The sequence below is a fragment of the Malus domestica genome, chromosome 04, assembly GCF_042453785.1.
Source record: "Malus domestica chromosome 04, GDT2T_hap1".
Lineage (NCBI taxonomy): Eukaryota > Viridiplantae > Streptophyta > Magnoliopsida > Rosales > Rosaceae > Malus > Malus domestica.
In genome coordinates this window covers 26617977-26689335 of record NC_091664.1, presented here as the reverse complement: position 1 = coordinate 26689335, position 71359 = coordinate 26617977, and the positions used below count along the sequence as shown (strand labels likewise).

Here is a 71359-nt window from a genome sequence, read left to right as displayed (position 1 = left end):
CTGGACCTCTCCCAGTTTCGAGCGGCACTACCCCCGGCTTAGACCAACTGTTTAACGCTAAACATTTGTGAGTATTTTCCGTTTTGAAACTCTCTCCATTCGGGAAAGAAAATGAAATTCTAGTAAGGATTATGCCACTGCTTATTGCGTAAACTTAAAACAGATTATATGAATTTGCAGCCATTTGAACCAGAACCAGCTTTCAGGTACCATTCCACCCAGACTTTTCAGCTCCAAGATGACACTGATCCATATGTAAGTTGATCCAAACGATCAGTTTCTAATTTGTCCGGATCCTATCTATCAGTTTATGTTCTATACTTAAACTGCTTGTCATTCTTTATTTGCAGATTGTTTGATGGAAATAGATTCACTGGGACTATTCCATCAACAATATTTTCCGTTCAGACTCTCGAGGTTCTGTGAGTAAAAAGCCATCTTGAATTTTCTTTTTCCTCCACATTTAAGCGTATCTGCTTCTTGACACTTATTAGACTAAAACCGTTCTTTTCTGCAACAGTCGGCTTGATAGGAATGCTCTGACGGGACCAGTCTCCTCAAATATCTCCAACCTAAAAAATCTCAGTAAATTGTGAGTACAAACTCTCCAAGAAAATACTTTGGTGTGCTTTTACCATAATCTTAGTGATGGTTAATCAGCTTTTACACGGTTTTTATATTCTCTTCCAGAAATATCGCGCACAACAAGTTGGACGGCTCTTTACCCGACCTAACTAGATTGAATGCCCTCAATTACGTGTGAGTACATGTCATGGAGCTGTCATTTGCAGTTTCAGTTTTCCGGGCTGTTCTTGTGTTGTACTGATAAATCCTAATGATTTTACTTCAGAGACCTTAGTTACAACTCGTTTGATCCATCAAAAGCTCCGGGTTGGATCTCAACCTTGCTCTCGCTCACCACTATGTAAGTCTGGTGGAGGTTACATGAAAATGTCTTGGAAAAGGACAGTGAAAAATTTATTGTGATATCATTTTGAAATTATTTACTGTTATGGTGCCAGCGTTTTAGAAAATGTAGCACTTCAAGGGACTGTGCCAGAGCAGATGTTCAGCATACAGTCATTGCAGCAAGTGTAAGTATAAGGAGAATAACGGAATAATTCATCTACGTGCTGCAATTTCAGTAAACTGGCCATTCATCTTTTCTGTTACTCGACAGGAAACTGAAAAACAACGCGTTTAACGACACATTTAACATGGGTGATTACATCAGTCCGCAACTGACGCTTGTTGATCTGCAGAACAATCAGATTCAGAGAATAACTCTGGGTTATGATGAGTACAAAAATACATTAATGTAAGACGGTTCACGGGCCTCGGTCTTAATTTTCTATGATGTTCTGTATTTTACTGGGACATTCATTCTTAGTTGTGACTTTTTCATATTGCAGACTTGTTGGGAACCCATTCTGCAATGAATCTAGCTCGAGTCCGTACTGTCAGCCTCCACAATCAAATACAAAACCGTATGCTACTAGCACGGATTGTCCATCCATTACATGCCCCGGGGGTCAGCAGCCAAGCCCTCAGAGTTGTCAATGTGGATATCCTTTTGAAGGAACACTGGATTTCCGAGCGCCCACTTTCAGGGAATTGACAAATGTGACTCTGTTTCAATCCCTAGAACAATGGGTGAAACTTCACCTCACTCCCGGTTCAGTGTCACTTGATAACCCTTTCTTCGACAACGATGACCATCTTAAAGTACATGTGGCTCTCTTTCCACCTACAGGAACATATTTTAATAGGTCTGAGATTATCAGGATTGGTTTTGATATGAGCAGTCAGCCTTACATGCCGCCAGACGGGTTTGGACCCTTCGTTTTTATTCCAGCTCAATATAATTTCCCAGGTAATTTTAAATCACAGTGTTCATATACACCTTCCCTGCATTAGAAGATCAATTAAAATGACAGTTAAAAACCCGAATTGTTTCAGACACACATAAAAGCTTTATGAGCACTGGTGTTATTGTTGGGATATCAGTTAGTTGTCTCGTTCTTGTTGTGGGCCTCGTGGTAGTAGGAATTTACGCCATTAGGCAAAGGAAACGTGCGGAAAGAGCCATTGGTTTAAGCAGACCTTTCGGTAAGAAATCATTCCTGTTGTGGATAATTTCTAGACTGAAATTCTGTCACTAATACTAGATACTGTTCAGCTTATATTCACTACTCTCCTCTATCTTCCAGCTTCTTGGGTGCCAAGCGGAAATGATAGTGGCGGTGCACCACAGTTAAAGGGAGCAAGATGGTTTTCGTATGATGAGCTTAAGAAGTGCACCAATAATTTCTCTGACAGTAATGAGATAGGATCTGGCGGCTACGGGAAGGTATATATACAACTCATTCAGTAACATCTATGAAATTGTGCTTGAAGCTAAAATATTTTTTTTTCTGTACTTTTCGGTTGGCTATCCATAGGTTTACAGGGGCATGCTTTCTGATGGACAAGTGATAGCAATCAAAAGAGCTCGGCAAGGATCAATGCAGGGAGGCGTCGAGTTCACGACTGAAATTGAGTTGCTCTCTCGCGTTCATCACAAAAATGTTGTTGGTCTTTTGGGATTCTGTTTCGAACAAGGAGAGCAGATGCTGGTTTACGAGTATATGCCTAATGGAACACTTAGGGAAAGCTTGTCAGGTCAGTTTTAGATTTTACTTTTCGCTATTTCATATTTTTAGTTTTATGTGCTTCATTTAGTACCATTGATTTAACATGTAATGATAAGATTTGTTCTAATACGAGTTGCAGGGAGATCTGGTATTCATCTCAATTGGAAGAGGAGACTCCAAATCACTCTTGGCTCGGCAAGAGGACTGGCTTACCTACATGAGCTTGCAAATCCTCCTATAATTCACAGAGATGTGAAGTCCACCAATATTCTATTAGATGAACATTTAACGGCGAAGGTTACAGATTTTGGCCTGTCGAAGCTGGTCAATGACAGCGGAAAGGGACATGTCTCGACTCAGGTCAAAGGAACACTTGTAAGTTTACAATTAAGCATTTCGAATGTTATCATTTATAACTACCTAAAATGTGATCTTCTATGGTAAGCACTAAGCAGGAAAATCGTGTTTTCCAGTTTCAACATTTCTTGTATTGTAAGTTACTGTCTACACTTTCAGGGCTATATGGATCCTGAGTACTACATGACTCAACAATTGACCGAGAAGAGCGATGTATACAGCTTTGGAGTCGTTATGCTTGAACTGATAACTGCTAGGCAGCCAATCGAGAAGGGAAAATACATTGTCCGTGAGGTACAATTGGTGATGGACAAGAATGACGAGGAGCATTACGGTTTGAGGGAGTTAACAGATCGAAACATTCGAAACTCAGGAACTCTTATTGGGTTTGGGAGGTTCTTGGAGCTAGCCATGCAATGCGTCGAAGAATCAGCTGCAGATCGTCCCACGATGAGTGAACTTGTGAAGGCTATCGAAACCATTCTGCAGAACGATGGGATGAACACAAACTCAACATCAGCATCTTCATCAGCCACGGAGTTTGCAGCATCAAAAGGTGCTCCGAAACATCCCTACAACGTTGGCTTGCCGAAAAAGGAATTCAATGACAGCACCGGCTCCTTTGATTACAGCGGTGGATGCGCTGTTTCAGCGAAAATTGAACCCAAGTAGTAATTATGGAGTGCAACGGACTTTTGTGTTAATTACTTCTTTCGTAATTGTAATTTTCTGTATCCATATATACATAAAGTTGAGAGTACAACCTCTCACAGCAACAATGTATCAGATTAGATGTTTGCTTAGCTATTAAGCTTAGCATGGTTAGTGATTAGTTGTACATTATGCTTAGATGGCACATATGGCTGAGATATGATATTTATGTATAAATACCTTGTGTAATGATCTGTTGATGTTAATGAAATCACAATCTTATTTTACTCTCTCTCTATCTCTCTCTCTCTCTCTCTCTATAACTGAAATCTCTCTAGATTCTCAGTTTCTACATGGTATCATCACCATTGTCTAACCGACTTTGATCCTCTGCTTTGATAAGCTCATATTTATATATATTTTACATCAAATTTACTTCTCTTTTCTTAGTTAGTTCCTTATATTTTTGAGCTATTTACTTTGTTTTTGTGTTTTGTGGGATTTGTCAAGCAAATAAAAGAAAAATAGCACAAGTAGGATTTTTAGTAACAAATTCGTCAAAACTGCCTGTGCAGATCAGCTGACTTTGGAAGCAAGTTGCAAACAGTTCAAAATGAATTAGAGAATGAACCTTATATGCTTGGAAAGCTACGGATGTCTATTTTCTGGAGCATTTCACGGATTGCTAATATCATTTTTCTAGAAGAAGTTATGGCCGTTTTAACACTGAAAGGTTACCAAGAGGCTGAGCAGTTTGTAACTGCAATGGAAGCAATAAACCCAATAAATTTAGCAGCCAAAACTGATGCAGCCAAGAACAAGTCAGCTGACACCTATTCAAATATCAGAGGAAATTGAATTAAAAATGAGGATTAAGAGGGAGTAATTGGCATAAAGGCTACCTAAAGTGTTACAATTGTTTTACCACATTTCCTCTCACTTATTGTCATCACTAAATGGCTATTAGTGGGTGAGTTAAGGAGAAGAAAATGATGCAGCAAGAATTGGTTTAAAAGCAACATTGGGGAAGGAAGGAAGAGAAGAGGATGCCTCGGTCGATTTCTTTTGGTTTTATCTTCTCAAACTCATGTCTTTCTTTTGGTTTAATTTGAGAACTTTGTGTAACTAAATTTTTAGAAGTTAGGGGCTGTTTTGAAGCCCCGAATATGATTGCAAGTTTGTTATGACATTTCGTTTGAATTACTTTTATGAATGGATGAAAATTGGTTCATTACTTGTCTCATTGATGAATTCTTTATTTGTTTTCTATGGATGCATACGTAGTAAGCATATCTAGAATTCTAACACTATGAATATGTGTGTGCCTGCCCTTGTTGAATGAGGACCTACATATGTTCTAGAGTGGTACTTGTTAATTGCGATTAACATGTGAACCAATTTCTAAGATAAGTAAAACAATGTCAATACTTACGATGCCTTGTGATGACTCAAACTCTTTTCGTTCTTAATGATTTCTACTTGTTAAATCTATGAACACGCCATTCTAGATTGCATGCTAGAGACTAAGTTAAGTTGAAAACGCCATTCTCTTAACATACTACGTAAGAAAGAGTAATAGGTTGAGTTCTAACATTGAGCCAACTTGAGCATCTTCATCCGGAAATAAAAGGAATTTGAATGAAACATAACATGTTTGCATGATTATTTGGTGGTGGATAGCAATTCCCCTAACTCGTTGTTCTTAATTTGTGAACTACTTAAAATCTATTTATTTCCTGTTTTTGTTCAATTTAATTTAAATAGAAAATCAACTCCAAAACTCCTAAAGATTTGTGTGAGTGTAGCTTTGTGTGTCTTGTGTGAGTGTAGCTTTAGATAAGTCTTACATTGCTGGTCCCAAGCCCGGATAAAGGAGGAGGGGGAGGGCGTCAGGTAGTCGACAGCCGGCACTCCAAGATTATGTCGAATCCTTATGAAAATGAATCCATAACGAAATCGCGCTAAAGCTAGGGCGTCACCCGTAAGTGGCGCGCTGTGTGGCCCGAGCACAGTGATAAGTGAGCAAGGGTCGTTGTATCTCCATCGGCACCCGGATGCAGTGTTAAATGAGCAAGGGGGCTATAGAAACTTCTTTTCGAACGACTCCACTCAAAGTTGTTTGGGAGCATATGCTCCTATCAACTTTACACGGGACACACAAAAGAAGTACTTTGATCCTATTAGATGGGGAAGGGTGAAGAAGCTAGGACAGAAGGGGAGAGTTCAAGAGAGCAAAATGCATTTAGGAACGTGGAATATAGGAACCTTGACAGGAAAATCTATGGAAGTAGTAGAAGTTATGGTGAGGAGAAGGATAAATATTATGTGCCTACAAGAAACTAAGTGGGTTGGTCGTAAGGCAAAGGATCTAGAAAACTCAGGGTTTAAACTATGGTATTCGGGCACAAATAGAACGAGAAACGGTGTTGGCATCATCGTGGACAAGACCTTGACACAAGATGTTGTAGATGTCAAGAGGGTAGGAGATAGAATCATGGCAATCAAGATTGTAATAGGACAAGAACTTATCAATGTGATTAGTGCGTACGCACCTCAAGTAGGGTTGGATACGAGTTCGAAGGAGAAATTTTGGGAAGACCTTGGAGACTTGGTGCAAGGAATTGCTCAGACGGAGAAGTTATTTATAGGAGGAGATTTAAATGGACATGTGGGCAGGGAGACAGGCAACTATGGAGGTTTTCATGGTGACCATGGTTTTGGGGAGAGAAACGAGAATGGGGAAGCTATCTTGGATTTTGCAATGGCATATGACATCTTCTTAGCCAACACCTTCTTTAAGAAGAGAGAAGAACATGTGATCACCTACAAGAGTGGGTCGTCAAAAACACAAATAGATTTTCTTCTAATGAGGAAAGGGGATCGTATAACTTGTAAGGATTGCAAAGTTATACCAGGAGAGAGCGTGGCTAATCAACATCGCTTGTTGGTGATGGATGTACATATCAAAAGAGTGAGAAAAAAGAACAAGACTTGGAAGTGCCTAAGGACTAGATGGTGGAATCTAAAAGAAGAAAAACAAGTCATTTTCAAAGAGAAAGTAATCACCCAGTGTGTGTGGGATAGAGAGGGGGAAGCTAACCAAATGTGGGATTCCATGGCTAGTTGTATCCGAAAAGTAGCAAAAGAGGTATTAGGAGAGTCCAAGGGCTTTGCCCCACACCAAAAGGAATCTTGGTGGTGGAATGAGGAGGTACAAACAAAGGTGAAGGCTAAGAAGGAATGTTGTAAAGCCTTATACAAGGATAGGACCGATGAAAATGGTGAAAGGTATAGAAAAGCGAAGCAAGAGGCGAAGAAAGCTGTGAGAGAAGCTAAGTTAACGGCTTATGATGATATGTATAAGCGACTAGATACCAAAGAAGGAGAGTTGGATATCTATAAACTAGCTAGAGCAAGGGAAAAGAAGACAAGGGACCTAAACCAAGTGAGGTGCATCAAGGATGAGGATGGAAAGGTTCTTGCTACAGAGAACGCGGTTAAAGACAGATGGAAAGGTTATTTTCATAATCTTTTCAATGAAGGACATGAAATGAGTGCTTCTTTAGGGGAGTTGAGTAACTCAGAAGAGTGTAGAAACTACTCTTTTTATCGTAGAATCCGGAAGGAAGAAGTGGTTGTAGCTTTGAAGAAGATGAAGCATAGAAAAGCAGTAGGCCCAGACGATATACCAATCGAAGTGTGGAAAGTTTTGGGAGAGACAGGTATAACATGGCTCACTGACCTTTTCAATAGGATTTTGAAAACGAAGAAGATGCCAAATGAGTGGCGAACGAGCACTTTGGTGCCTATCTACAAGAATAAGGGCGATGTACAAAATTGCATGAACTATAGGGGTATTAAGCTAATGAGTCATACAATGAAGCTCTGGGAGAGAGTAATTGAGCATAGATTGAGGCAAGAGACACGGGTTTCGGACAACCAATTCGGGTTCATGCCAGAGCACTCAACCATGGAGGCAATCTATCTCTTACGAAGATTGATGGAAAGATATAGAGATGGGAAAAAGGATTTACACATGGTCTTTATAGATTTGGAAAAAGCGTATGATAGGGTCCCAAGAGACATTCTTTGGAGGATTTTAGAGAAGAAAGGAGTACGAGTAGCATATATCCAAGCTATACAGGATATGTATGAAGGAGCAAAGACTGCCGTAAGAACTCATGAAGGACAAACCGAAAGCTTTCCCATAACTGTAGGATTACATCAAGGCTCATCCTTAAGTCCTTACCTTTTTGCGTTGGTAATGGATGAGTTAACAGGACATATTCAAGATGATATTCATTGGTGTATGCTTTTCGCAAACGATATAGTGTTGATAGATGAAACTCAGGAAGGGGTAAATGCAAAGCTTAACCTTTGGAGAGAAGTGTTGGAATCTAAAGGTCTTCGCCTAAGCCGATCAAAGACAGAATATATGGAGTGCAAGTTCAGTGCAAATGGAGGCCAAAACGAGTTAGGGGTGAGGATCGGAGATCAAGAAATACCAAAGAGCGACCATTTTCGTTACCTAGGATCTATCTTGCAAAAGAACGGAGAATTAGATGGAGATCTCAACCATAGAATACAAGCTGGATGGATGAAGTGGAAGAGTGCATCCGGCGTGTTGTGTGACCGCCGTATGCCACTGAAGCCCAAGGGAAAATTTTATAGGACGGCAATAAGGCCGGCGATGTTGTATGGCACAGAATGTTGGGCGGTGAAGCATCAACACGTACACAAAATGGGTGTAGCGGAGATGAGGATGCTTCGTTGGATGTGTGGGCACACGAGAAAGGATAAGATTAGGAATGAGGATATCCGGGGTAAAGTAGGAGTAGCCGAAATTGAAGGAAAGATGAGAGAAAATCGGTTACGGTGGTTTGGACATGTGCAAAGAAGGCCTATTGACGCTCCAATTAGAAGATGCGACTATGGGACAGAGGTTCAGGGCCGAAGGGGTAAAGGAAGACCTAGGAAAACTTTGGAAGAGACCCTAAGAAAAGACTTAGAGTACTTGGATCTAACGGAGGACATGACACATGACAGAACACAATGGCGTTCTAAGATTCATATAGCCGATCCCACTCAGTGACTTGGATTTTCCAAGTCTCCAACCGAGAAGTTTTCCTCACTCGGGAAATTAAGGGAACACTACCTCAACCTACATGCTCCACTCACAAAGCTTCAACATACAAGCTTCAACAAAAGAAAATTCAAAGAACTTAGCGAAGAAGGCTTTGGTGTATTTAACACAATACGTTGAAATGAAGGAAAGCTTATTTATCGATATCCCCGATAAGTTACAAATATGTACATATACTTGAGTCAAAATAAACAAACAAGAGGGAGCCTTCACAAAGGTTGCTTAGGAGAAGTCTCAGTAGTCGGTAGAGCCCCAGAAAGAAAAGGCACCGGAGGGGGATCATTCGGAGCCTCAGTACTGGACAGAACCCTAGAAGAAGGAGGCATCAGAGGTTGATCATTTGGAGATTCATTACGCAGTACAGCCCCAGAAGACGAAGGCAATAAATGCCTTTGGAACAAACCCACAAATCTCTGATGATCAAGTAAAACCTGACCATCAGATTCCTTCATCTGGTCAAGCTTCCTCTTCATGTTTGTAGCATAGTCATGTGCGAGCCGGTGCAACTGTTTATTCTCATGCTTAAGCCCTCTAATCTCCTGTTTGAGACTCATCACTTCAGCCGCCAATGATTCAACTTGGCGGGTTCGAGCAAATAGGCGTTGGGCCATATTAGACACGAAACCTGCACACTGAACACTGAGAGCCAGAGAATCCTTAACAGCCAACTCATCAGACCGTTTGGAAAGTAGTCTGTTATCTTTGGGAGTGAGAAGGTTCCTAGCCACTACCGCAGCGGTCATATCATTCTTCATCACGGAATCCCCAACGGTAAGAGGACCAGTAGGGGAGACGAAGGATGGGCGCCATATGTTGTCTGGAGAAGGCGGGGCTGCCTCTTCAACAAGGTTCAAGTCATAACGACGGTCGGAGAGGCCAGACATTTTCAAAGGTGTTGAAGAGAGAAGAGGTCGGACAAATCAAGATCTTAGAAGTGCAAGAATGGAGCTTCTACTGGTGGATATTCAAGTGTGCTTTGGAACTTAATGTCAGCCCCTATAAAAATTTGCACTCGACGAAGCTTCATAAATCGAAGAGGCGCCTGCTCAGAAATCGAAGAGGCGTTTGCTTTCTCAAAAGCTGGGCTGCTCAGAGACCACGAGGGTCGATCTCAGAAATCGAAGAGGCGTTTGCTTTCTCAAAAGCTGGGCTGCTCAAATACCACGAAGGCCGATCCCAGAAATCGAAAAAGCACCTATTTTTCCAGCCTTGTCAGCACCTGTCACACGCACACTCAGCTTTGCGGAAATTATGGGCATTCTGTCGAAGATTTCTGGCGAAGTAGAAAACACATGAATCGTAATGTTCAATCACCCACTTCCCACACGCAACAGTAACTCATGGGTACCACAAATAACTTTGCCAAAGTTCTCTAACAAAGTTGAGACACGTGAAGCTTGCAGCTCCCACTACATCGCTCTGACCAAGAAGAGTAAAAGAATAGCAAAGAAACAACACTAACAAAGTTTAGACACATAAATTTTGAAGGTCTAGCTACCATATTATTACCCACAAGGGTAAAGGAACAGTAGCACTGCTGGATAATTGGAAAGTCCCGGTGTGTCAACCTCTGTGCTTCGTGGCAAGGTAAACTAGCAAACATGCCCAACCTCTACTCACATTCGAGAAAACACTCCCAACAAGATTGCTTGCTCCAAAATCGAAGAGGCACCGCCCTCCGAATCTCGAGAGCCAGACTCCCAACATGATTACTTTCTCAAAAATCGAAGAGATGGTAAAGGAACAGTACCACTGCTGGATAATTGGAAAGTCCCTATGTGTCAACCTCTGTGCTTCATGGCATGGTAGACTAGCAAACATGCCCAACCTTTACTCACATTCGAGAAAACACACCCAACAAGATTGCTTGCTCCAAAATCGAAGAGGCACCGCCCTCCGAATCTCGAGAGCCAAACTCCCAACATGATTACTTTCTCAAAAATTGAAGAGATGGTAAAGGAACAGTACCACTGCTGGATAATTGGAAAGTCCCTGTGTGTCAACCTCTGTGCTTCGTGGCAAGGTAAACTAGCAAACATGCCTAACCTTTACTCACATTCGAGAAAACATTCCCAACAAGATTGCTTACTCCAAAATCGAAGAGGCATCGCCCTCCGAATCTCAAGAGCCAGACTCCCAACATGATTACTTTCTCAAAAATCGAAGAGACACCGCTCTCCGAATCTCGAGAGCCATACCCCCAGCAGGATTGCTTTCTCAAAAATCGAAGAGGCATCGTTCTCCGAATCTCGAGAGCCAGATCCCCGACAGGATTGCTTGTTCGAAAACTGAAGAGGCACCACTTTCCCAACTTCAAGAGCTGGATCTCCTTGGATAAAGCTTGTCTGTAATCTTCACACGCAACATCAGCTTTCCAGATACCACAGACCACTTTTTCAAGGTGCTCTGACAGAGTTTAAACATGTGAAGCTGGCAGCTCCCACTACCGTACTATGACCAAGCAGGGTAAAGGAATAGCATTATTACTTGATGTTAGGGAGACTCCTATATATGTCGACCTCCATCCCCAACGGACAGGCAGACCTGCAAAAATGCTCAACCCTTCCTCTTATCTGAGAGGGCATTCCCAACGAAGCCTTTCGAAATATTCAGCTTTCTTTCCCCCCGATAATATCTCTGTAAAGAAGCTATACTAGAGCAAGAATATCTCATATCATCAGGGTTAAAAGCAAGAGTATCCCATATCATGCTTTTTCCCTGTCTTTTCCTTTGGCCTTGTTCTTACCTGCAAGACAAGGAGAAAGAGAGCAATCAGTCAGCACTTGGAATCAAGCTTCCAGCCAGGAACTGACTGCCTGGAACCCCTTACCTGATTACTTACCTGGCATTGCTCTCGAGTACTCATCTTCAACATCTTATGCTTCCAGGGAAGATACCGCATCTGCCTGAGGAACAGATAGGGCAAGTGAGAAGGATACAAGGAAGCATGTGGAGACAAGCGTAATAGCACACGTGCCGATACATCCACTACTCTGTCAAAAGTAAAAGTATCCCATATCAGCAGGGTCGAACGTACTCTAGATTTGATGGACTTGTTTTGACCCTCAAATTCTTCAGTCGGCCTTATACTTTGGAGGAAACCAGAAAACCCTCCAGCCCAGTTCAAGAATAAGCCTGTGGAAAGTTACTTCTTCAAAAGCCAAAGTATCTCATATCATCTCTTCTCATTTTTCTTCTCTTTATCCTTCATGCTGCCTGCAAGATAGGGAGAATGTGAACAATCAGCCGGAGCTCTGATTGCTTACCTTGTCTGTCACCTCTTTCAGCAGATCCCCTAGCTCGGCGACTTGGGGGACTCCTACTACATGGTTTGTATCGCGCTTGACCAAGCCTGAAACTACAAGTAAGCTTCAAGTGAAATTGATACATTACCTTGTGCATCTCCACCAGTTACAGATACCACCCCTGGATGGAAGAATAGTACTTCTAGAAAAGATGCCACATCTACTTATGAGACAGATAAGGCAAGTCAAGACGATACCACACTCCGGTACTTAGAAGTTTCGTGGTTACGAGATCATTCTCCCACAATATTTCCTAATGTCATTTGTACTAAATCATTCACTTGTACTCACTAAAGGAGAGCTTGAACCTATGTACTTGTGTAAACCCTTCATAATTAATGAGAACTCCTCTATTCCGTGGACGTAGCTAATCTGGGTGAACCACGTACGTCTTGTGTTTGCTTTCCTATCTCTATCCATTTATATACTTATCCACACTAATGACCGGAGCAATCTAGCGAAGATCACAAAAAGTGACCGTTTTCGCTACCTAGGATCTATCTTGCAAGAGAACGGAGAATTAGATGGAGATCTCAACCATAGAATACAAGCTGGATGGATGAAGTGTAAGAGTGCATCCGGCGTGTTGTGTGACCGTCGTAGGCCACTAAAGCTCAAGGGAAAATTTTATAGGACGGCAATAAGGCCAGCGATGTTGTATGGCACAGAATGTTGGGCGGTGAAGCATCAACACGTACACAAAATGGGTGTAGCGGAGATGAGGATGCTTCGTGGGATGTATGGGCACACGATAAAGGATAAGATTGGGAATGAGGATATCCGAGGTAAAGTAGGAGTAGCCAAAATTGAAGGAAAGATGAGAGAAAATCGGTTCCGGTGGTTTGGACATGTGCAAAGAAGGCCTACTGACGCTCCGGTTCGAAAATGTGACTACGGGACAGAGGTTCAGGGCCGAAGGGGTAGAGGAAGACCTAGGAAAACTTTGGAAGAGACCCTAAGAAAAGACTTGAGTACTTGGATCTAACGGAGGACATGACACAAAACCGAGCGCAATGGCGTTCTAGGATTCATATAGCCGACCCCACTTAGTGGGAAAAGGCTTTGTTGTTGTTGTTGTTGTTGTAGACTTTAGATAAGTGTAAGTCGGTCTAATAATTATTTTTCGGTGGCTGGTCAGTAGGACAGCAACCAGTTTTTGTGACATTTTAAGTAATTAGATAAAACAATCTTCTGCAGGAAATACCCTTATTTTCATATGCTACAATTGACAAATCTTAGTGTTAATAAGGAAAATCAATAGGACATTTGTGTGCTACTTTGTAGTGTGCTACTTTGTAGTGTTCTTTTAATTCTAACACGCTTCCCTCTCTTTCTTGAAACTTTCTTGCGTTTCTTGAATTTTCCTATCTCCCACACAGGTCGCTGCATCTTGGATTTCTTTCTTTTCGTCCTCAATTCACCAAATTAGGTTATGGCAACTGCTACGAACTCCTCCAATTCTCTTTCTTCACTTAATTCCCCAGTGAATCTCCTTCCCAGCGAGATCTCTAATCCTTCGATCATGTCAATTGGATCGATTTCCATTGCAAATGTTGCTGGAATGATTCCAACGAAGCTCAAGTGTCAGAACTACATCACTTGGCACTGTCTCTTCATTCATGTATTGAAGCATTTCAAGCTTCTTGGCCTCATCAATGGTGAGGATCTCTGCCCTCTTGAATTTGTTCTCAATTCCTCTGGATCTTGTGTTCTCAATCCTCTCTATGAGACCTGGTGTGAGCGTGATCAAATTCTGATGATTTGGATTAACTCAACACTTTCCAAAGATCTTCTTCCTTTGACTATTTGAATGGAAGACTCTCGCTCCTTTTGGCAGTCTCTTGAGCGGCGGTTCTCTGGTGCTTCACGCACATATGTTCATAGCCTTCGATCAAAGATCCAAACGATTTAGAAATGTGACTCTTCCATGACTGATTATCTTAATTCAATTAAAGATATCTCTGATAAACTTGCTATTGTTGGTGAACCAATTTCTGAATCTGACCTCGTTTCATACATTTTATCTGGTCTTTCTGATGACTATGAGTCATTTGTTGACTCTATTGAGACTCACAATGAGTCTGTGACGGTCGATGAACTTCATGGCCTTCTATTGAGCAAAGAGATCTTACTCCAAAAACGTAAAACCACAGCTTCATCCTCCTCCGCTACACCATTTCATGCTTATGTGGCACAATTTAACACCTTTGGTGCTCAGTTGAACAGAGGTAATTCTCATGGTCGTTTTCCAAATCGACATTGGTACAATCAGAATCGTAATTTTAGGGGAAACGTACCTAACAACTGGAATCACAACAACTCTAGTGGTATTCTTGGTGCTGGCCCTTCTTATTAAACATTCGGTCAATCCAACTCCTTTGGGCGCTTTGTTCAATGTCAGTTATGTCTTCAATATGGTCACTGGGCTCCTACATGCAATCGTTTCTCTCAATTTTCCTCGAACTCGAATGCACAAATTCCTACTGCAATGTCTGCTATGAATGCCTCTGCCCCTCCTAGCTATTAGCTTACTGATAGTGGTGCATCTCAACATGTCACACCTGACCCTTCTGCACTCAATTCTGCAATTCCATACTCTGGCAATGATCAGCTGTTTGTTGATGATGCAAAAGGTCTGTGCATTTCTCATATTGGATATGTTCTCATTCGCACAAATAATGCTACTTTTAGATTGAATGATGTGCTTTTACTTCCTCAAGAATCTCATAATTTGCTCTCTGTTTACAAGTTTGTATATGACAATTAGTGTTCTTTGACATTTGATCCTTTTGGATTCTATGTCAAGGACCTAAGAACTAAGAAGATACTTTTCCAAGGCCCTAGTGAAAGAGGGTTATACCCCTTCTACTGGAATGCTTCAAATGGTGTTTCTAGGTTGCAATCTCACCAACTGCTCTGATGATTGCTAAGGCTGATTTCCAGATTTGGCATCAATGCCTTGGACATCCTTCTAGTGGCACTTTAAGTTCTGTGGTGAATAAAAATCATCTGCCTGTAATTGGTTTTGTTAATAAATTGTCTATGTGCACAGCTTGTCATTTAGGCAAAGCTTCTAGACTACCATTTACCGATGTACCTTGTACATCCACTAGGCCAATTCAATTACTTCACACTGATGTATGGGGTCCCTCTCCCACATCCTCATGTACTGGATACAAGTTTCACATAATAATAATGGATGACTTTACTAAATATAGATGGCTCTATCCTCTATACTTCAAGTCTGATGTCTTATCCACTCTCAAGACTTTTATCTTAAGGGTTCAAACTTTACTTGAGCTCAAAGTTCAATGTATAAGATCTGATTCAGGGGGTGAATTTCTAAATAAATCATTACAAAGCTTCCTATGTCTCTTCCACTGCTTGTGTTGTATCCTACAAAGCCCCCTACATCTGCAACTCCCTTAGAGACATCGAGTTCCTCATCAACAACTTATCCTAACACAGAGTCCTCTCATCCTATCTTATCTACCTTATCTGTTTCTCAACCATCTTCTTCACAGCCTCTAGCTCTTGTCAATACTCATCCAATGGTTACAAGAGCAAAGGTAGGCATTCATAAACCCAAGGTGTTTACTGCAACTAAACATCACTTTCCATCCACTGTTGATCATCTCACAAAGTTACCCTCTACTCCATCTACATTTCTCCAAGCATGCTCACTGGATTAAAGCTATGCAATTTGAATTTCAAGCCTTGCAATCGACTGGAACTTGGGATTTGGTTCCACACAACTCCAATTACAACCTTGTAGGTTGCAAATAGGTTTTCAAAGTTAAACACAAACCAAATGGTACCATTGAAAGGTACAAGGCAAGACTTGTTGCCAAAGGGTTTCATCAACATGAAGGTTTGGATTTCTCAAAAACTTTTAGTCTTGTTGCAAAACCTACTACTATCAGGATTCTACTATCTATTGCAGTCAACTATAATTGGTTTGTACATCAATTGGATGTAAGTAATGCTTTTCTGCATGGTCATTTGAAGGAAGATGTGTACATGATCTAGCCTCTTGATTTTGTGGATCCTTCCAAACCTCATCATGTTTGCAAGCTTAAGAAATCACTCTATGGTCTTAAAAAAGCTCCTCAAGCTTGGTATGAAGCCTTCTACAATGTTATTGTCTTTTTGGGTTTCAGTTTCTCCTACGCTGATACAAGTCTCTTTATCAAAAGAGATACTTTCATTACTTTCATCTTGGTCTATGTTCATGATATAATCATCACTGGAAGTTCAACCACTAAGTGTCAATCCATCATCTCCAAGCTTTAAACAATGTTTCATGTTAAGGATCTGGGAGATATTCATTATTTCTTAGGCATTGAAGTTCAAAGGTCATCCAAAGGTATGTTTATGCACTAATCTAAGTATGCTTTAGATTACTCAAGAAAAAGACATGCTTGGAGTTAAACCTTGTGCAACACATGTGTCTACCTCAAAACTTGATCACTCAGGCACTCTCTTATCTGATCCTACTTCTTATCGGTCCACAGTTAGTGCTTTACATTATCTCACATGGACAAGGCCTGATTTAGCCTTTGCTGTCAATCAAGTTTGTCAACATATGCATTCTCTAAGAACTATTCATCTTCAGGCAGTCAAGCGTATTTTGAGATATCTCAAGGGTACTATTAATTCTAGTATTTGGTTCACTACAGGCACTCAATGCCTCACGGCTTGGTCTAATGCAGATTGGGCTGGTTTTCCTGTGGAAAGAAGATTCACCAATGGTTATTGTGTTTTTAGGCCATAATCTCATCTCTTGGAGTGCTAAGAAACAAGCAACAGTAGCTAGATTGTCAATCGAAGCAGAAGATAGGTCTCTTGCTCAAACTACTGCTGAAATAACCTGGGTGTGCAAAATTCTGCAGGATATCTCCTTACCTTTGTTAAAGACTCCTGCCATATGCTGTGACAACAAAAGTGCAATTACGCTTGCATTCAATCCTGTTTTCTATGCTAGGACAAAACATGTTGAAATTGATTATCATTACATCCAGGAGAAAGTTTTACTTGGTCATATTGGTGTGTCTTATGTTGTTTCAACTTTCAAATTGCTGATATCTTTACCAAGTCTTTAGTTGCAGATAGATTTGCAAATCTTACTCACAAGCTCTCAGTTCGGTCTCCTACCTTCAGCTTGAGGGGGTGTGTTGAGAGTACAACTTCTCACAACAACAATGTATCAGATTAGATATTTGCTTAGCTATTAAGCTTAGCATGGTTAGTGGTTAGTTGTACATTATACTTAGCTGGCACATATGGCTGGGATAGGATATTTATGTATAAATACCTTGTGTAATGATCTTTTGATGTTAATGAAATCACAGTCTTATTTTACTCTTTCTCTCTCTCTACAATTCTCTCTCTCTCTCTCTTTCTCTCTCTCTCTAGATTCTTAGTTTCTACACATAAATGTAGCGAAAGAATATGTAGCGTTATTGATTTCAACTGACAAATAGGCATGTAATATTTTTACATTGTGTCTTAGATCTTTTGGATTTGATGCAAGACTTCTTTAAACGTGATTTCTAACATTTCTTCTAGGAAAAATATTGTTTGAAAACTCAACAGTTGAATTTTTACTGAAAGTTTGAGCTAACACTCACGATTTGTAATCGGGTTTACGATTATCCAAAATTTATTGTAAAATTTACTTTTAGCTGTCATTTTCGCTGCAAACGTAGCTTTTAAAAATTTATGTAAGCCATCTAAGAGATGTTCCGACTGTCAAAACGGATCTGATCGTGGTCACAAATATTTATTGGTTGATTTTTATGTTTTTTTTATCAAACGATAAATTTTGTTACCGACGAAGTTTGAACTTACGTCGTCATGCAAGGGCTCAACATCTTTTCACGTTATAGTAAAGAGCCACTTGCTTCACATGATTAAATATTCAATAAAATGACTTACGTAAATTAATAAATGGTGAAACTGCTTATAAATGGTGTAAAACTCAATGGTCGCAAAAGTGGGTGAGTGTTACTCAATAATCACATTTTCACAAAACAAAAAACAAAAATGAAAATATGAGCAAGCGTACATCAACAATTAAGCGTTTGTTTGAAAGCTTTTAAAACAGTTGAAAGTTTTTTTGATGAAAAGGCTTTTGAAATCATTTTTAATAAAAATGCAAGTGAATCCTAGAAAAACACTTAAAGCGTTTCCTGCAAGATAGCTCTTCAAGTGCTTTGAGACCTAAAAATATTTTCATTACAAACGCTTTCAATCGTTATTTTAAACACACTCTCAAATGAGCCATAACAATTTTTTCGTACCTTAATTACCCAATTCTAACATTTATTTAATTATCTACTAGCAATCCTTCCATCTTTTTCTCTCTAAAATTAATTTTACCCCCTATTGTTAGATTTCAAATATAAGGCAAAATCTGATAAAAAAGTAGGTAATGATAAAGACTTATTTCATCATCCAAATCAAGGAACACTATTTAATTTTTATTAGAATAAAAGGACTGTTTTATGTTCTTTCAAAAAAAAAAGGACTGTTTTGTGGACAAAAAAAATTAAATGACAAAGACTAGTTTAATAAATCGAGAAAATTAATAGATCATCGGGCAAGCAACTGCCTCTATTTTTTGTATTTTGGTGCCATTTCTGAAATTTAAATACCATAGTTAACTACAGAACATAAATAGAATTGAAACAATAAAAAAAGTATGTAATAAATAAAATGTATAAGTGTACTCTACATAGTTTATTGGGTAGAAAACAGGTTTACCTGTACCAAATACACAAGAACAACTTGTATGGAACAAATTTATTGTCATTTTCATTTCATTCTGACGAGTCATGTGTAGATAAACTTAAGCATAACACTGGACTAAAATTTTACGGTGGCGATGGACTCGTTCTATGTAGGTCATCTCCAGTCAAGGGCTAAGGCTACAACTAGATGTAAAATTGACAAAATTAGTCGCAAATCAAAGGGCTAAAGAGAATAAGGCTAAAAGAATCAGACTAAGTTTGGTGTCATCGAATGCAACATGCAGCCTCAAGATAGACTAAGAGCTTGTTTGAATGTGCTTTTAAAATGACTAATAAGTTTGGCGTCATCTAATGCAACATGCAGCCTAAAGATAGATTAAGAGCTCGTTTGGATGTGCTTTTAAAATGACTGAAAACACTTTTGGTGAAAATGTTTTTAGAACCAATCTTTAGTAAAGATGCAAGTAAATCCTGAAAAAACATTTAAAATGCTTCTTAGAAGAAGCACATTACTGGTGTTTCTTACAGAAAACACTTCAAGTGCTTTTGGAACCTAAAAATATTTTCTCTAAAAGTGCTTTTAGTCATTTTAAAAGCACATACAAACAAGCCATAAGTTTGTAAAGTAATATAATATCAAAGAAATAAAATATAGCCTTGCATAGTTGGAGATAGAAAAATTTAGCCCTAAAATAATCGTAAAATTTGATGGGCTAAAACATAGTTAAGCACTACATTTAACCCTCCATTATTGTAGATAGCCTATGTTTTCATTTAGAAACACAAATCTAAAATAATAACGCTACGGGTCTGTATATATACACATGGGATATTGCTCCTACTTTTTGCTTTAAAAAAAGGAATAGGAGTAGTGACGAGTGATATCCTCACAAACGTTAGAGAATTGGATCTGACCCAAAAAAAATAACAAACAAAAAATAAATAAATATTAACCGCAAGGGATAAAAAATTTAATCCCACCAAAAAGCCCGAGACCACGGTAAGCTCTTCTGTTCTTCTCTTTTTCTTTTCAGAAAAAAAAGGAAGAACAAGATCACAGTTTGTTGTGCTAAAAGTAGGAAAATCCAATCCGTGCCGGACTGTCCAATCCAGTCGAATCCCATCCCATCCAGCCGTTGATTCGGAATCCAAGTGAGAGAGACAGTGAGCTCAGAAACAACCAATCAAATCATTAGAAATAATGATTCATGCCACAGAGGAAACACCGCGTTTCACTTGTTGATGCGACGGCGACCGCGACGGCGTTTGGGAGTGCGAGTGCGAGTGGGACTTCGCATTTGATATTGACACTGCAACAACAACCGGAGGAGGAGGAAGGGAAGAAGAAGGAGAAGGATTAGTGTTAATTGTGGTGGATTTGGTGCTTAATCGCGGCAATGAAATCGGATTAGAAGGGGCTGGCGGAGCAATGAAGGGCGGGGTTGCGGGTGGTAGCTATTCCGGGAAGCGGCGATGGAAGGGGTTGGTGATTGGAGTGTTGGGTCTGGTTTTTCTTTCCATGCTCGTTCCTCTTCTCTTCCTTCTCGGCCTTCACAATGGCTTTCACCCTCCCGGTAACTCTCTCTCTCTCTCTCTCTCTCTCTCTCTAGATCTGTTTCTCTCAGATCCGATTTTGCTTTTGCAATGGTAGTTTTGGATCTCTCTCAAGTCTTGATTTGTTCTATTTGTTCATAATATGCAGGATATGTACCAGAACAACGAAATTCGCCTTCAGTAAGAAGTAGAACTTTGTTTTGTTAATTTGGAATTGTTTTCTGTATCCTACATTCTTGGTGTTGATCTGTTTTATTTTTCTTTTTCGAATTTTCGAATCGGTGTCAGATCGGAGGATATGGTACAAAAATCATCATAAATGGTTCTAATCTGTCAGTGGTAAACTATACTAGCCAGCTTTGTAAATCTAATTCACGGGTAGAAACACATTGGTGAAGATAAATTACTGATTATTTGGTTTCTTGCAGGGGGGCGGTTCGAAGCATGTAGATGATTTCGTGAAAAATTTCACACCAACCCTTTCAAAGGTTCGTTGCTTACTGCTCTGATGTTAGGTTTTTGATGGTGCCGCTGCTTTTCATTTGATACAATGCTTAGTTAGTTCTAGGGAAATAGGCTTGTATATGAATCATCACTTAGCTTCCAGACAAATGCTACTGAAATGTATGATATTTATTGATAAGGGCAATGTTTACGTGTTAAAATTCTTCAAAATTAGACATTGTGTCTCGTTGAGATAAATTCTGCTAGGAATTTGTTTATCTATTTAAGAGTTGTGATGCTGGAAAATCTTAACTATTAATGTGTAAGGGGACGGAAAGAATTTACATACGGTATTCATCAACTTCCTCATCCACCCAGGTCATCTAAGAACTTTTAAGTGTTGGTGTGGTCCTCTAAAAAGTGTTAAAACTATGGGAAAATACAGCAATAATAGAAAATAAGCTTTGAAACATTGGAGTACTTCTACATTTTAATTCATAACAACAAATTTACGAGTCACATGCAATTAGCAGGTTTTGATTTTTCTTTCTCTATGTTTAGGCGTTGGCTAGATCCAATAACTGGATTAATGTGCCAGTGGGCTTTGAATTATTCTAACACGTCTAAGAGTTATTCAGGATGTGTTTTAGACTTTTTAGTTCAGGAGCTTGAGGAATAAACACTATAGTAACCAATAGACACTTCCTTTCGAATTAGGACAAGTACAACTGTTTTGTTCAGTTACCAAAGATCATAAGCTTTTGATTGGTTCTTGTGAATTGTACTTGATGGGGAAATCCGTGGCCCTATATTGTATGTTTCTAACTGTAGGATATGTGTACCTTCGGAGAATCTGAAAACTAATTATGGGCACATACAAATTTTTTTCTGTAAGTCTTGGCATTTAATCTGTCTTTGAGATGAGAAAATTGAAGATCCACAGTGAAGAAATATGTTTATAATTTACCACACTAGTTTCTCCATCTGTGGTTCTATTTGTTTCACGGGTCTTCCCAGTCTTTCATAGTTGCTGCCTAATTAACAGAATTTTTATCTTAGGAACACCCGCCTATCCAGGTTCTTGTGGTTTGGGCTAAGGCAGCCATTCACTAGTCCATGATATGAGAATTAATTTTTGGGAGTTTTAACGAAAAGCCCATGGTACTGTTCACTTTAACGAAAAATCATATTTTTACATGAAAAAGTCAAACCTGGTACTATTCACTTTACCCTTTATTTTGTCCTTATCATTAAAACTCAAAGTTTTCAAGCCCTTTTCATTAGTTTTCCTTTAATTTTTTGACTCTCGTGTTTGGCATTTAAGGCCTATAGGAACCATTGCAGCAATATTTTATTCCTACAAGAATAAGGGCGACGTACAAAATTGCATGAACTATAGGGGTATTAAGCTAATGAGTCATACAATGAAGCTCTGGGAGAGAGTCATTGAGCATAGATTGAGGCAAGAGACACGGGTTTCGGACAACCAATTCGGGTTCATGCCAGGGCGCTCAACCATGGAGGCAATCTATCTCTTACGAAGATTGATGGAAAGATATAGAGATGGGAAAAAGGATTTACACATGGTCTTTATAGATTTGGAGAAAGCGTACGATAGGGTCCCAAGAGACATTCTTTGGAGGATTTTAGAGAAGAAAGGAGTACGAGTAGCATATATCCAAGCTATAAAGGATATGTATGAAGGAGCAAAGACTGCCGTAAGAACTCATGAAGGACAAACTGAAAGCTTTCCCATAACTGTAGGATTACATCAAGGCTCATCCTTAAGTCCTTACCTTTTTGCGTTGGTAATGGATGAGTTAACAGGACATATTCAAGATGATATTCCTTGGTGTATGCTTTTCGCAGACGATATAGTGTTGATAGATGAAACTCAGGAAGGGGTAAATGCAAAGCTTAACCTTTGGAAAGAAGTGTTGGAATCTAAAGGTCTTCGCCTAAGCCGATCAAAGACAGAATATATGGAGTGCAAGTTCAGTGCAAATGGAGGCCAAAACGAGTTAGGGGTAAGGATCGGTGATCAAGAAATACCAAAGAGCGATCGTTTTCGTTACCTAGGATCTATCTTGCAAAAGAACGGAGAATTAGATGGAGATCTCAACCATAGAATACAAGCTGGATGGATGAAGTGGAAGAGTGCATCCGGCGTGTTGTGTGACCGCCGTATGCCACTGAAGCTCAAGGGAAAATTTTATAGGACGGCAATAAGGCCGGCGATGCTGTATGGCACAGAATGTTGGGCGGTGAAGCATCAACACGTACACAAAATGGGTGTAGCGGAGATGAGGATGCTTCGTTGGATGTGTGGGCACACGAGAAAGGATAAGATTAGGAATGAGGATATCCGGGGTAAAGTAGGAGTAGCCGAAATTGAAGGAAAGATGAGAGAAAATCGGTTACGGTGGTTTGGACATGTGCAAAGAAGGCCTACTGACGCTCCGATTAGAAGATGTGACTATGGGACAGAGGTTCAAGGCCGAAGGGGTAGAGGAAGACCTAGGAAAACTTTGGAAGAGACCCTAAGAAAAGACTTAGAGTACTTGGATCTAACGAAGGACATGACACAGGACCGAGCACAATGGCGTTCTAAGATTCATGTAGCCGATCCCACTCAGTGACTTGGATTTTCCAAGTCTCTAACCGAGAAGTTTTCGTCACTCAGGAAATTAAGGGAACACTACCTCAACCTACATGCTCCACTCACAAAGCTCCAACAAAAGAAAATTCAAAGAACTTAGCGAAGAAGGCTTTGGTGTATTTAACACAATACGTTGAAATGAAGGAAAGCTTATTTATTGATATCCCCGATAAGCTACAAATATGTACATATACATAAGTCAAAATAAACAAACAAGAGAGAGCCTTCACAAATGTTGCTTAGGAGAAGTCGCAGCAGTCGGTGGAGCCCCAGAAAGAGAAGGCACCGGAGGGGGATCATTCGGAGCCTCAGTACTGGACAGAACCCTAGAAGGAGGAGGCATCAGAGGTTGATCATTTGGAGCTTCATTACGCGGTACAGCCCCAGAAGACGAAGGCAATAAATGCCTTTGGAACAAACCCACAAATCTCTGATGATCAAGTAAAACCTGACCATCAGATTCCTTCATCTGGTCCAGCTTCCTCTTCATGTTTGTAGCATAGTCATGTGCGAGACGGTGCAACTGTTTATTCTCATGCTTGAGCCCTCTAATCTCCTGTTTGAGACTCATCACTTCAGCCGCCAATGATTCAACTTGGCGGGTTCGAGCAAATAGGCGTTGGGCCATATTAGACACAGAACCTGCACACTGAACACTGAGAGCCAGAGAATCCTTAACAGCTAACTCATCAGATCGTTTGGAAAGTAGTCTGTTATCTTTGGGAGTGAGAAGGTTCCTGGCCACCACCGCAGCGGTCATATCATTCTTCATAACGGAATCCCCAACAGTAAGAGGACCAGTAGGGGAGACGAAGGATGGGCGCCATATGTTGTCTGGAGAAGGCGGGGCTGCCTCTTCAACAAGGTTCAAGTCAAAACGACGGTCGGAGGGGCCAGACATTTTCAAAGGTGTTGAAGAGAGAAGAGGTCGAACAAATCAAGATCTTAGAAGTGTAAGAATGGAGCTTCTACTGGTGGAGATTCAAGTGTGCTTTGGAACTTAATGCCAGCCCCTATAAAAATCTGCACTCGACGGAGCTTCAAAAATCGAAGAGGCGCCTGCTCAGAAATCGAAGAGGCGTTTGCTTTCTCAAAAGCTGGGCTGCTCAGAGACCACGAGGGTCGATCTCAGAAATCGAAGAGGCGTCTGCTTTCTCAAAAGTTGGGCTGCTCAAAGACCACGAAGGCCGATCTCAGAAATCGAAGAGGCGCTTGCTTTCTCAAAAGTTGGGCTACTCAGAGACCACGAGGGCCGATCTCAGAAATCGAAGAGGCACCTACTTTTCCAGCCTTGGCAGCACCTGTCACACGCACACTCAGCTTTGCGGAAATTATGGGCATTCTGTCGAAGACTTCTGGTGAAGTAGAAAGCACATGAGTCTTACTGTTCAATCACCCACTTCCCACACGCAATAGTAGCTCATGTGTATCACAGATAACTTTGCCAAAGTTCTCTGCCAAAGTTGAGCACGTGAAGCTTGCAGCTTCCACTACATCGCTCTGACCAAGACGGGTAAAAGAATAGCAAAGAAACAGCACTAACAAAGTTTAGACACATAAATTTTGAAGGTCTAGCTACCCCATATTATTACCCACAAGGGTAAAGGAACAGTATCACTGCTGGATAATTGGAAAGTCCCTGTGTGTCAACCTCTGTGCTTCGTGGCAAGGTAGACTAGCAAACATGCCCAACCTTTACTCACATTCGAGAAAACACTCCCAACAAGATTGCTTGCTCCAAAATCGAAGAGGCACCGTCCTCCGAATCTCGAGAGCCAGACTCCCAACATGACTACTTTCTCAAAAATCGAAGAGAGGGTAAAGGAACAGTACCATTGCTGGATAATTGGAAAGTCCCTGTGTGTCAACCTCTGTGCTTCGTGGCAAGGTAGACTAGCAAGCATGGCCAACCTTTACTCACATTCGAGAAAACACTCCCAACAAGATTGCTTGCTCCAAAATCGAAGAGGCACCGCCCTCCGAATCTCGAGAGCCAAACTCCCAACATGATTACTTTCTCAAAAATCGAAGAGACACCGCTCTCCGAATCTCGAGAGCCAGACCCCCAGCATGATTGCTTTCTCAAAAATCGAAGAGACATCGTTCTCCGAATCTCGAGAGCCAGATCCCTGATAGGATTGCTTGTTCGAAAACCGAAGAGGCAACACTTTCCCAACTACAAGAGCCGGATCTCCTTGGATAAAGCTGTCTGTAATCTTCACACGCAACATCAGCTTTCTACATACCACAGACCACTTTTTCAAAGTGCTCTGACAGGGTAAAGGAATAGCATTACTACTTGTTGTTAAGGAGACTCCTATATATGTCAACCTCCATCCCCAACGGACAGACAGACCTGCAAAAATGCTCAACCCTTCCTCATATATGAGAGGGCACTCTCAACGAAGCCTTTTGAAATATTCAGCTTTCTTTCCCCCCGATAATACCTCTGCAAACAAGTTATACTAGAGCAAGAATATCTCATATCATCAGGGTTAAAAGCAAGAGTATCCCATATCATGCTTTTTCCCTGTCTTTTCCTTTGGCCTTGTTCTTACGTGCAAGACAAGGAGAAAGAGAGCAATCAGTCAGCACTTGGAATCAAGCTTCCAGCCAGGAACTGACTGCTTGGAACTTACTTACCTGGCATTGCTCTCGAGTACTCATCTTCAACATCTTATGCTTCCAGGGAAGATACCGCATCTGCCTGAGGAACAGATAGGGCAAGTGAGAAGGATACAAGGAAGCATGTGGAGACAAGCGTAACAGCACACGTGCCGATACATCCATTACTCTGTCAAAGCAAAAGTATCCCATATCAGTAGGGTCGAACGTACTCTAGATTTGATGGACTTGTTTTGACCCTCAAATTCTTCAGTCGGCCTTATACTCTGGAGGAAACCAGAAAACCCTCCAGCTCAGTTCAAGAATAAGCCTGTGGAAAGTTACTTCTTCAAAAGCAAAAGTATCCCATATCATCTCTTCTCATTTTTCTTCTCTTTATCCTTCATGCTGCCTGCAAGATAGGGAGAATGTGAACAATCAGCCGGAGCTCTGATTGCTTACCTTGTCTGTCACCTCTTTCAGCAAATCCCCTAGCTCGGCAACTTGAGGGACTCCTACTACATGGTTTGTATCGCGCTTGACCAAGCCTGAAACTACAAGTAAGCTTCAAGTGAAATTGATACATTACCTTGTGCATCTCCACCAGTTAAAGATACCACTCCTGGATGGAGGAAGAGTACTTCCAGAGAAGATGCCACATCTACCTATGAGACAGATAAGGCAAGTCAAGACGATACCACATTCCGATACTTAGAAGTTTCGTGATTACGAGATCATTCTCCCACAATATTTCCTAATGTCATTTGTACTAAATCATTCACCTGTACTCACTAAAGGAAAGCTGGAACCTATGTACTTGTGTAAACCCTTCACAATTAATGAGAACTCCTCTATTCCGTGGACGTAGCCAATCTGGGTGAACCACGTACATCTTGTGTTTGCTTTCCTATCTATATCCATTTATATACTTATCCACACTAATGATCGGAGCAATCTAGCGAATATCACAAAAAGCGACCGTTTTCGCTACCTAGGATATATCGTGCAAGAGAACGGAGAATTAGAGAGAGATCTCAACCATAGAATAGAAGTTGGATAGATGAAGTGTAAGAGTGCATCCGGCGGGTTGTGTGACCGTCGTAGGCCACTGAAGCTCAAGGGAAAATTTTATAGGACGGCAATAAGGCCAGCGATGTTGTATGGCACAGAATGTTGGGCGGTGAAGCATCAACACGTACACAAAATGGGTGTGGCGGAGACGAGGATGCTTCGTGGGATGTGTGGGCACACAAGAAATGATAAGATTGGAAATGAGGATATTCGAGGTAAAGTAGGAGTGGCCAAAATTGAAGGAAAGATGAGAGAAAATCGGTTCCGGTGATTTGGACAGGTGCAAAGAAGGCCTACTGACGCTCCGGTTCGAAGATGTGACTACGGGACAGAGGTTCAGGGCCAAAGGGGTAGAGGAAGACCTAGGAAAACTTTGGAAGAGACTCTAAGAAAAGACTTAGAGTACTTGGTTCTAACGGAGGACATGACACAAAACCGAGCGCAATGGCGTTCTAGGATTCATATAGCCGACCCCACTTAGTGGGAAAAGGCTTTGTTGTTGTTGTTGTTGTTGTGGTCTACAAACAAGGTCAATAATTTGAGTGATGTGATTCAGGCATCTCAAAGTCTTCAATGACCTGATTGATTTCTCTACCTTTATTTGTTTTGTGCCAGGATATACTAAAGAATATTTCACATAAAGCTGAAAATGAAACCAAAAATATCAGTGCCGTTCACAACAATGAACAAGCCAGTGTGGTTCACAACAATGAACAAACCAGTGTCGTTCACAGCAACGAACAAGCCAGTGTCATCCACAACAATGAACAATCAAAAGGCCTGTTAATGTTCAATGCCTTCTAAGGTTTGTCTATCCTTTTTACTTGCCAAGTAATAGATTCTAACTCGAATTTTGTTTTCAGTAACTGCAGGAGTTTCAGCTCCACCTCATGATGGTCCGCACTCACTTCCCATTGAAAATGTATGCATGAATCAGCCATCTTTTTTCCTTGGAATCTGATTAACATGCTAACAGATTCTGTTCTTGTATAGCTATTGCCTTCTGCTCTGTTTAATTTGGATCTTTGTGGCAGAACTCTAAAGCTGGTAACTCACCTCAAATCATTGATTATGCGAAAGGTGGTGTGGATCAAAGTGGAAAATCATGCGAGTTGAAGTTTGGGAGCTACTGCCTTTGGCGTGAACAACATAGAGAAGACATGAAGGATGCTATGGTGAAGAGATTGAAGGATCAACTATTTGTGGCTCGAGCATATTTTCCTAGTATCGCGAAACTTCCATCACAGGACAAGTTGTCTCGTGAGTTGAGACAAAACATTCAGGAGGTGGAGCGTGTTCTTAGTGAAAGTACTACAGATGTTGATCTTCCCCCACAGTAAGTCATGGAAACTATTCGTTTATATTCCCATTTTCCGCTCATTCAATGACAACAAAAAGGGGTTTGTACTTACAATTGACGTTTTAAGATCTGCTGGTTGAATTTGGTTGTCAAATCCACCTTGAAAATGCACAAGTTCTCAGAATTCATTCTTCTTTCTTACAAGATTATGCTGCTGTTTTATATTTTTAATCTCATTCTAGGGCAATCCTATACTGGTTTTCATAGATTTCTTTCATCTTGGGCTATTGACAATGTTTCCAGCTTCTCCACTGAACTAAGCACGGTGCCAATTGTTTCATCAGGATTGAGAAGAAGCTACAGAGGTTGCAAGCTTCAATAGCCAAAGCCAAAACATTCCGCGTGGATTGTAATAATGTTGACAAGAAACTGAGACAAATATATGATATGACTGAGGATGAAGCTAACTTCCACATGAAACAAAGTGTCTTTCTCTACCAACTGGCTGTCCAGACTATGCCAAAGAGCCACCATTGCCTGTCAATGAGACTGACTCTGGAATATTTCAGATCTTCTCTTGACGATACCGACTCCTCTCTGGCTGACAAATACGTTAATCGTGCATTCCAGCACTATGTCATATTCTCCACTAACGTACTTGCATCCTCAGTTGTAATCAACTCAACAGTAATGCATGCAAAAGTATGTATTTATTCTTTCTTAACGTACATATTTTGCTGCTAGTTAGCTTCATTTCTTGTGATGACTCCGATTAACGAATTTTTTTATGTTTCAGGATAGTGGGAAACTGGTTTTTCACGTGCTCACGGATCAAGAGAATTACTTTGCAATGAAACTCTGGTTTTTCAGAAATACTTACAAGGAAGCCACGGTTGAGGTGTTAAACATTGAGCAGCTTAATCTAGACAACCGCAAACTATATCTTTCACTGCCTTTGGAGTTCCGTGTTTCCTATAGCATTGATGCCCAATCCAGAACGGAATACTTATCTACCTTTTCTCACTCGCACTATCTTCTCCCTGAGATATTCCAGAATTTGGAGAAAGTTGTGGTTCTGGATGATGATGTTGTTGTCCAGCAGGACTTGTCTGCACTATGGAGCCTCAACATGGAAGGGAAAGTTAATGCTGCTGTGCAGTTGTGCTCAGTGAAGTTAAGTCTCCTGAAGAGCGTTCTTGGCAAGAACAGTTTCGATAAAAATTCATGCGCTTGGATGTCTGGATTGAATGTGATTGATCTGGTTAAGTGGAGAAAGCTCGATCTCACTGAAACTTACAAAAAGTTTGTAACGGAGGTCAGTGACATCTTAAATTTACCTAATACCTATATTCATTGCAATTTTTTAAATCAATGTTTAACAAAGAGGGGAAAAAAACATTAACTTTTAGAGTTAGGATTGAATGCTTGACCCCTTTGGGTTTCATCGTCTTTGGTGAAATGTTATTGTCAATCAAAACCATCATTGTCATTCGCATTTTCTGACATGTTAGCATGAGCAGGTGACGACGCAAGAGGGGGGAAATGAAGCCGCTGCTCTGCATGCAAGTTTGCTTACCTTTCGGGGCTTCATTTATCCTCTTGATGGTTCATGGGCTATCTCTGGGTTAGGTCATGACTATAACATAGATGTTTATCCGATAAAGAAAGCCGCAGTGTTGCACTATAACGGGAAGATGAAACCTTGGCTTGAGTTAGGGATCCCAAAATACAAAGGTTACTGGAAGATTTTTCTGAACCGAGAAGATCAGTTCTTGAGCGACTGCAATGTGAATTCATGATGAGCTGATTGTCTGTGTTCACTACCAGAGGTTATATGAAACACGGGGGCTCCAGAAGCACTAACCGATGGATGACTTATTTTTCGGGTGCTGAGAATTTTGTTATCAAAGCTTCCAAGGCGAGGAAGTGATACCTGCCCCGAGTTTCACACACATCAAGTTAATTCTTTTGGTAAATAAAGGACTCATAAAATTTTATTTTTCTTTCTGGAAATAGCAGAAGGACGAAGCTCCCGGGATGGCAGCTGAAGCTTCTGAGGTTACCGCAGTAGGAGAACGAAAGGTGATCCGACGGACGGTTCCGGTGGAAGTGATTTGAAGGGGAAGTTGTATGCTTAAGAAGAAAGCTGTGCAAAAGGAAAGGGTGGTAGCTATTATTTGTTTGTCCAATGTGATTCAATTACCATATTGTATTTTTATTTTATTTAATTGTTTTCAATTTTTTTTTTTTTTTAGGTGATATCAGGGGACTATTTCCTTTATAAATTGTATTTTGTTGTTCTCTGAACAAATCAATTTAATCATTATCAAAATTGTGTGTTGTCGTCTTCATCTTCCTCTCCAGATCTCTGGTCTAGCATGTTTAGTTACACCTTCGACAGGGTTCACTTATTTATTTCAACCTTTGTGTGTTTAGTAAATGAAATATACGTTAAAAATGAGAATGATACTACTCGAAATTTTGCATTTTTAATGATGTCCCATGATAGGGTTTGGGTTGCGTGTTAATAAAATGTGGTAAGATAGTAGCATATGCGTTTTGACAACTTAAGAAGCATGAGTTGGTCCTAGAGGATCATGAAGCCACACCAGGACTGAGATAGACTAGACTAAAACGCAAGGCAACAATGTACAGGGTTTTGGCAACAGCCTGACGGCAACAATGAAAGGTTGAGATTTAACCACAGCTCACTTGGTTAAATCTCAACCGCTCACTGACAGCAAAAAATGTACGGGAGAGAATTTTCAGACTTGGTAACGTCGCATGAAGGTAGAAGGCCTAGTCTCTCCCTACCCAAATCCCAAAGTACCCCGAGTAAGGCCCGAAGGCTATAGACCCTAAAACCCAAGATTCTTCCAAAACACAAAATCGATTTCAATTAAAAAAGATTAAAGTGGGGTAATGATGGTAATTAAGCATAACAAGATAATACATTCATACTCATCAACCGCCTAGAACCCTGCACCCTCACCAAACATCATATGCATACATACATGGACAAAAGCATCTCAGTAGTGAAGGTTCGGATTGGCGGCGGCATGAAACGGCGGCCGCCATGCGGAAGCGGTGAGCAAGCAGAGATCCTTCCACCCAAGCTTGAGAGTCCCATTGTCCTCCACCAGAGTGTACCCGTCGGAAGGGAACATCCCGAGCAGCAAGGTGGCCTGAGTTGCCGCATTTCCCGCCAGGGAAATGCCCCTGAACCCGCTCTGCTGAAACTTCTCCCTCCAATTGTGGAACTTCACCTCTCCGCTCCTCGACGGCCCGCCCACTGCTAAAACGTTACGAATCTCTCTAGAGAGCAGCTGCTGCTCCACCACGTGCCTCTCCTCGCTCTCTTCGCTGTAGCTCGCTCCCAAGGAATCAAACAGGGCAGAGTAGTAGTGTATGGCCTCCACAAACCGGCCCAAGAACGAGCCCGCGTGGCTCAGGTCTTGCTCCACCACCGTTACCACTTTTGGCGCCAATCTGAATCAATAGTAACAGAAAAATAAAAAAACAAATCATAATAAACATGTGCTGCAACATCTAATAAAATATGCAGCCATTAGACATTAGTCCGACCCTTGCACCTAAGTTTGAATCTTGCCAGTGAATTAAAACGTGGAAATTATTTCCGAACGCGACGCACACTCTTGTTTAATTCTACTTCTGAAGTCTTTTTTGAGTTTTTCAATTTCCAAGTTTGAATCTCGAACACATATTAGAATACAATAATTATTTTCGAACGCTCATTTTCTGTTGAAGCACGCTTTTGTTTAATTCTTTCTGAATCTCCTTCCACTTTTTCAATCTAAAAACCAGAAATAAACCGAACAGTGCAGAGAAAATGGAAGTTTAGAATCTCAAAATATCTCTTTTTTAAAAGGAAAAAATATCAAATCTTTAATTTTTGCTTCTTTCCCACTATGAAGGTGCAGCTTTTTGCAGTTACTAGATTTGAAAAGCGCATGAAAGTTGCAATTGATCTAAACCCAATAACATTATTTGTTTAACAATTAGTCAGCGCTAGCTAGTGCTTATTAAAGTTCGATACTTTGATCACCAACATCGATCAAAGACACCAAAAAGTGCAACCCAAAAGAAACCCAGTTCGAATTTTCATCCTATATTTAACCAGAAAAGTGGAAAAGCAAGAAATCAATCGGATTGGATTGAACTGGATTGAAGAGACGTTACCTCTGCAAAAGCCAGAGCGTGTTGGAATCGGAACCCGTGATATCGTAAAGCGAATGCTGCAGCCAGTGCACCGCCACAGCCTCTCTCTTGCTGATATTCAGCCTCTCCGGGTCCAAGTTCCCAACTTTCTCCGCCACGGGGAAGAACTCGAACGGAAGCCCTAGCTTGTCTGCGAAATCGGACAACCGCTTCCCCGTGGCCTCCAGGGCCTCCATTGAGGTCCCGAGCCCGGTGAGCCTGACGTATGGAGGACCACCGGGTCTGGAGGCCAGGATGTGGAACAGCCCGGGCCATTGGAGGCCCTGCATAATGTCGAGATCGACGATGTGGACCCTGTCCTCCCGCTCGAACGCCTCCTGGATCGCCTGATTGGCGGTGAAGTGGGAAAACTTGACGAAGGGGCTGATGCCGTTGAAGACTTGGAAGGCGGAGACCATTTTTTGGGTGTAGGTGATGGGGACGGAGGAGTGAGGGAGGGAGGCGTAGATGCCGAGGCAGGAGCTGACGAGGCGGGCTGACATGGCTTCGGAGAAGTAGGCCGCGACGCGCTGGGCGGAGGTGCCGAATGGGGTGGAGAGCTCGGAAATTTCGAGGAGCATTTTGGTGGCTTCGTCGTAGTTATCTGCGGAGACGGCCTCCGCGCATTGGAGGAGGAGGGTGAGGAGGTGTAGGCCTTCCTCGTCTCGCTTTTGCTGCCGCATCTCTTCTTTTTTCTCTCTGAGTAGGGAGACTGCGGAGGTTGTTGGTTGCGGCGGGGCTGTGGCGGTAGCGGTTGTGGGTGCGGGTGCAGCGGTTGGGGTGGTGGACTCCGCCGCAGGGGAAGAGGATGACGAGTTTTCTAATTGTTTGTCTTGTGTTTGATGAATTGTCTGATTAAAGGAAGGGCTTTGGTGATGTGGGTTTGTTTGGTTGCAGGTCATAGGGACAGGAGTAGGGTTGGGTTGGGGTAGGGACAGCCCAACCCCTCCGCCACCTCCGCCACCTCCAGACCACGACTGCAAGTACAAGTCATTGTTATCCGCCGTTGATGTGTTGAAGATTGCGACATCATGTAGGGCACCAGAGTCCAGATTGAGCTTAAGAGCCCCAGGGCCAGGACCACCTTGTTGTCTCCTCCTCATGTCCGGGATTGGGGTCGGATTAAAGCTCGGGACTGGAAGAGGCAGAGGAGGCGGCGGCTCGGATATGGACCGGAGTCTGTACTCGAGGAGCGCCGCGAGGCTGGGGTTGCAAGGGAAGATAATCTCCCTAACATTGTGAATCAGCTGGGGGATGGAGACGTTGGTGGAGCTGTGGATGAGGTCCTTTATGATCCCGTCTATCCATGCCGTGGCGGCAGAGGAGCCGTCTTCCATGGCGGAAATAGTAGTAGCAGCGGTAGTAGGATTCGACGGAGGAGTCTTTTCTGGTGGGAACAAGGGCAGACCAGAAAACCCACAAACGGCCGGAGTGGTAGTGATCTGGGTGGACGTCGTTGTCGGCTGAATCGAAAGAGGGCGATGAAACGACAATGGATCGATAGGACCCCAGCTGCCAGCTGCTGCAGCGGAAGAAGGAGAAGGAGAAGGGGAAGGAGAAGGAGAAGCAGGTGACAATAAAGCCCCACCAGCTGACGTCAATGCGGTCAAATTTGTGGAAGATGGTACGGGTAACAGCATAGTGGAGTAGTTGGGATAAAACATACTACTATTCACTTTACTGGGGTTTGGATTTTGATTTGGGTTTGGATATACCGGCTGGGCTGGCGGACTATTATTAATAACCCCGCGGCGGGAGAGCCGGAAATAGTCCGAACCGGCGGTTCTGCTTGTCGGGGTGGTTTGGACTTCGATCTCGGACGCCATGCGCTTTCTCACCATCTTGGTTGGCTGCTGCTCGACGCTGCTGCTGTTGGAATTGGTAGTACTGTTGTTCATAGGACAAGAAGGGCTTCCTCCACCGCCGCCGTGGCTACTGCTGTTGTTGTTATTGCTGCCATTGCCGCTGATGTGGTCGCCGACATTGTCACCGAGGAGAGCACAAGCAGCCATTGGGAAGATTACTGGAGATCCTGGAGGACGACCTAACGGGACTAAATAGTACTGGGACAAAGGGAGGAGAAGGTGTTTGATGTTTAGGTTTCTTCATGGATTGGATTGGTAATAAAAATGGGATCTTGGCAATGGGAGGAAGGAGGGGGATTGCAATGTCCCAAACAGATAACGGTGTAAAGATTGGGACAGCGGCTTTGGGATTCCTTCTTCTTCTCTCTCTTAAATCTCTCAGAGCGTGTCTTTCTCTCTCTAGCTCGAAGTATTTCAAAGCAAAACACGAGGTCCCAAGTGGTAAGCTAGTTTAAATAATGTAAGTACGCCGTAGCTATGTCCCTTGGATGCATCTGGGATTTTTTCAGAACCGAGAAGAAAAAGGGGAGGGAGAGGGTGGCGAGAGGGTTGCTCATGCTGGGAGAATGGGATTAATGGCAATTAGCTAAACGTCTGTTTGTGGATGGATGAATTTAATTATGGGTAATGCTAGGCGAGCTAAATTATTAAATTAAATTTCCAACTAATGATGTGTACCATATTGATCAATACTTAAGTAATAATTAAATTATCAATAATTATAATATTTGGCTACAAATTTGATTTAGAAATTTAGTCTCTTTAACATTATCCATTAATTAAAAGGAAAACTAATGAAAAGAGTTTGAAAACTTTGAATTTTAAATATAAGGACAAAATAAAGAGTAAAGTAAATAGTACCAGCCTACCAGGATTGAATTTTTTATGTAAAAATGTAGTTTTTCGTTAAAATAAACAATACCAAGAGATTTTCATTAAAGTTCCCTTAATTAAACCCTTCTTTTGATTTTGTTTTAACTTTCTAATTTGTGTCTGATGGATTAAATAATGGATAATACTACGGTGACCAAATTTTGCAAACCAAATTATGTAAACTAAATGATTTGGATGTTGATGATTGGATTATACTTAAGTATTGATTAACATGCTTATTTCTTATTGGTAATACATAATTTGGTTTGCAAATTTGGTTTAAAATTTTAGTCTCCCTAGTATTACCCTTTAATAATTAGAGTTGGTTTGGAACTACTTGTGCAAGAAATACAATGCTCATAAATGTTTTTCTTTGAAGCATGTTAAAATAAAAAGGTAATGTTATAGAGACAAAATCTATTGACAAAATCTTGTAAATTAAATAACATGAAAGTAGATCATTGGATTATTACGTAAATGTTGATTAATGTGCTTGTTTCTATTAATTACACATCATTTAGTTTATAAATTTAATTTACAAATTTAATCTACTTAGTAATACTCTTAAAAAAATTGAAAATTTTATATTAGAAGTACTTATGCTTATAAGCGCATTTTGAAATTGGTATTTTATACCACTCATGGGACAATGGGCTTTCTCTAGTCGTTGACTGCTTCTGTAGGAAGGATTTTTTGTTCATCAATGCTTATGCTACAAGTGCTACTAATATACTTCGAAGCATGTTGAGGAAAACTATAATCACATCTCCAGACTAATAAGGCTCGTTTGAGATTGATTATTTAGAAAGCACTTATGCTCATTAGGCTTTAGAATCAAAATCTTTTTATAAGAATCGCAAATGCTTTCTAGAAAATAACTTGAAAGTGCATCTTCAAATGCTTTTTAGAAACACTTTCAAGTTCTTTATCAAACATTGTCATAAGCACGATGGTCAAAAAAAAAACCTTTTAGCCTTTCAGAAGCAGTCTCAAGCATGCCTTAAGTTCTTCTCTCAAACGTGATAAAAAACGATTTTAGTTGTCAGAAAATTCTTTTATACATTTCAAAATTAAGCAATTTCACACAAACCCTAATTTTTTTTGTCAATGTAATCATAAACGTTTTTTATTGTCAAAAAGCACTTTTACCATTTCAAGAAACAATTACAACACAAACCCTAAGTGCTCCTTTTTTCGAAAAAGACCCTCTTCTTGAAAAAACACTTTGATAACCCATAATACTTAATAAAAATTTTGTATCATAAACCGGATTTTGACGTTTATGAAAGCAATCTCAAACGTACCCGTAACGATTAATGGGAGTCAAGCTAGCTATCTAGCGATGGAAACAAACAAATAGATTATATTTAACACATATATACAAGAAGATCGAGGGAAAGAATGGAAGGGCGTGGGCTGTGGCTGAGTGACTCTATGGCTCGTCGTAAAGCGTTTGACGTTTTCATTGGCATTCAGAACTCGGAACGACCATTACGATGATATCTCTCGATGCAAATTGATGTCTGTGGGATATCAGTCCATCGTTATTGTTACTCTCCACAAGGAGAAGACAAAACCCCTAGCATGCACTACAAGTTAATGAACTTACCAAATCTAATATCTTCCATTTAATTTACCTGCCACAAATTAAAAGTGCCAACCTCTTTCTTTCATCAGGTTGGAATATTGGATCAGAGCATTTATTTTCGATGAAATTATTACATATTTTGGGGGACTGGTAGTACTCATGGGTACAACAACCACTCTTAAATTTGATTGTATATATAGGAAATTGTTCCTTGATTATTTATTCGTCAAACTATATCATGACAGTTGAGAAAATGAACTTGACCAAAGTAGTGGACTATATGATTATTGCAATGCACTATACTTTGTATTGAGAAAATTATAGCAATAGCTCTTCAATTTTAACCTAATTAGAGCAATGATCAATCAACTAAAATTTTATGATCATTGGTCATTAACTCATCAAAACATGCAGCTATGGTCATTTTTTTCAACTCTATCAAAATTCCGTCAAAACAAGTCATGCTGGAATGACCATTGCTACAATTGGGTTAAAATTGAAGGACTACTGCTCAAAGTGGGTTAAAGTTGAGAGACCCTTGCTGCAATTGGGTTAGAGTTGAGAGACAATTTCTACACTTTTTCTCATTTGGTTTTCGATATTTGCCCCTTGATTTAGCCTCATGTGCATGGCATGTGACTCATTTTGACAGAACTTCTAATGGAGTTGACGAAAAGGATCATAACTGCACGTTTTGATGAGTTAAGCGACCGATGTTCACTAATTTTTAGTTAAGAGACCATTGCTACAATTTCCTCTTTTGTATGGATCATGATTTTGGGACTCTCGGTTTAGATTTTGAGACTTCGAATTGAATAGTTTACAATGTTTTGATGTTCATAATAAAAGTATCAAATGTTAAATTGCGAGTGTGAAAATTGCTCTGTGTAACTCAATTCGAACTTTGTAAATAATCATGTTAAACTTTAGGTAATCGTGTTATATAGCCATTCAAGACATGTTTACTTGAAGTACCATGCTCTCGAACAATAAACATTTTCATTCAACACCTATTGAGGAACATGACTAGTTCTCTTGTGGCACCAAATCTCTGCTCGGTTGGAGGACATCTCATGTTTGGTTCACACAGATATGATCACAACATAGGGAGTTCAATACTAAAATTTGTTGTAACTTATTATGGATAAGTTAATGGCAACTCCAAAATGTCTTTCTATATTTTTTGAAAAAGACTTTATCCTTCTACACATCCTATCAATTTTCCAAAAGAAAAAACACATATTGATGAGAAACCTTAAGAACCCTAGCCATCATAAACAAACTAAGCATAACTGCTTGGCGACGATGGCACAGCCGTCACGCAAAGGCAAATACGGTCGCCAAAAACATTGGGCAACGAAGAGGATGTCGCGCAAAGCTCGTGACGTCAGACATTACGTGACGGAGAAAAGTGCTTTGTCATGCAAAATGAATGTTGCGCGAAATGAAGAGCAACGAATGAGTGTTCGTTGCGCGTGATACTCCGAGTGACAAAACTGGGGTTCAACCCCCAAACCCTTGCGCGACGAACATAAGGCCATTGCAGTAAGATTTTAAAATTAATTTTTTAAATTTTTTTTATTTTTTATTTTTTCCTTTTAAATGTTGTTAATATTGTTTTATGTATAAGTTAATTTAATGAAATTAAAAATAAAAAATGTAAAGAAGAATATTGAATTAAAAAATTATTGAAAGTATACATACAACGGAAAGAAATATTTTAAAATTTGAAAACAATTAAAAAAATCTAGAATATGTAGTCATCCACGTCACAATCGCTTGCTGGTGGTGTTTCAGCTGGGCGGCAGTCTGGTCCTTTAGGTCCACCACTTTAGATGTCAACGATTCGACCTCTTATGTTCTCTGCCTTAAGGATGAGGCAGATGGGTGCGGAAGGCGGACTTTCCCAAGCCCTCAGTGAACATTCCCCGGCCTACGACCGAGGGTCTAATCGATTGTGTCTGTCATGATCTATAAACCCGCATCCTCAGAGGGAACACCTCCTTAGTCAGGGTCTATGGTCCTCCAGAATGGTCTTGCCCTTCTCCACCATGGTGGACTAGAAACATGAAAACAAACAAAGTAATTTTAATATACATGTAATTAATATTAATACTAATTGAATATTAAAAAATTGAAATAACATGCATGAAGCTGCTTCGTCAGCTCATCCCCGGACCGAACGTACACCTCTTTGAACATGTCAATCTTAGAAAACTTTGACCCCCCTGAATAAAAAAAAATATTAACACATAGATTACCAATTATGTATTAGAGAGTAAAAAGAATCAAAACTTAAAATAAATATACGGTTACCTTACATTGCTCCTCCAACCTATAAGAGAAGTGTCATGCGCCAGAGCGGTGAAGAAGTTTCTTCTTCAATCGATTGATCGAGTTTGCCTTCACTTTTTTTTTTTTTTTTTTTTTTTGCTGAATTAAAAAAACGTATTAGGTTAGATATTTATAAAAATTAATGAAAAAAATTAAAATATTATTAAAAAATATAAAAGTTTTGATTAAATATTATTGAAATATATTTTATACTTACGAGGTATTTCTTGTCTTGAAAATGGCCGCAGAGCCACTACCATTCATCTTGGCGGTCCACCAACTGTATAGGGCACCCAACTGCTAGAGCAGCCTCCTGACCGTCATACTTCTCATAATGCTTGTGGAGGTCGCTCTTCTATTGAGTGAACCTACCGGCGCAAAGGTCGTTGATGTACTGGTTTTGATTGGCATCAAGGTTTGTGAGCTCATAGTGATGCTGCAAAACTCAACAAATATACAGTAGTTAAAATTTATAATATTTGTATACTTTAATAAAAATTTAGTATTTGAGGTTGAAAATACTTATCGATAATTCATGAAGAACAGCTTCCTTGCCTTTAGGTGGGACAACTTTCCATGACTCCCACATGAGGGGGCAATGATTCCTAATAACCGCGCCAATGTCGCTGGCCAACGCACTATGTTGCCCCTTTGTTGCAGTCGCACGATGTCGAGGATCCCACGTAATGGTGATCTTCTCGGTCATGGTGCTAGTAGTCTGTGATGTATTCAGAAATCTGCATGGGCCCCTGTTTTTTTTTTTTTTTAACAACCAAATAAACAAAGTAAATATTAGACGAATTCTATTTTCTACCGAAAATCCTGCAAAATCTCCCCTAAAACTATAACATTTTCTAAAACCTTCCCCTAAAACTATAACATTTTCTAAAACCTGCAGACAATATAACAACAAAAACAACACATCCACCCAACAATTCAAACACTTTATACCAATTGGGGACTTTAAAACAAAATTTTACAACTTGTATCAAGTGTTTTCACTTCTAATTGCCTCATTGACCGTGAATCTGTGAAGAAACTACACACATATTGGATTGCACATGTAATTAAGTCAGTTAAGAACAATATCGATATGAGTAGTCTCGTCTCTTTGAAATTTTATCACACTATATTCGTAACTTGAAAAATATAGTAAAGATTTTCACTAATGAGAAAATAAAAGAATAAGAAAGATGACTTTTTAAGAGTGTAACCAAAGAATTTATCAACCAACTTTTTCTAAAGAAGATTTGGGATCTTCTTTTGTCATCCACCAACAGATTTTAGTATCCTCCTTGACAGTATTTTGTAAATAATGACTTTTTATGAACCTACCTAAAAAACCAAATAATTTAAAAGTTCGATTTTCACAACAACCAAAAAAACTTTCAAAATTTCAATTGTAGTATGAGAAAGATGCATTATCTGTCTGGGACCTTTCTCTATGGACAGAGGAAGCCTCACCAAACTGCTCAGCCTCCTCAGAACTCCGAGGTCGTCGATGAGTCCATCGAGCGCTTAGTAAAGGATGCGTCACCGAAGAAGTTAATGACGTAGGAGCCGTAAACTTCGTTGGACTGAAAGACATGATCGGAGGGACACCCATCGTGCCTATATCAGGTGGGAAGGTGGCAACAACACTACCTGCTGGAGAAGGTATCTGGTTTGAAATTAAGTTCGACATCTACAAAAACAATAAATAAAAAAGTTACATTCCACTACTTTTAGTCAATTTATTAGAGTATATTACATAGCACATAATATACATAATCCACCAACACCAACATGTTTTTGTTTATGTTTTTCATATAAAAGTGATCAAATGTTTATAAAAAAAAACATAAGCAATGAATTCTAAGTAGCTGATCCGCCAATAGATCAGTAATAGACAAAGAATAGTCAAATATATAAACATCTTCCTTGATATATATACAGAGAGAGAGAGAGAGAGAGAGAGATAAATTAAGTTTATCTATTTTTGGGACAAAGATCCAAAACCAAAGTAAAACACCAAATTCCCCTAAATTCCTTTTGTACTTGGAGGAGGGAAGGAATAACATGGGCGTTAACACTTTGACTATTCTAACCTATTAACAACCAGGAAGCTAGAGCGAACAGATTATGGCTAAGAAAAGTGGCAAAAATCATGAATACCAGATATTTACCATAAGAAGTCAATAATGATTAGTAGTAACTAATTAATCTGGTTTGGATATAATAAAAAATATCCTAACCTTGAAGAAAATTAAGATATATCTTTAAATTCATTAATACCATTAAAGAAGGAATCAAATTATCAAATTACCCATACATGCGCAGAATATATATTCATGCACAATAAAAACATCTATAGTATCCCACATGCCTAAATATTAAATGTGCAAACCTATATGTATAACCTATATACATGTCTTATGCAAAACTTACCACGGGTACAAGCATCAGCATGATAAACATGAAAAAGAAAAGTTAAAAGGAAAAAACATGCATATATATGGACGCACTACAATCAACCTCAAAAAAGGTTCACCTTGTTGGTCAGTTGAACTGATGAGCTCTTCCAAAACAAGGAAGCATGCAGTCAATAAACCCTGCATTGAAAAATAGTTTGCAAGACAATGCAAAACTCTACCCCCCAACGATGTAGGGAAGCCTGTCAAACTTTACAAATCAAACAATCAAAATCATTAACAAGAGAAATGTCTAAATTGGACGCTATATCATGTACATATATAAACTCCATATATTTTTACATATTATACCTACTTCCATATAAAGCAACTAGATTTACCATTAACAAGAGATGGCCAATGGAGCTTTGGTTCGTGTCTTGATTTACACTAACATTTAAATGCTAATATTTCTAAGTGATCGCTTAAAAGTACTAGGTTTATTTTCGGTTTGTTCTACATGTTGTTCAGATAATTTGATTCTTTACAACCTCTGTGCATATTTTGACAATTCATGATGGCCAACGGAGCTTTGATTCATGTCCTAATTCACACTGACGTTACTAAATATCTAAATTTCAAGGCTGTAGATGGTAGTTTTGTATAACAAAGGGAATGTGTGATTAAATTCACTGAGTTCTTATTCATGTATAATCTAAATGACATATATGGAACTACTAATCGATTAATACCATTAACAAGAGAAAGGTCTGAACTTGACGCTATATCATGTACATATATATAAACTCCATATATTTTTACATATTAGACCTACTTCCATATAAAGCAACTAGATTTACCTTGCATCCTGCCCAATTTGAAAACCATCACTCAATATTCTCAATTCGAAAACCATAACCCAATATTCTCAATTCGAAGACCCGAACCCAAGATTCCCAATTCGAACCCTAAATCCCTAACCCAAGATTCCTAATTGGAACCCTAAATCCCTAAATGTTCTAATTAAAACAATTCAACAGAAAAAATGAAAAAGTGCACTAATAAATAATTGAATTAAGGGAGAGTGAATTAGGGGATACCGGGTGCTTACCTAGTACTGTTACAGCGGTAGTGAGATGGTGTGGCGTCGAAGTGCGGCGAATGAGAGAGAGAGGGTGTGATAGAGAGACAGAGAAACAAAGAGAGATGGAGAAAGGGAGAGACTGAGATAGTGAGTGATGAGAGCGAGAGATTGAGAGAATCAAGAGAGAGATAGAGATAGCAGAGTGAGAGATTGAAAGAATCGAGAGAGAGAGAGAGAGCAGAGTGAGATTCAAACAGAATCGAGAGAGAGAGAGAGAGAAAAGATTGAGCTTCGCATGCAGAGAATGAGAGAGAGATAAAGAAAAGAGTGAAGGCGCCGAAATAAAAATGCGCCCAATTTTCGCCAAAAAAATCAAATTTTTACATGTTTGTGCGACAAGGGTGTTCTAATTTTCGTCTCATGACTAGTTTTTAAATACAAAAGTGATTTTTTAAATATTTGCGTGACAAATATTTCCAAAATGTCGTTGCACATATTTGTAAATTAAAATTTTATTTTGTTTAAAGAAATAAATAATATTTTTTGTTTAATTAATTTTTTACAAATTTTAAAGGAAACTTTTGTTTGTATACAAAATAAATACCATTCAATAAATATCATTACATTTACATCACAAATTTTCATTAATCCTCGTCTGAACTAGAATAAATATCATCACTTTCGTCAGATTCAAACTCCTATTTCTCCTTATCTGTAAGCATGTCAATATCATCGTTCATGTGCTGGGGTGCATTGTATCGTGGTAGATCTCCAAGGTCAATCATAATAGAGTTGATCGGTATTTTGATTGCAGAACCTCTGGCTATTTGATACAGTTCTTGTACAATAGTCATATCCCGTAGTGTACTTTGCACCAAGTTCCATTGAAGTCTCTAGTTGTTGGTCAGCAACGTCACCATAATCGTCATCGTTAGCAATATCTCGGTCCGGAATATCATACAGCCATATGTGCTCAATCTTCTAAACTATTTTCCATCCCCTTCAGCACTTAGGGTCATCTATATAGAAAATTTGTTTGGCCATCATTACCAAAATGTAGGTGTCGTCATTATACAAACATTTGTTAGTGTTGACTGTTAGCAAACCATCGTCTCACTTAACACCTCCAACCCTATGTGGGTTTGTATCAAACCAGCGATACTTAAACAGGATAACTTGACAATGGTCTTTGTAAAGCAATTGCACAACGCTTGTAAGTTTTCTATAGAAATCAATGTCTGTAATGTCGCTCGCACCCAGGACATGTACCCTCTATTTTGCGTACACAGCTTGTCATCACGATCAGCTGCCAAAAACTTGATGCCATTTACATGATAACCGGAGTACAATTATGGGCTTAGGGGCCCAATAACCAAGTTGTACAATTCTTTAGTGTAAGTGGGCGAATTCATGTCCTTCAATTTCTTCACCTAAATTAATGATAAAAAGTTGACGTGTTAGTTTACCATTTACAAAATAATCCAAAACACAAACAACTTACATTTTCACGAAACCAACAAGGAAACAATTCACGGTGCTTCTTGGCATATAAATGTGAAAGATGTTCCCACTTCATCAACTCTTCATGCTCTAGGTAGGTAATTGTCTCATCACAATTGTTAAGTACAAACCAATGTGCTACCTCCATGTCCATTTTGTTAAACGACTCTCCTCTGATTGGTTCACCAAAGGGTTGTGCAATTTGAGCAAAAATAGAAAGTTTTTCACTTCTTACACCACCATCATTATTGCGTTGCTGTCGATTGAACGTAGTCTCAACGTCTTGTAGGTACATTGCACAAAATGTAAGCGACTCAAATGCGACCTATGCCTCCACGATTGATCATTCGGGCTTTGCCTTGTTTCGTACACTATTTTTTAATTCACCCAATAATCTGCATCAATAAACAAAATAATGTGTAAAATTAGTCAAATCGTACATACATCACGAACTAAAGTATTTATGGTGATTAAATACCTTTCTATCGGATACATCCATCAATAGTTGACGAGCCCGGCTAGAAATGCCTCCTCCGGTAAGTGATTCATAACGTGGATCATGCTTATGAAGAAAGCTGGAGGAAATATTTGTTCAAACTTGCATAGCACTTTAATAATATCATCATGCAATTGTTTAACATCAGAATTAAGCAAAGATCTTGCAGTTAATTGAGAAAAATATCTCGCTAACAACATAATCGGCTTCACCACATAATCAGGCAAGAGGTGTCGAATTCCCACTAGGAAAAGGCGTTAAAGTATCACATGACAATCATGACTCTTGAGGCCTAAAAATTTGCCTTCATCCACGTTTGTGCAATGACCGATGTTTGAAGCATACCCATCTAGAACTGTATAGAAAATAGAAACTGTAAAAGCTCTTTCCTCCTATCCGGTTTCACCGAAAATGATGCAAGCTTCTTTCTGGCTATGTCTCCATCCCTCGTCATCCATAAACTTGGTCGATCCGAGCTTTTATTGTGTCTTTTGTTTTTCCCTCAATGTCTAGTATAGTTCTGAACAGTGTATCAAACACATTTTTCTCAGTATGCATTACATCGATGTTGTGTCTCAATTTTAATTTAGATTAGTACAAAAGCTCGAACAACCTCGTCTTGTGTGTCCAGTTTAGATGTGTGTCTGGTCTTGTCATATTTACGGATTTGCCCAACGGAGCAAAATCCAAACGATTCACCTGAGCCAAAATTTCTTCTTTGGACCATTCTCTGGGTCTTGGTCGAATCTCTATGTTGTTGAAGAAGGCTATCTCGTTCTAACTCCACTCGTGGTCCCACGGTAACTATTTGCGATGCCCTAAGTAACAAACTTTTCTCGCGTGCCAACTAGATGTTGTGTTCTTTTTGCAAACTAGGCATAACAAATCACCCTTAGTGCTTCACCCAGACATCATAGCGTACGCAGGAAAAGCATTTATAGTCCACATCATTACTGCTCTCAAAGTGAACATCTTCCCGGTAGATTTATCGTACGTGGGAACACCGTTTTCCCATAATTCTTTTAGTTCATCGACCAATGATTATAAATAAATATCAATAGACGTGCCTAAAACTTTGGTTATCAACAATGTCATCATCATATTTTTTTTTTTCATGCACTTCCAAGGCGGCAAATTATATGGAATTGCGAAGATTAGCCAAGTGTTGTGGTTTTGTTTAGCACACCGAACGGATTAAACCCATTTGTCACAATTCACACTCTAACGTTTCGGGGCTCACGTGCAAAATTGGGGTACAACCGATCAAACTTTTTCCATGCTTCTCCATCTGCGGAATTTCTCATAATTTCGTCATCGACTCGTTTGTCCTTATGCCAACTCATGTTGCTTGCAATTGCGTCGACATATACAATCGTTGCAACCTGGGCTTTAATGGGAAATAAAGCGTAACTTTTTGTGGAATCTTCGTTGTTCTATTCTAAGAGGTCATTTTAAACTGCGACTCATTACATATAGTGCATTTATCCAACGATTTATTCTCTTTGTAGAACAAAATGCAATTATTTTTACATGCGTGAATTTTTTTCATATCCCAATCCAAGCTCCCTCAGCACCTTCTTTGCACTTTTATGATCTTTAGGCAGACAATTGTCCTTTGGAAGCATTCTCTTAAAAACCTCCCAAAAAGTAATCAAAACACTGGTTCGACATACGAAACTTTATTTTGCCATGCATCAACTCAACAATGGCCATGAGCTCTGAAAATCCTTCGCAACCTGGGTATAATTATTGCTTGACACTTTTTAATAGTTTTTCATATTTTTCAAATGCTTCACTATCCATAGTGGGAGGGACGTCATCTTCTACTTCCTCATTCATATTCGAACTGGCATTTGGAAAAGCGTAATTGATTATGTCTATAATTTGTTCATTTGGGTCGACAATAGATTCAACTGTCTCCACCGCTCAGGTAATGTGTGAGGATGAAGAATGTTGTATTTGTTCTCCATGATGATTCCACGTAGTATAGGTCTCAATCTTTCCATTTCTGACTAAATAGTATTGAACGTTTTCAAAATATTCAATCATTGAGTTGTTACATTTTCTACAAGGACACCGAATTTGAGTTGAACCTCGATTGTTTGCAATTGCAAAATCAATGAACTGATTTATTCTATCCAAATAATCATCAGCACATCTGTTAGGATTATGTATCCACTGTTTGTCCATATCACCTGCAAACATAAAAAATTTACAAGGGTTACAACAACTTCAATTATGACATGCCACCTTATGCCTCTGATATGGGTCCTATCTTATTCGAGAATGCACATTTACGTGTTGTAATTTATGGTTCCAACACATTAGAGTTTGATCATGGTAAAATTTCGACAGCATTTCCCTGTAGTTCTTCAAGTGCACGACGTAGATACAAAAAACAACGATGCACCCGAAGAATGCAAAGAGATGCTACCAAATTTCTCACGTTCAAACTCTAATGCGTGAACCGGAAACTACAACATGTAACCATGCATTCTCAAATTGTCCAAAATTTTGGGACAATTCAAGAATTAATTGGACCATAGTTATGCTTTCGCATCCATTCACGAAATCCAATTAATTCTCAAACAAGAAACTAAGTTCATATGAACATTGCAAACCATTTTTTGTACATCCATACAAAAATGTTTGCATACAAATACATAAATTCACAATAATTATAAACTACATACAAAACAATTTAAATGAATGGAAATTAAATAAGTTAGTTAAGAAAATATACCTTCGAGATTAACGGGAACATAGCTAGAACGGCTAGAAATTCCAGCAGGAAGGCAGCTGCTGCAATTGTTTTGCAACTTCTGCTTTCCTGCATTCTGGTTAAATTCAGTAAAGTGAAAAGACTTTGTGTGATGAAAGCACAGTCACGCAAAACATGGTGCTTCCACTTTTGGTGCCATCCAACTACACTTTGCCATGTTTTTAATAACACTTTGCGCGATGAACCATAGTTCGTCATGCATTCCCCCCCTTTTTTTTTTTTTTTTAAATTTCGTTTTTTGAAAAAAAAAAATTTGAATTTTTCCATTTAGTCTTCAATTTTTTTCAAACCACATAAATACTTAATAAAGCAAGAACTTATTTCATTAAACCATTTGTGCATAATTAATTAATATAAATATTTATTAAAATGCATTAATTTGATTCAAAATAAACATTAAGCACATATTTAATTAAACCGTTCATAATAAAACAAACTTATAATTCAGATCTCATTATTAGATAAGCAATAAAATTAAAATTAAAAACACTATTCTACTCTTATGCTGGTAGTTATGGTTCTCGCTATAGTTCTGCCACACGTTGATTATCAAACTTCCACTCTCGGAAACAAGACTTGAAGATGTTGTCGATAGCCTTCATCAGATTTGGGTTACTTTTGTCAATGTCCCAATGAGGATGTCATGCGAAAATTAATAAATTCAAATCTCACTATTATGCTAAATGTAACAAACATAATTATTATTTAACTAATAACTTAACACATACAGTTAACTCATCAATCAAGTGCATCTTCAGCTCTTCGGGGATGGCTCTCCAAGACTCCCAATCCGCAAGATATTTGTCATGCACCAATACTCCAACGTTGGACCAAAAGCTAGCGGGCATATTTGACTTCACAACCCTTATTAATTCGTCAGCAGTGATTCGATAACGACTCCCACCATAAATGTGTCGGACTCGTACCGTAGCTTTTTTCTTGTCTATCAACAAAATATATATTCATAATACTGAAGCTAAATAAAAACTTTACGCAAAATGAAAAATTTACAAAGCAAACCTTTTCTAGAACCTTCACCATCCATTGTCCTTGAGGAACGGACACCACAGTCGACCATCGTACCAACAATCAAAGAGCAAGTTGATTATAATTTGCAAAATTTTAAAGCGTTTTCAAAATGAATTGTGAAGAATGAGGAGAGCAGAAGCGCATATTTATAGAAATGTTAGGGACTTTGCGCGACGAAGCCCTTGTTGTGCAAACATCTGCACTGAATACGGTATTGATTCCTTTGATTCACATGAACTGAATGCTCTTACCCAAAAAACTGAATGGACTTTACGTGACGAAGCCTGTGTCACACAAGGTTTTCATGGGAAAACGTTATTCCGCTGATTCACACGCACTGAATGCTCTTACCATAAAACTGAACGACTTTTGCACGATGAAGCCGTTGTCGCGCAAGGTTTTACCACCATACGCAACCAATGTTTCGTCGCTCAAAACATATAGATTCGAAATATGGTGGTATAGTTAACAGCGTTTTTTGCGCCCTTTGCGCAACGAAATGTTTATCGCGCAAAATTTTTAGCAACGAACGTAATTGATTGTAATTATAAAGTTTATGTAAACATAGATCTTTAGTATCTATATTTACGTAAATTTCATAATTACAAACAAATATTCAATTATAATATTTATTTTAAAAATAATTAAAAACTTAAATAAATTGAATTAATCCATTCAATTATTTAAACAACAAAACATGATTAAAGCCTAATTAAGTCCAAATGCATAACCTATAAAAAAAAACCTTAAAATTAAATATTGTCCTAAAAAACATAAATTTAAAACTACTGTTTTGCTGGTCCTCCATTCCTCTCCACGTCATAACGCAATTGCTTGTAACCCCGCTTCAACACCTCCTCCATCAACTTCATCAACTCTTCGTTCGTATCATCAAGAGTATAGTTACATTGTTACACATATATGCAAATAATTAATTACAACATATAACAAAAAATATCACAAAATTAATTATTTTCAACATTTGTCACACTTACTAATAATATTTGATCCATCACCGCCTTCTTCACATTCTCGGGCACATACTTACAAGAACGTCACTCAGTAGTAGGACAATTATTACGCATTGCTACACCAATTGCATGCACAAACTGCACATATTGCCTCATATCATAGGGCCTGAGGGGCATGCTTTGCTCCCATCCTTCATTCGAGCATGAACAGAATTGTGAAGAACAAGGAGAGCAAAAGTGCATATTTATAGGAAGGTTAGGGACTTTGCACGACGAAGCCTTTGTCGCGCAAACATCTGCACTAAATACAGTATTGATTCCTCGAATTCACATGCACTGAATGCTCTGACTCAAAAACTGATTGGACTTTTGCGCGACAAGTATCTTTTTTTCGTTGTGCAAATTGTATTGCGCAACAAAGGTGTGCGTCGTGCAAAGTAGCACCATTCTTGCGTGACGAAGCTATTGTTTCGTTGCGCAAAATGTACTTGCGTGACGAATTTTGCTTTGTCACCCAAACATTTGTTGCGCAAATAGTTTTTCCTACTAGTGAAATATTTAAGGGCATGTTTGGGTGAGGAACTTTCAAATTCCAAGGAATATAGGCATAATGAGGAAGAGATCAATCACAAAAAATTAAAATAGAAGAACTTAAAAATGCACCATATGAACATTTACAATTTACAAAGGTGTATAAATTCCTCATATGTCGTTGTAATGTTCATGAGGCTGCATTTATAATCCACCTATCTAATTTTTTGTGATCTATTTCTGTTTAAGTTCCTTGGAATTTGAAGTTCCTCACCCTAACATGCATGAAGATTTTCATTATTACTCACTACTTAATTAAGCTTTTGATATTGAACTTTGACAAAAAAAAGTACCCAGACTAGAAGCTGAAAATGGAAACTAATTAATTTGCAATATATATTTTTTCACATCACTATGACATGAACATGATGCATGAGTCATGACAAACCATCCTATTTGCATGTTGCCAAATTTCATTGTGACAAAAATGCACGAGAAAGTCGACGATAACGCAAGTGAATTACAAGGATTTACTCCAAGAATGTCAATATGACAGCATGAAAGATTGTGATATCTGCATCTTGGATTCTGGATATAGCTAGCTTGCATTTTTGGGTGTATTTTTGTTCGGCACACTTAAGTGATGGTAATTCTCACCATTCTACTTATAACTCTTACAAGAAATGTTAAGGGGATTCTCTGAAAGTGAGACTTTTAATGGACTATCTATCACATCAATGTTTAATGTTAATTTTTGTACCAAAATATTATGCCAAAAACATGAAGTGACAGATAGTCCATGAAGTGTCACACTTTTGAGATAGTCTATGGAAAGTCCTATTTTTTAGAGTCTCCTTAGCAATTCTCTTACCATTAGATAAGTTTAAATTTTGAGATTTATATATATCCCCTACACAAATCTCGAAATTTAAACTCAACTCATGATAATAAATAAGGTAATGGGTATTATCATCACTTGAGAGTGGTAAGCAAACAAGGTAGTGGGCATTCCACCACTTGCAAGTGGTGAGGAAACATATTCCCTGCATTTTAATCCATGCATGAAATGTTTGTTGTTTCTTCCGCCAAATGTAGTGTCTTAATTCGTCGTTGTTTAATTACAATGCAGTTTGCTAATCAATTGATAATTGTTTTGGAATTTACTTTTTGGTCGAAGAAAAGGACGCGTAATTCCAGTTAAGTATGAGCTAATTATCTACTAATTAAGATTTGATATGTATTTGACTCAGAAGGCCAACTTTTTCATTGTTTTCAAAGACTTCAATACCAATATTGACATGGGAAAACGTTGCTATGCTAAAGCTAATTAGCTACTAATTACTTAATTAGTGATTACATTACCAAGCAGAACATCTCATGCTCGTTCCAAGACCAAACCCTAAAGTAATATTTTTGTATTGCAGCTTTGTGAACGGCAAGGAAAATAGCTGCGTTGATATTGTAAACTAGCTTATTTAAATTGCATTTAGGCCCTTTCCCAACTGCTCTATGTCATATAGAAAGGAAATAATAAAAAAACACACACAATTTTTAGCCTCAAACACACTCCTGTTTAATTTTGACCATTGTTTTTGCTTGATTTTTTTCAATGGCAAAAAACAGAGAGATGTGTGTTAGGAGCTAAAATGGATGTGTGAAAATTATCTCTCACATAGAAAGACAAGAAAGGAGAAGTCTTTCAATGTACTTGAAATACTACTATGTTCAGGGGTGGATCCACCTTGTGGCAAGGTGGGACAATTGACCCTCTCAAACTCAAAAATTCTCTGAGAAAGAGCTTGGTGCTGCCCTTTAAAAATTTGGGATGCCCTTAAAAGTTGTCATTTAACTGCTCAACAAATTACCTCTATCGGCACTGGTTGGGTAGCTACTAGCCTCGTACCTTTGTATGCATCGCTATGGGCACTTGTCAATAGGCTCACTTGGCATACGTTAGCATATGTTAGCATGCTTGCTCAAAAGCTAACATCAATCAACATGCTAGCTCGAAAATTGTTGGCATATGTTGACAAGCGTGCAATATGACTTAGAAAATGATCAGGCCTACCAAAATTCGATGAAATACCAATTTGCATGCTATTCCATTAAAAAATATTGCAAGTTACACGCACTATTCTTACTAACTTTCCAAATAATATTTCATGAACCCGCCGCTGTCTATATGCAATGTTGCTGTTTCATTCAATTTATAATGTATGTATTTATTTTTTAGTAATATACACTAAAAATAATATGTAGCTACATTATTAATTACTTATAATCTAACACATGAAATAATACATTACAAAACAAGAATTTCCAACGGACAAAAAAAATTCTCTAGAAATAAATAGAATATAAAGAAGAGGGTAAAATCTAAAAGCTGTGGCCATGCAATAATAATATTGAAGCCTCGTGACCGACCCAGAGAGAGAAGACTAGGCTGAGTAGCTGTCAAACCTCAGTTCCTGAAAATTGAAGCCTAGTGTTTGACATTTTGCTTTCATCTGCATTACCACCCATCAACTTTTTCTTCTTGCTCTTATTTTATTTGTATAGTATCTCCCTCTTCTGTATATTTTACCACTAAACTTTTTACTTACTTTTACAGCCAACAAAAAGCCTAGCACTAAAAAACTATGTTGCCTTGTTTGACTCTACCACCGGCTGTGTTGTTGCCCTATATTTGGAGATTAGTGTTAGCTAATTAACTTTTGAATAATATTTAGCTACTCAAGAATGAGCAGGAATTCTTACTCAAAATTTTTCGTGTTCAAATTACAGAGTTTTGTGCTTATGATTAGAACTGTTCATGTTATGATTCACTCTGTAAAGATATATAATTTGTGCAAAATATGAATTAAAATTAAGGTTCTTTAGTTAATGTATTGTAGCAAATACATAAACATTCGTAATACTTTTACCAATTCCGTTCATTAATAAACAATCTTAGATTTAATTGATTTTTTTGCAAAAACAATCTTTATAGAGTGATTGATAATATGAATGGTTATGATCATAAACACAAAATTTTATGAATCAACAATAAACAATTTTAAGTAGGAACTTTTCTAGCTAGGTTTATGAATGAAGTACAATAAGCAAGTGGGGTTGGACAAACTGGAACATCGATAGAGAATTGAGGAAAATTATTAGTTGGTTTAACACGTGACATGTTGATGTTATGAATTTACTTAATTTTTTTATACGTCCTATTATATAAAATCAGTACTAAAAGTTGAAAACATTATTCACAATTATATTATGCATATATTTATTAAACCAAGTTTTGGTTACTAGGTAATAAAAGTTTGCTTTTGTTGTAATTTATTTTATCTGACAAGGGGAAGGGAGATGAGAGATGTGTTTGTAAAATCGTAGGAGAATATGTGTGTTAAGGATGTGTTATTCCTCCTAAGCAGTGTCTTTATTTATATTAATAAAAGGGAGAAGAAATCCTTCATCCCCAAGGAATACAAGTCCATATAGGAAAGAATAACGATAATCAAATCTAATCTAGGATTTACACAATCACACTTAAACTAGGAAAGTTCATAACACTCCCCCTTAAGTGTGTAAATACTCAAGGTAGATTTAGCATCATGCAGAAGTTGAGGAAGTCGACTCGTCGACACTGATTCTAGGAACAACGCTATTCTCAATAAGGTAGGAACTTGCATAAGGAAGTAAGTCTCACTAAAAAACCCCTAAGGCTATGGTAAAAACCCGAGTAGGGACAAAATCCATAGTCTAAGGAAAAATGCGTGAGAAATGCAAAGTTAAAACAAACGTCTACGGGACTTCATCAGGGATATGATCAACCCAAAGTGGATGCCTCATTAAAACCTAGTTAGGTAGCAAAAATCCAATGGAAAAAAAGCTCCTAACGTAGGGAAAAATAGTATATTAAGATCAAGCAAATACTTCAGGATACTCCCTCTGAGTTTAACATAATTCCAAAAAGAACTAGCAATGTTACAACTTAGAAAGTTTACGCATACCAATTCCTTGAACAAGCTTCTAAAACATCGCCTTTGGTAGTGATTTGGTGAAGAGGTCGGCCAGATTGTCTTGTGAATGAATTTGCATGACTTTAATCTTCTGATGCTCTTGTTGTTAATGTGAGAAGAAGAACTTTGGTGCAATGTGCTTGGTGTTGTCTTCTTTGATGTAACCCTTCTTGAGTTGTTTGATGCATGCTGCATTGTCTTCATAGATCATCGTCGGGACATCCATGATGGGGTAAAGATCGCAGGAGCTTCGAATATGTCCCACAACTACTCTTAACCAAAAGCATTCTCGAGTTGCTTCATGTAAGGCGAGAATTTCAGCATGGTTAGATAAAGTGAAAACTAAGGTTTGTTTAGTTGAACTCCAAGAGATTGCGATGCCTCCAACAGTAAAGACATAACCCGTTTGAGAACACGCCTTCTGCAGATCAGATAAGTATCTTGCGTCGGCATAACCAACAATGCAACAATCGACTCAAGAAGCGGGGGGTTTGGCATCACTCGATGATCCATAGGGATAGAACAAGCCCAAATCCATAGTACCCTTAAGGTGGCGGAAAATGTCTATAACACCAGTCCAGTGTCTGCGTGTTTGTGCATTACTATATCTTGCTAAAAGATTAACAGTGAAAAAGATATCGGGTCTAGTGCATTGAGCTAAGTACAATAAAGCACCTATCGTACTTAGATAAGGAACTTCAGGCTCCAAAATTTCTTCATCATCCTCATTCGGATAGAAGGGATCTCATTTTGCATCTAGCGATCGAATGACCATAAGAGTACTCGAAGGCTTCGCTTTATCCTTGTTAAAGCGGCGCAACACTTTATGGGTGTAGTTCGTTTGATGTACTAAGATTCCATCCGAACGGTGCTCTATCTCGAGACCGAGACAATATCGAGTCTTTCCTAGATCTTTAATCTCAAATTCTGACTTCAAGTGTGCGGCAGTTCTTGCGAGCTCTTCAGGAGTTCCGATGAGGTTCATGTCATCGACATATACTACAACTATCGCAAAACTAGAATGTGACTTCTTAATGAACACACAAGGGCATAATTCGTTGTTCACATATCCCTGACTAGTCAAATACTCCTCAGACAGTTATAACACATTCTTCTGAATTGCTTCAAACCGTAGAGTGAACGCCTCAGCCGAATTGAGAGCATGTTCCAGGGTTTGGAAATATTTGATCCAATCAATGTAAGTCATTCAAGAACTTTCATATAAATTTCTGTATCAAGATCCCCATAAAGATACGCAGTTACTACATCCATCAGTTGTATACTCAGTTTTTTGGAAACTACCAAACTAATAAGGTAGCGAAAAGTAATCACATCCATAACGGGTGAATAAGTTTCGTCATTTTCAATCCCAGGGCACTGTGAAAAGCCTTGCATAACAAGACGAGCTTTGTAACGCATAATTTTGTTCTTCTCATTACGCTTCCGAACAAAAACCCATTTGTAGCCAACGGGCTTCACATATGGTGGAGTATGAGTTACAAGTCCAAACACTTTACGTTTCGCAAGCAAATCGAGTTAGACTTGTATTACTTGTTTCCAGTTTGACCAATCGGTTTTACGTCAACATTCATCAACGGATTAGGGTTCAATGTCATCGCTCAACATAATCTCAGTAGATGTTGTATATGCTAATGCATCATCGACGATCATCTCATTTCTACACCACATATCATCTAAGCTAGCATAATAGACCGAAATCTTACAATTCTCATGAGGAGGATTCATCTTTTCAAGGACACTTCCGTAATCTAGAATTTCCTCATGAGTTGGATAGAATTAGTAGGCGACAGTCGGATTCACGGTAGGCTTTTCAGAAGCTTGTGCCATGGGTTTCCTCTTATGGGGGTGTGAATCCTTTGAACCAAGAGGTATACCACGCTTATGTATAAGAACAGATGATTAGCTAGTAGCTAATGTACATGGATCACCAAAGTTGGCGTCCTGGGCCTCCAGAAAGGAAGTTAGTCGTACATTTGGTATATCCATCTTTGCAAGCATATTCGCAGCTGGAATATGTGATCTTGTCACTCCTATTAGATCGGTGAAAGCATCTGGCATGCTTTGGAGATCTAATATGCGCAGCACTTCAGTTTCAGACTGAGCAGTGTGAAGATCTGAATGAGACAAAGTGGGAGTCGTCCACGATAATTCACGTCGTTCTTCAGGGACGTTGACATTCTTATCTCCCTCTAATGACGGGAAAACTATCACATAGAAATGACAATCCACAAAACGAAAGGTAAACAGATCGTCGGTAAAGGTTCTAAGTAATGAATAATCGAAGAAGAATCATATCCAACATAGATTCCTATCCTTCGCTGAGGCTCCATATTTGTACGTAAGGGCGGTGACATCGGCACATAGACCGCACAACAAAAAACAAGCATATGCGATATGTCGATTTCGTATCCGGTAACCAATTGAAGGGCGATATATGGTTGGGTCACAATAGGCCTCAAGCGGACCAACATGGCTACATGCAACATTGCATGGCCCCAAACAGTGATCGGGAGCTTGGTACATATAACTAATGATCGAGTAATCATTTGTAAGCGCTTAATGAATGCCTCTGCCAGGTCGTTCTGGGTGTGAACATGGGGTATTGGATGTTCAACTTTAACCCCAATCGACATGTAATAATCATCAAAAGTTTTAGATATGAGTTTTCCAGTATTATCCAATCAAATATATTTGATCGGATAATTAGGGTGGTGAGCCCTGAGCTTGATAACCTGAGCCAACAGTTTGGATAATGCAGCTTTCCTTGTGGATAACAAGCACACGTGTGACCAACATGTGGAAGCGTTAACCAAAACCATAAAATATCTAAATGGTCCGCATGGAGGGTGAATCGATCCACAAATGTACCCCTGAATCCGTTATAGAAAAATTGGAGGATTCCAACGAATCTTGTCATAAGAAGGCTTAGTAATAAGTTTTCCTATAGAACATGTTTGACATGTGATTCCTTGAATTGAACCTAAACTTTGAGTTAGTGGATGCCCGTGTGATGATTTGAGGATACGACGTATCGTTATTTGTCCAGGATGTCCCAAACGCTCATGCCAAATTGTAATTTCGTGCACGGTCCTAAAGGTAGGGCCGGCCACATAGTGGCTTTCTATGGGGCGTATGGTCATAGTATACAGACCACTTGGGATACGCTCAATCTTCTCTAGAATACGCTTCTGGCCATATTCGTAGGAAGTTATGCACAGAAATTCAACTCAGTTTTCTACGTGGGTTTTAGCGTGGTAATTGTTATCTTTAATATCTTTAAAGCTCAACAACGTTCTTCCGAAATGTGGAGAACAAATTGCCTCATCAATGGTCAAAATTGTACCATTGGACAACATTATACTTCCCTTACCGTATCTTTCGATCAGGTTGGATGGACCTGAGAGGGTTGTCAGAGGTACATTCTTAGGTACGAAGTTCGTGAAATAGATGCGTTCACTCAAAACGGTGTGCGTGGTTGCATTATCTACCAGACAACTAACTTCCCCACTAGTCATACTTAGAATGAAAATTAATTTGAATTGGTCACATGCATAAAAGTTCTTAAAACAAATATCCATTCAAAATAATTTAAGTATTCAAGGATGGAAATTAATTAAAACTTAATATCCAAAAAAAAAATCACCAACAAATAATCCAAACATAAAGGAAAATTGTTCAAATTTAACCAAAAAAACATAAGAGGGTTCGGCCACTAATGTGGAATTTGGCCCCATGGTCTTATTTCAACTAAAAGAATATAGTTTATGTCTAAGATTCTAATCTTCCATAGGTGTGGTATCCTCCTGAAAGTCAGAAACCTTAATTTTGGTACTCTCCGGTTCGTCCACTTGCACAAAGTTTGATTCAAACTTCTTACAACGAGAATGATATTCAGCTACAACCTTCTGGGAAGCTCGGAAAACAAGAGACCAATGTTTCTTTGAACCACAACGATAACACATGTATGCATCCATGGTTTCAGGTGTTTTGCCCTTATTCTTGAAGTTTAGGGCCTTGGGAGCGAGGTTAAGGCGCTTCAAGGCTTTATTTCCTCCCTTAGATGGGCCTTGACTCTATTGACCTTGATAGGGTGGCTTATGGCCTCCCCTAACACGCCTCTTTTGGCGTTTCGGGAGTTGGTTTCTACTATAGTGTGCTTCAGGCACAACAGTCGCCCCAGTAGGTCGAACTTGATGATTTTTCATCAACAGCTGATTCTGCTTTTTAGCGAGAAGTAAAACAGAGATCAAATCCGAGAACTTGTGAATTGCTAAGCTCTATATTGTTGTTGCAGGACAATATTAGTAGCAGAGAAGGTCGAATAGGTATTCTCCAAGTGATCATTTTCAGTCAAAGTTTCATTACAAAACTTGAGAAGTGATCAGATTTGACAAACTTCATAATTATATTCATTCACATACTTAAAGTCTTGGAAGCACAAATGTTGCCAGTCATGTCTTGCTTCAGGTAAGAAGATATCCTTTTGGTGATCAAAACGATCGGCCAAAGCAACCTATAGTGCTCGTGGATCCTCCTCAGCAAGATATTCAGTTTGTAGTGCGTTATGGATATGTCTTCAGATGAAGATCATAGCAGTGGCTTTCTCAGCTTCGCCAACAGGGTTGTCTGTCTCATCTTCAATGGTGGGGCATAAATTCTTTGCAGTGAGGTGGAGCTTCACATCTTGGACCCACTTGAGGTAGTTCCTTCCAAAGACCTCCAAAGCGGTGAAGTCAAGTTTGTTCAAATTCGACATGTTCCTATCACAAAATATGGACAAGATGTGGTTAGTGCAATGGAGAAAGAAAATCAATCCATTCACATATGAGTAGAACATTCAGGTTCTAATAGACATGTATTGGTTAATATTCGCATGAAAAATCTTTGGGTTTTCATGGGTGATGTTTTTAAGGAAAACTTCGAGTTTTCAAACAAGACATGTTTTTAGAAACTTCAGGTTTCGAAATAATTATGAACTTGATGTTCATATATTCCTTCAGACAAACACAAATATATACACAGAAAAATGCAACAAGAAAATATGCAAATAAAACTTCAGGTCTAGAATTATAATTGAATTAATTATTTGGACTTTGGGCCAAACTTAAAGTGTGGGTGAATAAATGTAAAACCTATTTGGGCCTAAAATAATTAGGCAATTAAACTCGGGCCTAAAAAATTGGACCAAAGCCCATAAGTGAGCTGAGTAAACAGGAGTCGTGCGGCCCAGGCCCAAGAACGGTCTGGGATAGGCTCAGATAGATCAAGCCTAAAGAGCAGGTGGGCTGTAAGCCCAATAGTAACAAAACCGGTTGCAAAGAAAGCCAGACCCAGATAGGGGCGTGATCAAGTGTGACGCGACATCGGGGGATACCGTGTATCCGCATTGGGCTGGGTCCAACAAAAACCCAATGGGTGGTTGGATATGGGTCGGGACAACAAATGGCAGTAACAAGCCCAACGGGCGTTGATGCCAGCCGAGGATCCGAGGCCCACTTGGGCTCAGGTCAAAGGTATTCGAGACACCCCAGTGGTGCTGGGTGTCAGAACTAAACTAGGAGAAACACTAGTGTCGCTTCATATGACTTTCCCGGGGGTCAAGGCACGGTGAAACTTACGGGTTCAACCGGTAACCCAAATCGTGGACGGAAATCTAGGTTTCGACGTCGGGGAGATCCGATAATGGTAAGGATTCGAAGAGTCCATTGAAAAATTTCTTCAATATTCATGGGATTTCTGAGAAAATTTCATCGTCCCCGACGATGGTGAGGTCCTAAACACGATTGTAGGTCGTGATTTCCCAGGAACGACGGCGGCGAAGCTGTGGCCGACTGAGGGCGGTGCCAAGTGTTAGGGTTTGATGCCAAAAGGCATCTTCTTAGACAAGCAAGGGTTTTTCTCCAGTGCTTCGCAGCCCAAGGTGGGCTCGTGTAAGCCCAGTGGTGTTAGAGGTCACGGGTTCGACCCCTAGGGTTTTCGATTTCAGTTTTTTTTTTCTTTTCAATCAATGCTTATTCAAGCATATTCAATTCAATAGTTTAATGCATGTACATATATTTGATGCAATTCATGGCAATATCAAATTCACATAATTAAAAAATTTTGAATATAATGCATACACAATTTATGTAGAATCTAAAATTCGAAAAACGTAAAGTTGAGTCATGCATTATGGTGAATGTTCATGCTATCAGGGTTGCAAAAATATCGAGATAAAAACTGTCGTTTTGGAAGAACCTGATTGCGTGATGATATGGTGAACTAGTTTGATGTAGAAAAAAATCTTTAACGTCAGATTCCTAAGCACAGCAGTAGGAGCGTGTTGATAACTTGTTTAGCCTATTTTATCTGACAATGGGAAGGGGGCCAGCGGCAAGGGAAGAGAGAGAGAGAGAGAGAGAGAAGAGATGTGTTTGCAGAATCGTAAGGGAATGTGTGTGTTGATGATGTATTATTCCCCCTGCGCAGTGCCTTTATTTATAGTAATAAAAGAGAGAAGAAATCTTTCATCCCCAAGGAATACATGTCCATATAGGAAAGAATAAATAGAATCAAATATAATCTAGGATTTACACAATCACACTTAAACTAAAAAAATTCATAACAGTTTTTTGTTATTTCTTATTATATCATGGACGTAAAAAAATAATTGGTGCAAGTACAAAATAATGTTTAGCATTTTGTTGAATAAATAATTTCTTGAATAAGCTTAAGAGATTGTTTGAGAAAAACGCTTTATGATGACCAAAATCACTTCTAAGACATGTCCATGTACTTCTTTAAAAAACGTTTTTAAGACAAGTCCATGTACTTCTTAAAACCCTTCCAAAATGTTATAAGTAGAAGGGTTTCATACAAAACCAATTCCAGATCCATACGGATCTTAAAAGTTTAGAAGCAGCCGCTTAGTATGACATTGTATAATTATGGAACCACTTTTACAGTGAAATATGTCTCGAGAACTGGCAGCTAGAGAACCAAAAACAGATACGAACAAAAAGCAGCACGTTCTATCACCAAAAAGTAGGCTGACTTGTTTGAATCCCTAATACATAATTAGAGAAAGAGATCAAAAGATTAAATAATTTACTGTAAATAATTATCTAATTAATTAATAGATGAGGGAGTTCGAACAGTACTTAGATAGATAGATGAAAGGTGTGGGCATTGCATGTAAAAAGTTATTTGTCTTTTGGACCGTCGTCCTCTCGAACTCTTTCTTTCTTCCTTTTCTTCTGTTTCTGCATTTCTGACGTTGCTGACACAGTCACAACCTAAGAACACGTGAAAGAGAGATACATTACTCACGAGCATTCCCTTAATTTTTTGAGATGTGAAGATCTCGACCACATTGGTCCTTTTCACACAATTCTGAATGAATCCCAACTCATCAGCTTTTTGTTTTACCTTTTTCCCACTTTCTATTGTTCTTTTAATTTACTCATCAATCACCATTCACCATGCATGCATGTCTCGTTATCTAAGTTTCTGTGTTCTTGTTCTTTTCTGCACCTCTTTTTCCTTTTCCTCTCGTTGTTCTTGTTCTATCCCCTCCAATGTGGAGCATCTTTTCACATCCTCACCACGTTGTGTGAGGCTAATTTTAAACCTAATGTACATGGCCAACACAACTTGAATGACTATGTTCACCGTGCGGCCGTTTGACTTATATGTAGATCAACCTGGATCTGATAAAGGTCGTACCCAGTGCACAAGGCTCCCGCTCTACGCAGGGTCTGGGAGAGGTGAATGTCGGCTAGCCTTACCCCCATTTTATGGAGAGGCTGCTCCCAAGTCTCGAACCCGAGACCTACCGCTCATGGGCGAAGGCACTTGCCATATAAAATTAGATTCCAATATAAAATTTATCGGCTAATTTTAAATCTAACGTACATGGACAAAAGTCACAATACAAAAGGGGTAATGTATAATAGGTGTGGCTGTTTAGCGTATGATCTGAATGGTGAATTATCATTGGATTATATAGAGGACAATTGCTTAATTTACAAGTATAATTACTATTCAATGAATACAAAAAGGGAATGTTTTAATGATACATGAAAATCAGAGATTATGGAGAATCTCGGTGAATCAGGAAACATTCGCAAGAAATTAGAGGATATCATATGTCATAGAGTAACCTGGCTCTGATATAATGAACTTGAGATTCCAATGTAAAATTCATCGACAAGTTGATAAGTACTCCAATTCTTTAGAAGCAACAGGATTTAGTAGACTTTCGATGTGAGACATTTATTCACATCCTCAAATATAATTTAGTGCTGTAATAGTATGACACCGTAAGACTCTAGTCCTTCTGAAAATTATTGACAAATGCCTTTTCTTTCTTCTATGAACAGCTTATTAGTGTTCATATTTTAAAACTGGAAAGATCAAACCCAGCAAGTTGACAAACAAAATCTGAAAAATGCTATTGTAGGAAGATTTTTACAGAAATTACATTTGTTTGATATGAGTATGACATTCATGATGATGACATGGCACACCTACTATGCTAGCTCTTTTCTCTGTATTTGGAGGACAGATAGATAGAGATAGGGCCTCAGAATTCCATTTGGTTTGGGTCCGTTGAGACATGGACGATGTGGAATATTCTGACAGGTGTTAGTGTTTTTGGTCTAACTTAGCATCTTCACCTTTCAAATAATTCGAACTCACGGTTACAAACTCAATCCCCAGACCGCAATCAGTGCAGGGATTATATTTGGTCCAGTCGAGCTTCGAAAAATGTCACTATATTCAGAAATAGTTTTTTATAATAAGATTTTGATTCAGTCTCTTTTTAGAACGCACTATAGGTTACTGTGTGCAACAAGTAACCTATTCGCTATTGTGTCGGTGCTAGTGTGATAATGTACCATGCAATTAGCTAGCTAAATTTCACAATACATATTAGCAAATGCAATGTTAGTTGGGTGTACGAAATTGACACCTTCTCTGATAGCTAAAATTCACAATACATAGTAGAAAATGCAATGTTATTTGGGTGTACGAAACTGATACCTTCTCTAATACAAATGAACAATTATGCTAATTTTGTGTCTAACTTTTTTTATAACACACTATAGGCTAGTGTGCGCTACAAGTTGATGAAATTGAAAGTCCATCATAAAACCAATTGACAATATGAGGAGTAACCCAAGATCATATAAGCACATAGCAAACTTTGTCCCTCACCGATGTGGGACAACTCTCAACACGTCTCCGCACGTAGCCTACACGTGGACAACAACTGGGTGACGTGTTTCAAGCCTACACGTGGACAACAACTGGGTGACGTTGAGCGTGTGTGGTCGTTTGGCTTCACACGAGGACAACCTGCTCTGATACCATGATGAAATTGAGGGTCCACCATAAAACCAATTGGCAATATGAGAAGTAACCCAATATCATATAAGCACATAGCAAACCTTGTCCCTTACCGATGTTGGACAACTCTCAACACAAGTACCCTATTCGCTATTGGTGTCAATGACATTGTGATAATATACTATGTAACTAGCTAGCTAATTTCACAGTACACATTAGAAAATGCAATATTATTTGGGTATATAAAACTGATACCTTCTATGATACAGACGAACAAATATGTTAGTTTTTTTATGTCTAAATTTTCTTGTCGTTAAGAAAATTGATTACATCTGTAAAGAGGTGAACGGTATACTGATTACATGTGTAAGATTGATTACATATAATTACAAAGGTGACAACAAAAACCTTTTTTGGAAGTAATAGTGATGTGCCATAATCTTTACCCCACGGTGTAAGACTTCCATGCATTCAGCTTTTGTATGTATGAACGCTGTAACTTAAACCACATCAAACATCCCATCCAACTTTTGATCCCAATAAGTACCCAATTATCACTCTTGGCCTTCGAAAAGACATGTTTGGCCCAAAAAGTAACGTGTTGACCAATGATGACTTCCATTCAAAACCCTAGAAACATATGGAGGCCGTCAAATTTGAATATTTCATGTTTCATGTTTCAACCACAGATTAATCTCGGTTTAGTTAGTTCTCATTCCTCAGGCGTACGATTATATTCCGTAGACCGGATGTGCTCATTTATGTATTTGAATTCGAATTTTCATTTTTATTTAAATTAGTTTAAAATATAATATTTCTTGTTTTAATTGTTTGAGCACAAAGTTTCACGTCCTCCAATAATTTAGTAGCCTTGTTGAGAAACCCTACAACATCATCTTTGCCTGCCATCAATAAAGAAAAAGGTTGATATTTGCAAGAAAACGATTTGACGCTCAAATTTGCTTGTTCATAAAGTATGCAATAAAATGCAAAATAATCTCATATCCCTCTCCCCCAAGTGCTGGTGGGTTAAGGTGCCGTTGTATAGGCATCAAAGTCTTTCTCGATGCCAAATTCCCCTACATCTGGCACCAAGTTTCACATTCCTCATCTTTCTTCACGTGCCATGCATGGTAGTGGGTGTTATGTTGCCACTCTCACAAGTTTAAGAAATTAGGATACATGGAAATTAAGTGGCTCATTACTTGATGCTTAATTTTTTTTCTCCCACACAAACCATCATTGCTTACATATATATGTGTGTATAATAATATATACATAATATATATGATTTCCAATACCTATGTGGAACGGGAAAGTAATTATCTCATGCAACAGATTATATACAATTTTATATCTATCTCTTTTCATCACGTGATAAAACATCATTAAAAAATTTGTGAAAGGGAGCGGTGTGGAGTGGGCAGTGCAGGCAACGTCATATTGTCATGTTAATATTATCAAAGCGATTGATCAAAACTGAGGCAAGTCACATGGATTGATGATGTATAGAACAATATGAACAAATTATATAGGTTAAAACATATTGATGCAGAAGGCGATAATCTGCATTTGATAGGAAGAAGACGCACCAATTGTACCAAAACATTCGAGCCTTAACAACACAACAAAGGCATCCATTTAAACTTTAACATCAAATTTAGAATGTGGCTCAAAGCATAGGCCAAAACTTGCCGCTGGCTGTTCAGCATATAGTAGCAATATTCATAAATCACCTACAAAAACTTTCAATATGTCCACTCTCTCTCTCTCTGTCCCTCTCTCCCTCCCTCTTTCTCTCTCTTATGTATGAATTTGATAAGACCATATCTTTTATCATCTGTCGAGGAGTCGACTTGATTGATTTGATGTGGGCATATACGCGCTGATCCATGCAAATATAATCTATTTTTTGCTATATTATGAAAAGAGAGATGAGTTGGAAAGAAAATTACATTTGAGTGATTCCACGATAATATCTCCATGCTTCCCTAAAGGGGAGATTCTCATGTCTACCCATGCACATACAGGGTTTGTTTTACTGCTGGTTTTTTGTTCGTCTTCTTGTTTTACATTTGTCTTTGTATTTTTGTTACTTCTTTATTTCCTGGGAAGATTTGAAATGTTGAAATAAGCATGTCATCCTAAAACGTGTAGATCATCAATTAATTTCAACTATAAGTATATACAGTAGAGGAGCTAGGATTTTCAAATAAAATTTCAGTGTATCATTTCGTCGAGAGCATGTTAGGAACTTGTCAATTCTTGCCAACATCTGCCGAGGGCTTATACCAACAACACTATGACCTGTAGAGACTTGTCGAGGGTGGCTATAGGAAATTGTGGAGAGATGTTGAAGACTGTCAAGCCTTGTGGCATTTCATCGAGGTGGGCAGAAAAGAATTGCACACAAGAATAGAGAAAGGGAAGACAAGGATGATAGAAAAAATAGAAGAAGAAGTAGGAAGAGAAGGTTGTAATTTAGTTTTTCCTAGCTGTTTATAGGGGTCAAATACAAGACACATACAAATATATATATATATACATGGAGTTTTTGAAGTTGTTGAGGTCATGGACAAACCAATGGCTTGTCTGACTCTGCCACTGTATATATACATATATTAGGGAAAAGTATTTGATTTAGAACCCAAAAAACAGAAAAAGTACTTATACCAGATGTTTAAGTTAAACAGTGAAGGGAAAATACTTGGCTCCCTTCTTTGCAAGTAATTATTCCTACTTACGTGTTAATTACATTTGAAAATATGTGTGTAACTATGATTTGCAAAAAGGGAAACGATCTCATCTCAATCTGTTGAATGAATTATGCAGGAAAGTGTTAAGTATTTATTCTAGTATATTAGGAGAAATTCTTCTGTTAACCTCAACGACAACGTCTTTTTTACACATACAACTAATTGAGTTGTTAAAACTAGCCTACATACGTGGTTAGATGCAATACAGAAGACTAGTAGAGTTCTGCTAAGTTATTTGTGTGGACGTATGGATGACATAGTTTTTTGGACCGTCAAATAAAGTAAAAATTCCCATATAGTCATCTTACAAAACAAATTACAATGCATAGTTATTTTTAATTGCAGTGGCGGAGCCAAGTTTTTATGTGTGGGAGGGCCTCTCACATACATAGATAATTGAACTCAGAACATGAGAGATTTGAGTAATTTACATAAAAAGTAATTTGCATAAAAATGGAAAGACCTAAATTTGATAGAGAGAACTAAAACTATTGCACAAATCTAGAAACTCGAATGAGGTCAAGAGTAAACAATAATTTAAAAAAAAAAATATAAGTTAAAGCCAAAGAAAAGTTGATAGAATAAGGAGGAGAAGTGAAGACTGCACCACAATAAGAGTGATGGAGAGAAAAATCAGATTTGGCCTGGAACAAAAAGAGTTTGGATTGAGAATACACTTGAATTTTAAGAGTATTAGATTGATATGCAGCAACAACATCTGTTATAGTAGCAAGAAGAAAATCAAAGGCAGTATGGGTCAAGGACTATTATGATCCCTTAGTGGCTCAGCCACTATCTAATTGCATTGATGTTATTTCCATAAAAATACCACCTATAGATTTCAAGAATGATTAAGTAGCGACAATATCAATACGATTAGCTCTAAAATCTGATCCGTGTCTCTAAAACGTTAACATAGACTAATACAAATTCTTCAAACTTAGTGGGCTCAATATGTTTGTAATGGATTAATCATAAACAAGCGTATGGACGGCTGGACCCACTTTTCTCATGGAACAATAATGAGTGAGTAAAATTCTGAGGGAATGTCAAAGCGGATAAGGATCCTAAGGATTCTCACATCATAGTCATTCATTGTACATCGTGCGGTCAGTTTTCGTTAGTTACTATTTGTGTTTAATCTTAAATAAAAAAAATTTAAAATGATTTATAACTGCATGATATTCGATAAACAGTTAAAATGTAAGGATCCCTAGGATCCCACAATTTGGATCCGGATGGGATCCAAATCCAAAGCTTTGGCCTTTTGTGGGTCCACTTTTCTATGTGGAATATGAGTAAGAGCAGGTAGAATGGGCTTGCTCAGTTGGCTTGGTTGGTCCAATCAATTGGGCCTTAAAGATATTAACAAGGCATTTGGGCCTTCTGCCTTTTTGCAGATAAGCAAATGCTCTCTCTCTCTCTGTAAATGGTGATGCGCAAAGAAAGGAGAGTCGAGAGGAGAAGGATGCAAATGAAGTAGCAGCCGTAGGGGGTGGAGAACAATTAGGAACAGAAGAGCAAAAGCAGAGCAATGATGGCACGAGTGGCATTGCCATGGCGGAACGGACTCAGAACCAGAGTTCCGGCGGGAAGCAGAGGCTGCAGCGGAGCTCAGACCACCTTGAGAAACGACGCCGGCCACCCGATTATCATCTCTCCTCCTCTCGTCTCCTTAGACATACCTGACGATTGGGCTCCCGGCACTGCCCAATCTGGGTTTTCTTCCCCCTTGAGTTTCTGTAAGCTTCCTGCTTTCCCATCTCTGCTGGTTAGCTTTCCTCTGTTTATCTGCTTCCATTTCATTTGTTGTCGTGTTTAATGTGTTAATGTTACAATATTTTAAGTAAATTAAGTGGTATTTGATGGTTTGTAGAAAACCCAGTTCCTAAAATTTTGATTTGTGTTAGTTCATCACAGTATTATGTGTTAAAGTTTCGATATTTCTTTTGGGTAAATTAAGTTGTATTTGATGTTCGTTCGTTTATGTGTCCATATCATTGTCGCCAACAAAAGCTACCTGACATGTTATCTGTACATTTTCGACAATACTGATATGCGTAAAGAAGCACAAAGAAGATTTCCTTTGTAATGGTGTTATGTATTGAGGGTTTCAATATTTTGAGTAAATGGAGTGGTACTTGATTGTCCCAGAAAATCCAAAATTTTGGAACTTTGATTTGTGGTATTTCGTTATAGTATAATGCATTAATGATTTCAATCTTCGTTTTCATGCCCACCTCAGCAAACGAGCAGAAAGCTGCTGTGATTGATGGGAAATCGATAGCGGATGAAATTAGATCAAGGATAGGCAGTGAGGTGAGGAGGATGAAGGAGAGCATTGGAATGGTTCCTGGATTGGCTGTAATTGTGGTGGGCCACAGAAGGGACTCGCAGACTTACGTCCGAAACAAGGTGATGGCTTGTGAAGAAGTTGGAATCAAATCAATGGTTACTCAGCTACCTGAAGAGTGTACAAAAGATCAACTTCTTGGCGCTTTATCTTGTTTCGATGTGGATCCCTCTGTTCATGGTATTCTCGTGCAACTTCCTCTACCACAAGTAATTTCTTAATCTGTGCCGATACTTCTTTAAGCTTTATTTTGTGCAATATGCTGTTCTGAGAGTAAGGATGCATATAGAGCTAGACTAAAATTGAAGTTATATGTGTTATGTTGTATTTTCTCTACAAATAATTCATTTCCCCAATGAAAATGTAGTAGATGGTCATGATTCTCCAATGCCTAGATAATTTGAATCTTAAACATAGGTGATTAACTAGAACGATCATTTTATTAAGAATGATAAAACAAACTTATATACTTGTTAGCTATTACTAATAAGTACTTTACCTGAAACTACCACACTCAAGGGAATGCCCCTTTATTGGGGATCCTGCTTGACTCAAAAACTGGGTGGGATAGGCTTTAAAACCTAAATCTATCACACAATCACCCACCGATTGGAAGCTTCCCCATTTTAGAATTCAGTTCCCTTAAAAACCACAGCACATTTCAAGCAAAACGGTGTCTGGATTGTGCTAATCCAACAATTTCAAAGTTTCGGTCACTTTGGGATTGCAGGCCCATACGTTTGGTTTCAAGCTTGTGAGATCCCTAGTTGACAAAGTTGAATTCATTGGAAGAGTACAGCCACTCGCCGAACTTGAGACTTGACCCTTGAGCACCCTAGTGGATAGTTATTACTCTTAGATCACGTGTGGCAAGTTGGCAACTAAATAGTTGAGGTTTTGATGCATTACATGTCAGAACTTGCTGCTGTTGTATGGATGACTTACAACAAACTGTCTGGGGCAGCATTTGGATGAGGGAAGAGTTTTGGATGTGCTGAGTCCAGAGAAAGATGTCGATGGCTTCCACCCGATTAATATGGGAAATCTAGCTATGAGAGGAAGGGAGCCATTGTTCATTCCCTGCACTCCCAAGGGTTGCATTGAGTTGTTGCTCAGGTCTGGTGTGGAAATCGCGGGGAAGAAAGCTACTGTGATTGGGAGAAGTAACATTGTCGGACTTCCAGCATCACTGCTCCTGCAGGTGATATTATATTCTTCAAAAATGAAATTAATAGTAAACAATCCATAGATCGCTAATGTACAGGTATAATTTTCTTCAAATTGTTGTGCAGAGGCACCATGCAACAGTCAGCATTGTACATGCGTTCACAAAGAACCCAGAACATATCACCTGTGAAGCCGACATTGTGGTCACAGCTGCCGGAGTGCCTAATCTGGTCCGTGGAAATTGGCTGAAGCCTGGAGCAGTTGTTATCGACATTGGAACTACTCCAGTTGAGGTAAATACCAGACTCCTCCATCCATTAAGTTATAACGTTAGAGAATCGAATAGATACCACGATTGGATAATGTTGATTAAGCTTCTGTTATATTGATCAACTAATGGCAACGCCATAGCAGCATCCGGTTTTCTTGCACCTTTTTTTAGTTAAAAGTTTGAATTTGGCAAAACAAAATGACTGCTGCTTTATTACTTACTTTCCGTATGTTAATTGACATATACGTATTGGCAGGACCAAAGCTGTGAGCATGGTTACCGTCTCACCGGAGATGTTTGCTACGAAGAAGCAGTGCGGGTGGCATCAGCCATCACCCCAGTGCCTGGAGGAGTTGGACCCATGACAATTGCCATGCTTCTATCAAACACCCTTGACTCGGCAAAGCGAGTATGCGCCTTCACATGAACTGTAATTTGTTGATTGTAGCATAGTTTTGGTCATGTTGATCTGCTGGATTTCAATGCTGTTTTCGACTTTTAAACTTGTTTAGTTACAGTGTACAAATAATAAATGGTTGGCTGCTGAATCAAATTTTCGGGCTGATAGCCGCGTAAACAGGTAATATACAAAAGATTTATAATACAACATTCTGCACCTTCAACCATCGTACGCCCTCCTGATGAAGGAAACCAATCTGGATATCCAAACCTCAGGAGAACGCAACGTAAAAAAACGAAATGAATAACATGGTACAATTCAATGCTGACAGAAATCACGAACAGCATCAATCTGGCGTGAAGATAAAGTATCCACGCTTCAATCTGCGCAGACTCTAAACCAGTCATTCTTCAGCTTCAGTCGCGGGTTCAACCGGCTCTGTGACTGGCGGTATGCAATCTACCTTGTAGCGCAGCACCTATATTCCAGCAAATGAAAGATATAAATGTAGGAAAATTCCGATATTGAACATCGGCACAAAAAGGGTACCAAAAGATAACAATGAAACATGTAGAGTCCAAACGCGACCAATTCATAATAAAGTTTGAAAAAAGATCAGATTTTGCTTTCGATCTCTCAAAGTTGAAAATAAAGTCGTCTGACCAACTTTAGCTACTTTGTTAGAGATGGAGACTTAGCAGCCACTAGATGTAGTTGCATAGGATTATTGAAAAGAAACGCAACAGAATATAAACAAAAGAGGCCAACTCTGTTGACAACGAGATGATCCAACGCAACTTAACGGTTCAAACATCAAAGTGAAGTTTTCAAGCAGCATCTAAGGCCCGCTTGTTTTCAGGCAAGAATAATATGTAAAGCGGCGAGGCAAAACAAAAACAGAATATCTACAAGATACA

At 39.0% G+C, this 71359-nt stretch overlaps 5 protein-coding genes and 1 non-coding gene across 11 annotated transcripts in view; 4 read left to right on the top strand and 2 right to left on the bottom strand.

The window, feature by feature from the left end:
* LOC103434049 (leucine-rich repeat receptor protein kinase HPCA1-like) overlaps positions 1 to 3928 on the top strand; it is a 5453-nt gene extending 1525 nt beyond the window's left edge. The window contains exons 6-19 of the mRNA XM_029101362.2: positions 1 to 67; positions 181 to 255; positions 351 to 422; positions 521 to 592; positions 691 to 759; positions 851 to 925; positions 1023 to 1094; positions 1181 to 1318; positions 1413 to 1873; positions 1960 to 2109; positions 2211 to 2350; positions 2442 to 2661; positions 2773 to 3008; positions 3150 to 3928. The exon at positions 1 to 67 is cut by the window's left edge and continues 95 nt beyond it. Coding sequence (XP_028957195.2) covers positions 1 to 67; positions 181 to 255; positions 351 to 422; positions 521 to 592; positions 691 to 759; positions 851 to 925; positions 1023 to 1094; positions 1181 to 1318; positions 1413 to 1873; positions 1960 to 2109; positions 2211 to 2350; positions 2442 to 2661; positions 2773 to 3008; positions 3150 to 3662 — 2360 coding nt within the window. The 3' untranslated portion in view covers positions 3663 to 3928. The remainder of the gene's footprint in view (positions 68 to 180; positions 256 to 350; positions 423 to 520; positions 593 to 690; positions 760 to 850; positions 926 to 1022; positions 1095 to 1180; positions 1319 to 1412; positions 1874 to 1959; positions 2110 to 2210; positions 2351 to 2441; positions 2662 to 2772; positions 3009 to 3149) is intronic.
* Positions 3929 to 14076: 10148 nt separating this feature from the next.
* Positions 14077 to 14217, top strand: LOC114824681 (small nucleolar RNA Z247). Its single transcript, XR_003772953.1, has one exon. It is a non-coding gene; the product is annotated as a small nucleolar RNA Z247 (small nucleolar RNA).
* A 5504-nt stretch (positions 14218 to 19721) lies between these two features.
* On the top strand, positions 19722 to 30805 carry LOC103433805 (probable galacturonosyltransferase 7). 6 transcript variants are annotated; one of them, XR_011580185.1, is made up of 11 exons: positions 19727 to 20415; positions 20544 to 20575; positions 20684 to 20734; positions 20824 to 20883; positions 27789 to 27951; positions 28037 to 28095; positions 28208 to 28509; positions 28818 to 29175; positions 29270 to 29788; positions 29994 to 30391; positions 30493 to 30805. XR_011580185.1 is itself a non-coding variant. In XM_070820750.1 (10 exons), the coding sequence occupies exons 1-10, from the start codon at positions 20271 to 20273 to the stop codon at positions 30270 to 30272; spliced, it is 1968 nt and encodes a 655-aa protein (XP_070676851.1). In that variant the 5' UTR covers positions 19722 to 20270; the 3' UTR covers positions 30273 to 30805. The 6 variants fall into 6 exon arrangements, 4 of the variants coding, with proteins under 4 accessions (XP_070676851.1, XP_070676852.1, XP_070676853.1 ...); XM_070820750.1 differs by having other exon boundaries at positions 19722 to 20415; positions 29994 to 30805; XM_070820751.1 differs by having other exon boundaries at positions 19730 to 20415; positions 28046 to 28095; positions 29994 to 30805.
* A 539-nt stretch (positions 30806 to 31344) lies between these two features.
* On the bottom strand, positions 31345 to 35136 carry LOC103433807 (protein SCARECROW-like). The gene is made up of 2 exons (XM_008372097.4): positions 32674 to 35136; positions 31345 to 31962 (listed from the first exon to the last, which is right to left on the bottom strand). The coding sequence occupies exons 1-2, from the start codon at positions 34701 to 34703 to the stop codon at positions 31503 to 31505; spliced, it is 2490 nt and encodes an 829-aa protein (XP_008370319.3). The 5' UTR covers positions 34704 to 35136; the 3' UTR covers positions 31345 to 31502.
* Positions 35137 to 67639: 32503 nt separating this feature from the next.
* On the top strand, positions 67640 to 70595 carry LOC103433804 (bifunctional protein FolD 1, mitochondrial). Its single transcript, XM_008372095.4, has 5 exons — positions 67640 to 67993; positions 68497 to 68813; positions 69569 to 69805; positions 69897 to 70064; positions 70299 to 70595. The coding sequence occupies exons 1-5, from the start codon at positions 67786 to 67788 to the stop codon at positions 70467 to 70469; spliced, it is 1101 nt and encodes a 366-aa protein (XP_008370317.3). The 5' UTR covers positions 67640 to 67785; the 3' UTR covers positions 70470 to 70595.
* LOC103433803 (uncharacterized) overlaps positions 70587 to 71359 on the bottom strand; it is a 4447-nt gene continuing 3674 nt past the window's right edge. The window contains exon 15 of the mRNA XM_008372094.4: positions 70587 to 70920. Within this exon, the coding sequence (XP_008370316.3) occupies positions 70846 to 70920 (75 nt within the window). The 3' untranslated portion in view covers positions 70587 to 70845. The remainder of the gene's footprint in view (positions 70921 to 71359) is intronic.

Bases quoted from the DNA above. Each gene is read 5' to 3' on its own strand.
- LOC103433805 (XM_070820750.1), top strand. From the start codon at position 20,271: ATGAAGGGCGGGGTTGCGGGTGGTAGCTATTCCGGGAAGCGGCGATGG. The intron at 20,735-20,823 runs GTAAACTATACT...GGTTTCTTGCAG, and splicing joins ATGGTTCTAATCTGTCAGTG to GGGGGCGGTTCGAAGCATGT. The intron at 29,789-29,993 runs GTCAGTGACATC...TAGCATGAGCAG, and splicing joins ACAAAAAGTTTGTAACGGAG to GTGACGACGCAAGAGGGGGG.
- LOC103433807 (XM_008372097.4), bottom strand. From the start codon at position 34,703: ATGGCTGCTTGTGCTCTCCTCGGTGACAATGTCGGCGACCACATCAGC. The intron at 31,963-32,673 runs GTAACGTCTCTT...CTATTGATTCAG, and splicing joins ACGCTCTGGCTTTTGCAGAG to ATTGGCGCCAAAAGTGGTAA.
- LOC103433804 (XM_008372095.4), top strand. From the start codon at position 67,786: ATGATGGCACGAGTGGCATTGCCATGGCGGAACGGACTCAGAACCAGA. The intron at 67,994-68,496 runs GTAAGCTTCCTG...TGCCCACCTCAG, and splicing joins TTCTTCCCCCTTGAGTTTCT to CAAACGAGCAGAAAGCTGCT. The intron at 69,806-69,896 runs GTGATATTATAT...ATTGTTGTGCAG, and splicing joins CAGCATCACTGCTCCTGCAG to AGGCACCATGCAACAGTCAG.